At 38.5% G+C, this 71,668-nt stretch overlaps 6 protein-coding genes across 6 annotated transcripts; 1 reads left to right on the forward strand and 5 right to left on the reverse strand.

The window, feature by feature from the left end:
* The first annotated feature begins 4,434 nt into the window (after positions 1 to 4,434).
* LOC139154013 (olfactory receptor 14A16-like) lies at positions 4,435 to 14,062 on the forward strand. The gene is made up of 4 exons (XM_070728441.1): positions 4,435 to 4,450; positions 6,147 to 6,205; positions 6,553 to 6,597; positions 13,136 to 14,062. The coding sequence occupies exons 1-4, from the start codon at positions 4,435 to 4,437 to the stop codon at positions 14,060 to 14,062; spliced, it is 1,047 nt and encodes a 348-aa protein (XP_070584542.1).
* A 10,663-nt stretch (positions 14,063 to 24,725) lies between these two features.
* On the reverse strand, positions 24,726 to 25,765 carry LOC139175831 (olfactory receptor 14I1-like). The gene is made up of 2 exons (XM_070767131.1): positions 24,858 to 25,765; positions 24,726 to 24,756 (listed from the first exon to the last, which is right to left on the reverse strand). Exons 1-2 carry the CDS (start codon positions 25,763 to 25,765, stop codon positions 24,726 to 24,728), a joined length of 939 nt encoding a protein of 312 aa, XP_070623232.1.
* A 1,135-nt stretch (positions 25,766 to 26,900) lies between these two features.
* LOC139154014 (olfactory receptor 14A16-like) lies at positions 26,901 to 34,304 on the reverse strand. The gene is made up of 3 exons (XM_070728442.1): positions 33,396 to 34,304; positions 29,748 to 29,837; positions 26,901 to 26,975 (listed from the first exon to the last, which is right to left on the reverse strand). Exons 1-3 carry the CDS (start codon positions 34,302 to 34,304, stop codon positions 26,901 to 26,903), a joined length of 1,074 nt encoding a protein of 357 aa, XP_070584543.1.
* A 6,217-nt stretch (positions 34,305 to 40,521) lies between these two features.
* LOC139154015 (olfactory receptor 14I1-like) lies at positions 40,522 to 43,443 on the reverse strand. The gene is made up of 2 exons (XM_070728443.1): positions 42,502 to 43,443; positions 40,522 to 40,776 (listed from the first exon to the last, which is right to left on the reverse strand). The coding sequence occupies exons 1-2, from the start codon at positions 43,414 to 43,416 to the stop codon at positions 40,522 to 40,524; spliced, it is 1,170 nt and encodes a 389-aa protein (XP_070584544.1). The 5' UTR covers positions 43,417 to 43,443.
* Positions 43,444 to 53,662: 10,219 nt separating this feature from the next.
* Positions 53,663 to 54,586, reverse strand: LOC139154016 (olfactory receptor 14C36-like). Its single transcript, XM_070728444.1, has one exon. The coding sequence runs from the start codon at positions 54,578 to 54,580 to the stop codon at positions 53,663 to 53,665; it is 918 nt and encodes a 305-aa protein (XP_070584545.1). The 5' UTR covers positions 54,581 to 54,586.
* A 14,431-nt stretch (positions 54,587 to 69,017) lies between these two features.
* On the reverse strand, positions 69,018 to 69,983 carry LOC139154018 (olfactory receptor 14A16-like). Its single transcript, XM_070728445.1, has one exon. It carries the CDS (start codon positions 69,981 to 69,983, stop codon positions 69,018 to 69,020), a length of 966 nt encoding a protein of 321 aa, XP_070584546.1.
* Between the last annotated feature and the right edge of the window lie 1,685 nt (positions 69,984 to 71,668).

A 71,668-nucleotide genomic window follows, 5' to 3' on the forward strand; every position in this document is an offset into this window, starting at 1 on the left:
AGGTCACTTTTAAAAATATGGCATGCAAAAAAAACCACCATTGCTGCCTCCTTAACTTTTGACATCTGGATAAAAAAAATAGTTGTTTATTTTCTTGCATTATACAACAATACCATTAGCTAAACCTCCTTTAAGCTGTTCACATTTTCAAAATCTAGAAGATGATTAGGCTATAGAATTTCAAATTTCTCCATATCTCTTCTACGTCAATTTTCATGTATATTTAAAAACCTTTTAAAATGATAATTGCTCATTAATAAGAAACATCTAAAATAAACACCAGAAGACTTCCAATAATAAACTAAAGGGGGAAAACCAAAAAAGATCAAATAAAAAACATCTCATAGTAACACCCAATTAGCCGAATTACAGAATTAAAGAAAACCTAATTAATAATTCCTTTTTAAAGGACGCATTTTGATGAAGTAAGCCCATTTCCTCACTATGGAGAGTTCAATGAAATCATTAGCTTGTAAAAACACTTGAACATCTCCATATAAGCATTCCAGGTTTCTGACATGGGACTGTAAACTTCGAAAGTAGTAGGGTTGTTGGTATTTCAGGCCATTGCTTGGAAATTTGTCACCCATCTGGCTTTGTGCCTAAGATAGAATTAGTACACATGGTCTCCTGATTTCTAAACTGATGCCTTAAGAGAATTGTTGCACATCTCTATATAAAATGGGTACAGTTTGTACTACTGTATAAAGATTGAATCCTGACATTTCTCTATAACCTTATTTGTGGAATGTTCAGATCTGTTGGCATGTTTTTGAGTACTACTAGTACACTACAGAGTACTAGTGATTGCTATATTCTTTGATACCAGTAACAAACCTTTTTTTTAAAGTTTTTTTATTATAGTAAAATTAAAAAATAAAAACTTTGGACATGATGTAACATTCCAGTTTTTAAATATTTCCATCAATTAATTTCTTCTCATTAATACAATTCTTTATCTCTATAAAAATATATACAAACTTTACATAAAATAATAAATCCATTTTTTTCTTATTTGTTAACATAAGAATATATACATTTCCAATTTGTTACTGATTCATCCTAACAGTCCTCCTCAATTCCCACCAATGGTACAGTTTATCCCAGATTCAAAGTATTCCAATTCATTCTTATTTTTCAATTCCAATTATATAATATCTTATTGCATAAGTATTTTATGTAATATCTTTAGACAGTATTTTATGTAATATCTCTTCATCTGAGCAAGTTTCTTTGTTCCTCCATTTTTTGTGCAAAAGCCAATCTAGCAGCAAACAAAATACAGTGATACTTCGTCTTACGAACTTAATTGGTTCCGGGTGGAGGCTCGTAAGGCAAAAAGTTTGTAAGATGAAAGAATGTTTCCCATAGGAAACAATGTAAAGGGGATTAATACGTGCAAGGAAAAAAATCGCAAAAATGGCACTTTGCTGGATGCTGCTACCCAGCTGTCACCTTTTGAAACAGCCGGGGGACTTCTCGGCGTTCTCCTGAACCCAAACCCAAAAGGTTCGGCAAAAGTTCGGGTTCAGGAGGCTGCCAAGAAGCGCCACCACCCAGCTGTCACCTTTTGAAACAGCTGGGGGGGCTTCTCGGCGTTCTCCCGAACACCGAACCTGGAAGTTCGGCAAAAGTTCAGGTTCAGCATTCGGGTTCGGGAGGCCGCCGAAAAGCACCGCCGCCCAGCTGTCAGCTTTGCAGAAGAGCTGCAGAGCTGTCAGCTGGTCGGGAGGCTCAAACGGAGGTGGGGAATCCCAATAGGGAATTCCATGGGTGGAGCTTTGATGTCACAAAGACATCCTTCCTGGAGGCCACATTTCAGCCGGCCAGGACAGATCTGTGATGTCAAAGCTCCTTAACCTCAAACTAAAAAAAGATATAACCATTTCCTCAATCATAGATCAATCCAGCTTGGTGTCTTTGGGCCATTCATATTCTTTCAGTCCAATTTAATCTCATAAGATTGTTTTGGGTTTTTTTGAAAAAAGTTTATTGAATATTTACATTAAAATTACACAACAAAGAACAACAATATATACACAAAAAACGGAAAAGAAAAAAGGAGAAAGAAAGAGAAAGAAAAAAAGGATAGAAAAGTGAAAGAGAGAAAATATAGCATTCTGCTTTATATATTACATATTTGATATCATTATTTACAATTAGAACTACTCAAGGGGTAGTGTATTTTATATGCAGCTTATGTCTAGTTTTCAAAGGAAAATCTTCCTTTTGATACGTTATTATGCATTTATTACAAAGGTACATTTTTATTATCTTCATATCATTTGTCAGTCATATATCCTTCTTGTTTCAATGGTATAATGGTGCTATGGTTTATTAATATTTATTTATGATATTTAAATTTATTACTTCTAAATTTGAAATTGAGGTTCCTAATTTCTTTTCATTTAAGTTTATTTAATTTAATTTTAATTTATTTTTTGCAACCCAGATATACCATCTGTCCCAGCTTTTGTGGAAATCTTCCATGTCCTTATCTTGTAGTTCATAAGTCAGATTTGTCATTTCGACTACCTGACACACTTTAGTTATCACATTGTATATTGTTGGTGTGAGTTCCTCTTTCCAACATTGAGCATACGTGATTCTGGCTGCTGTTGTGATATGCAGTACAGTGGAACCTCAACATACGAGCAGCTCTACTTACGAGCTACTCGAGATAAGAGCTGGGAGGGGAGAGACATTTTTGTTCGTCTCCCGAGCTCAAATCCGGGATACGAGCTGAGAAGAGCCGGGCTGGTTTGCTTTCCTTCCTTCCCGCGCTGATGCAGAGCAAAGCGTCACACCCCCCTGACGCTTTCGGCGGCTTTCGAAGCGATGCTGGGCTCTTTTGCCGCCAAAAGCGTCAGGGGGGGCGTGACGCTTTGCTCTGCATCAGCGTGGGAAGGAAGGAAAGCAAACCAGCCCGGCTCTTCTCAGCTCGTATCCCGGCACTTGGTGAGTGGAGAGGTGGTCGACTCCCCTGCCGCCCCACTCTGCGGGTCCTTGGTTCTGCTGGGGGTGGGGGGATCTGAACGCTTTCTGCTGGGGGTGGGGGGAGATCTGGACGCTCTCTGCTGGGGGTGGGGGGATCTGAACGCTCTCTGCTGGGGGTGGGGGGATCTGAACGCTCTCCCTGGCTGGGAGTGCTTTCGCTGCGAGAGAAGGCTTTCTCCGTCCATTTCGGGAAAGCGCGCCGCGCCCCTCTCGCAGCTCGGAACTGACAGGGCGCTGCTCTCTCTCTCTCGCTCCCGTGAGGCGGGGGGAAAAAAAGCAAAAAACCCCTTCTTGGGGGCTGTGAGAGGGGCGCGGCGCGCTTTCCCGAAAGGGACGGAGAAAGCCCTCTCTCGCAGCGAAAGCGCTCCCAGCCAGGGGGCTGCGAGAGAGGGCTTTCTCCGTCCCTTTCGGGAAAGCGCGCCGCACCCCTCTCGCAGCCTCCAAGAAGGGGTTTTTTGCTTTTTTCCCCCCCTGCCTCACGGGAGAGAGAGAGAGCAGCGCCCTGTCAGTTCCGAGCTGCGAGAGGGGTGCAGCGCGCTTTCCCGAAAGGGACGGAGAAAGCCCTCTCTCACAGCCCCCTGGCTGGGAGCGCTTTCGCTGCGAGAGAGGGCTTTCTCCGTCCCTTTCGGGAAAGCGCGCCGCGCCCCTCTCGCAGGTCAGAACTGACAGGGCGCTGCTCTCTCTCTCTCTCTCTCCCATGAGGTGGGGAAAAAAAAGCAAAAAACCCCTTCTTGGGGGCTGCGAGAGGGGCGCGGCGCATTGCGCGCCTATTTTAAAAGATCGCAGCCGGTCTGGGGGGGCTTTCCAGCAACCCCTGAACCCGGGTTGGGGGCTCGGGGGTTGCTGGAAAGCCCCCCCAGACCGGCTGCGATCTTTTAAAACAGGCGCCCCGCTTCTCCGCTGACTCCTGGCGAACTTCCCCGCTTTAGGAGTCAGCGGAGAAGCGGCGCGCCTGTTTTAAAAGATCGCAGCCGGCCTGGAGGGGCTTTCCAGCAACCCCCGAACCTGGGTTGGGGGCTCGGGGGTTGCTGGAAAGCCCCCCCAGACCGGCTGCGATCTTTTAAAACAGGCGCGCCGCTTCTCCGCTGACTCCTGGTGAACTTCCAGCTCCTCCTCCTCCTCGCTGGGAAGCACCGGGCACCCCTCAGCCGACGTCTTTTCCCCTCAGCCCTCGGGCTTGCACGCATTAATCGCTTTTCCATTGTTTCCTATGGGAAACAATGTTTCGACATACGAGCTTTTCGACGTACGAGCCTCCTTCCGGAACCAACTAATTTCGTATGTCGGGGTTCCACTGTATTACATGTCTGTCGTATTTTGTAAAATGTTGCCTAAATATTCCCAATAGAAACAACTCTGGCCTTATAAGTACTTCCTTCCTTATGATTCCTTCGATCATATTTCTAATTTCCCCCCAGAATTGTTTAACTGATGGACATGTCCACCACATGTGGTAATAAGTGCCTGGTTTTTCCCGGCACTTCCAGCAGATGGGGGAGAGTTTAGGATACATTTTAGACAGACGAGCTGGAGGAAAATGCCATCTGTAGAACATCTTGTAGATATTCTCTTTGTATGGGATTGAAAGTGTTACTTTGTAATTGACTGCCCAATTTTTTTCCCATTCTGGTAAATTTATCGTATATCTGAAATTTTGCCCCCAGGCTATCATACTTCCTTTTACTTCCTCCTCCGCTAGTTCTTGGTAGAGCAAATATTTGTATATTTTAGAAATTTGTTTCTCGTCTGGGCCCAATAGAATTTTGTCAAATGTACCAATTTTTTGGAATCCTTGTCTTTCTCTATCTTCTTTATATTTAGATCTAATTTGATAGTATTGGATCCAATCCTTTATCCTGCAGGTCCGATTTAGAAATTAATATATTATTTTCATCTAATACAGTGATCCCCCAGTTATTGCGTTCCCGACCATTGCGAACAGGCTAATTTGCGATTTTTCAACCCGGAAGTAAACAACACCATCTGTGCATGCGCGCCCTTTTCTTTCTATGGCCACGCATGCGTAGATGGTGGAGTTTGCCGGGCAGATCAGCTGCTGGGCGGCTTCCCTGGGTCTTCCCCCTCTTGCCGGAGTTTCCCCTTTGCGTGGGCGGCGGGGAAACCCCAGCCCCGCTTCCCAGCTGAGTGGTCCGAGCAACGGCGTGGGCGGGCGAAGAGTTCTTGCGGGGGGAAAGCCGCTAGCTGGCTTTCGGAGCTCCTCCGGCATCACCCGGCTTCTGGTAGAAGCCTTCTCTCTTTTTTTTCTTGCGACGAGCCCGCTTCTCCGGCCGCCGTTCGTGCCGCCGCCGCTTGTCCGGCCACTGCTCGTGCCGCCGCCGCTTGTGCCGCCGCTGCTGGTGCGGCCGCTGCTTGTCCTTCTCTCTTTTTTTTCTTGCGGCGAGCCCGAGCCGTTCCTCTCTCGACTGCAGCCGAGCTTCCCTTGGCCCCCTTTGGCCCCGTCGCCTCCTCCCCGCCTGCGAGACTCTTCTTCTCCGGCTTTCGGAGCTCCTCCGCCGTCACCCGGCTTCTGGCAGAAGCCTTCTCTCTTTTTTTTCATGCGCTTGGCGAGGAAAAGCAGGCGGCACGAGCGGCGGCAGCACGAGCGGTGGCCGGACAAGCGGCGGCGGCACGAGCGGCGGCCGGAGAAGCGGCGGCCGCACCAGCAGTGGCGGCACGAGCGGCGGCAGCACGAGCGGCGGCCGGACAAGCGGCGGCCGCACCAGCAGCGGCGGCATGAGCGGCGGCGGCACGAGCGGTGGCCGGACAAGCGGCGGCGGCACGAGCGGCAGCCGGACAAGCGGCGGCCGCACCAGCAGCAGCGACACGAGCGCCGGCAGCACGAGCGGCGGCCGTACAAGCGGCGGCCGCACCAGCAGCGGCGGTACGAGCGGTGGCCGGACAAGCGGCGGGCAGGCGGGCAGGCAGGCGGCTCCTCAGCTGTTGGGCAGGGGTCTTCCCAGGTGCGGAAGTAAAAAACACCATCTGCACATGCGCGGCCATGGAAAAAAGGGCGTGCATGCGCAGATGGTGTTTTTACTTCCGCAGCGCTACTTCGCGAAAACCCGCTCGTTGTGGGGGGTCCTGGAACGGAACCCTCGCAATGATCGGGGGTTCACTGTAATTGATCATATGTTATCTTATTTTTTAAGACCATTATTTTGGGGTATTTTACGGCCTCATTTGGCGAGATCCATCTTGGTATCTGCAGGTATTGGGGTTTTTGCACAGTTCGCCATGTTTCTATTAGGCTTTTTCTCATGAAGTGTTGCTTAAAATGTGTAAATGATTTGCTCTTTTTCCCAAATAAATATGAATGCCATCCGAATTTGAGGTTGAAGCCTTCTAAGGCTAATATTCTTTTATCCCTGAGGGTAATCCATTCTCTTATCCAATTCAGTGATGTGGCTCTGTAGTATAGTTTCCAATCCGGAACTCCCATCCCTCCTCTTCTTATGGTCTTGTAAGTGTTTGTATTTTAATCTGGCTTTTTTTTTTTTTGCTCCAAATGAATTGGTGTGTCAGTTTCCTTAATGAATCGAAAAATTTCCTAGGTAGTTTTATTGGTATTGTTTGATTAAAAAAAAGGATCTTAGGAAGCACGTTCATTTTTATCACTGCAATTTTGCCCAAAAATGAAAGTTGGAGTTTGGCCCATTTATCTAAGTTTGTTTTCGTTGTTTGCAAAAAAATTTCATAATTATCTTTGAATATAGTACTACATTTGGCCGAGAGAGTTATTCCTAGGTACCTTACTTTTGGAGCTGTTTTGAGTTCTAATTCGTTTTCTAGTTCTAGTTTTTGTTTTAAGGTCATATTTTTAGCTATTATTTTAGTCTTATTTTTATTTATTTTCAATCCTGGTACTGCTCCAAAGTCTTCTATTTCTTTTAGTAAGTATTTGCCCGATATTAATGGGTCCTCTAAAATAAATACCATGTCATCCGCGTAGGCTTGGAGTTTAAATTCTTCGTTTTTAGTTTTTAATCCTTTTATATTCGAATTATTTCTTATCTTGATCAATAATGCTTCTAATGCTGTTATAAAGATTAATGGTACCAATGGGCATCCTTGACTTACGCCTTTTCTAATTTCTATCTCCTCGGTCATTTCTTTATTAATTATCACTTTTGCTTTTTGATGGGTGTATATTGTATTGATTAAACCTACTAATTGATTGCCAAAATTCATTTTTTGAAATTGGATAAAATATCTCCAATTAACTTTATCAAAAGCTTTTTCCGCATCCACAAAAACCAAAGCTGCTTGTTTTCCAATCTGTACATCGTAGTATTCAATTGTGTTTAGTATTGTCCTGGTGTTATTTTTGATTTGTCTATACGGTAAAAATCTGCTTTGGTCTGAGTGGATGATTTGATTTAAAATTGTTATTGTAAGGAAAACAGGATGCAGAGGGAGTATTAGCTAGGTTCACTATCTTGAGTTATTTACTAAAGGAATAATAAAGCCAGGATTTTAAAAAAGCTAAATATTTTTTTTTCTAGGATTAGACATCAAAACTTGTACCACAAGCCAGATGTACATAGGATTCCATATTTCCCAAGCTAATTAATATATATATTGGGAGTATACACTACTACATGTTTAAATTTGGATCCTGAATGACAGATTCAAAAAAAAATAGATCAATTTTACTTGAAACCCTTTGGAATTTCCTCTTATATATTGCATAACTGAATACACATGGTTTTAGAAGGAACTTCAGAGATTATTAGATACTTGTAACTGACATTTTGTGGCATATGCGTGTGTTATGGGATATATATATATATATATATATATATATATATATATATATATATATATATATATATGTATGTAGATTGTTCTGAGTTCGGGTTTTGCCCTGTGTAATATTTTGCATGTCTATGCGACGTTTTGGCGAAATCACATTCACCATCATCAGGCTGAAGTTCCAATCTTTGTGTTGTTGTAAATGGAATGTTAGCAACTGTCATTTCTTCCTAGTATATAGTGTGGGGGTGGAGATTTGTTTTGAATGTAGCAAATAGATTGGGTGATTATGTTTCAGTGATCTGATTGGTTGGTGTAATCATAATTATTAGAAGGAATGACATGGAGATTTTTATGGAGTGTTTTGTTTAAGGCTGATTTCCAAATATAAAATTCTAAAATCATAATTATTAGAAGGATTGACATGCTGATTATTATGAAGTGTTTTTTTTATTTTTAAGGCTGGTTTCCAAATTTCTGGTAGGCGGGACGTGTCATCTCTTTTATTTATGCAAAGGGGTCTCCTCTCAATTTCTATAGCTTCTAGAGAAATTCTTCTATATAAATTCTCTGTTTTGTGGAGTAATTTAGTTTTTTCAAAGTCAATTTCGTGCCCTGTTTTTTTAATGTGCTGGACAAGGGAGGAGGTCTTTTCTTCTTTTTTGACTGCATTCACATGTTCTGCTATGCGTTGGCTCACTCTTCGGTTAGTTTGTCCAATGTATGTGGCTGCACATGTTTTGCAAGGGATTTCATAGATTCCTTGGTATTCCAATTGGATTTTATCTTTGGGGCTCCTTAGGATATTAGATATTTTTTGGTTAGTGCAAAATGAAGTTTTGATGTTATGTTTGTGCAGAATTTTACTAATTTTATCCGTGGTGCCTTTGATGTAAGGAAGGATGGTGGTGCCATTGTCCTGTTCTTGATCTTGTTTTTTGGGGGGTGTCTCTTTTTTGATTAGGTTTGTTATTGTTTTCTCTTTGAATCCATTAGAAATTAATACATCTTTGAGTTTGTTCAATTCAGTTTTTAAGTGCTCATGGTCAGCTAAGCGTTTGGTTCTGGTGATGAGAGTTTTGGCCACTGAGGTGATTTGTGCAGGGTGGTGGTGTGAGTGTGCATTTAGATAACGGTTGGTATGGGTTTTCTTTTGGTAGATAGTATGTCCTAGGCTGCCATTGGGTTTTTTATAGACCAGTACATCTAGAAAGGGAAGTTGATCATTGATTTCTGTTTCCATAGTAAACTGTATTTTGGGGTGTAGGCTGTTGAGATGTGTGAGGAAATTGTCTAGTTTTTCTTTACCATGTGGCCAAATTACAATGGTATCATCAACATATCTCAGCCAAATTTTGGGTTTGTATTTGGCTTGCTCTAATGCATTATTTTCGAAATATTCCATATAGAGGTTGGCTATGACAGGTGATAGAGGTGATCCCATGGGGGCTCCCTCTATCTGTTTATATCTTTGTTCATTATAGATGAAGTATGTATTGGTCAGGCAGTGGTTGGTAAGGTCTAGGATATATTTGGGGGGTTTGTGTTTGTCCTGGATAGCTGTCAGGCTTCTTTAATAGGTATTTGTGTGAACAGGGACACGACATCAAAACTTACAAGTAGGTCATCGGGTTGTAGGTTTTGTTTTTTAATTATTTGTATAAAGTGGAATGAATTTTGAACATATGAGGTCATAGTTTCTGTATATGGTTGAAGGTATTTGGCTAAAAATTTGGCAAGGTTTTGTAGAGGGGAGCCTATAGAACTGACTATTGGCCTGAGAGGTATTCCTTCCTTGTGTATTTTTGGAAGGCCATAGAGTTTTGGACATATGGAAGATTTTTCTCTGGGGATGATTTTTTGCTGGATTTCTTCGCTGATGGGAGAGGCCCTTTGCATAAATAAAAGAGATGACACGTCCCGCCTACCAGAAATTTGGAAACCAGCCTTAAACAAAAAAAAAACACTTCATAATAATCAGCATGTCAATCCTTCTAATAATTATGATTTTAGAATTTTATATTTGGAAATCAGCCTTAAACAAAACACTCCATAAAAATCTCCATGTCATTCCTTCTAATAATTATGATTACACCAACCAATCAGATCACTGAAACATAATCACCCAATCTATTTGCTACATTCAAAACAAATCTCCACCCCCACACTATATACTAGGAAGAAATGACAGTTGCTAACATTCCATTTACAACAACACAAAGATTGGAACTTCAGCCTGATGATGGTGAATGTAATTTCGCCGAAACGTCGCATAGACATGCAAAATATTACACAGGGCAAAACCCGAACTCAGAACAATCTACATACATATACCCGTGAAAATTTACGAAAACAAATATATATATATATATTCGTAGATTTTCACGGGTACAGGTATGATGGTCTTGGTATATTCGGGTTTCTTCCCATGTAGGATTTGGAAATTTATGGCGACGTTTCGACGATGTCTCACTCGTCATCTTCAGGCTGGTGTTTCTGTCCTTGTTCTCAGGCGAACACTTCAGTGTTCGCCTGAGAACAAGGACAGAAACACCAGCCTGAAGATGACGAGTGAGACCTCATTGAAACGTCGCCAGAAATTTCCAAATCCTACACGGGAAGATACTCGAATATACCAAGACAGTCATATATATATATATATATATATATATATATATATATATATATATATATATATATATATATATATATATATATACATGATTTTAAAAGATACAGTATAAGAATACACACACACACACACACACACACACACACACACTGATACAATTCATGTTTGTTCTTCCATTCTGGCAATAGTTCTTGTAAAATAATTAAATTATTTCCAGTATGCTTATATATGCCCCCCTCATAAATTATTATTTTGATTATTTCAGAATCTTTGTACAGTGATACCTTGTCTTACAAACCCCTCGTCGTACAAACTTTTCAAGATACAAACCTGGGGTTTAAGATTTTTTTGTCTCTTCTTACAAACTATTTTCACCTTACAAACCCACCGCCGCCACTGGGATGCCCCGCCTCCGGACTTCCGTTGCCAGCGAAGCACCCATGTGCAGCAGGAGAATCCCAGCACTGCAAAAACGGGTACTTCGCTGGCAACGGATGTCCGGAGGTGGGGTTTCCCAGCGAGGGGGAGCCTCAGTGAAATTGCAGCATCGCAAAAACACAGATGTCCAGAGATGGGGTTTTGAGGACTTTGATGTTTTTGTGATGCTGCAATTTCACTGATACGCCCTTCGCCGGGAAACCCCACCTCCGGACTTCTGTTGCCAGGGAAGTGCTCATTTTTGTGATGCTGGGATTCCCATGCTGGGTTTTCCCATGGAGGGGAGCCTCAGGGGAATCCCAGCAGCGCAAAAACGGGTGCTTCAGCTGGCAAAAGGGGTGAGTTTTGGGCTTGCACACATTAATCACTTTTCCACTGATTCCTATGGGAAACATTGTTTCATCTTACAAACTTTTCACCTTAAGAACCTCGTCCCGGAACCAATTAAGTTTGTAAGACAAGGTATCACTGTAGTTTAAATTTCTTAAATAAGAGTCCCAAGAGCAGCTGATATGCTTAATACAATAGTCCCCTGATGATAATAATTCTATGCCCTGGAGAAATTCAGTTCATTATTTAAATGTGAAAATATATTACAAACAATTGCATAAGGACTGCCTCTTTCTTCAGAAATCACAAATTTTCATTTCCTAACAATGAAAAAACAGATGAAACAGACAAATTCATCAGATCTTAGATGCATTACGTGAGTAGAATTGATTGGACTGGGTTGGAAAAATATTCACAGAGAAAATCAGTAAGTTATTCCTAAATCTCTCCGCACCTCATTTAATTAGTCACTTCTTTCGATTGTTTTGATATTCTCTCTTTTTTTAGTGGAATATCAGGAAGCCAAGAGGGATTCTATTTCATTCTAATGAAAATTCACTGAAGCAGGCTAATCTGTGAGATGATGACAGGCCCAAACTGACTGAACTCCACAATTCAAGTAGGGTCATCTCCACTATTATTGACTCATTATAAATTGGGCTTTAGCTTTTGATAATTGTCTAGCTTTGATCATCATAATTTGATGATGATGATTAGTGCTAAAAATATTAATAAGTTCTGGGCAACATTCAAATGTTTATCACTTATATATTACTTATTTTCCTCAAACTGGAAGAATTTTTGTCCAAATGCTATGTAGAAGAGAACTGTTTTTTAGCCATTTACAAGTTGATAAAATGATAGGGAGAAACCTGATTTCAGGATCAAGCAGTACCATGTATGTGGCATTGGCTCAAAGTAAGTATCTGCCCAGAGTCATTGCCCTTTATGTACAATTTTATTGGTCAGAAAGTACTTCAAATATTCCTTCTATCTTATTTAGTATAAAATAAATCCTCACTATCCAGAAGATGATGACTATAAAGAAATAAAGATCTGCAGCTATTCAGAGTTGATTTTTAAAAGGTGGCTTGGAGCACGCAGGAACAAATGTAGTACTGTCTTTCAATATTTTTCATGTGATGAAACTATATATTTCATCATTAATTTTTGATTAGTGATTCTGAGAGATATACTGTAGGTCCTTCCATTAAACAGTTCCACTAAAATGGCTAGGGACAGAAGACCTTTAATTGATTTACTGCCTTCAGTCATTCAACCACATTGATAGATCTCTCCCCACCCCCCACCCCGTGATAATCTGCCCTAACCTGGTCTTTCAAATCTTCCAATAGTAGTAATTTCTCTAATAAGATAAACACTGATGATGTTAAGTCCTGCTTTCAGGTCCATCTCCTCCAGAGTCATATTGGTATTCATATTCTGGTGTTTCACCTTATTTACTTAAAATGTTTTATCTTGTGGGTGGGTATTGCTAAAGTTCCACACATTTCAAAATATCTCAGTTGTGGCCTTGTAGAAAACCAAAATGTCACCTCCAAAATTCTGTGATTATGATTGCATGGCTTTATTTTATTTCTAAAATCAGTAATGAAATGTGAAAGGCATTCTGCTTCCATTTCTACTTTTATCACCTCCAAAATTCTCTGAAATGTTCCAAAGTCATTCTCCTGAAGTTACTTTTATAATTACTACTCAGTGGGAGATATTTTGATGGGAGCAGGAAGGGGAGCATAGCAATTGAAATGGGAGAAAAATTGCCTCTATGAAACCAATTCTTCCCACTACATCTAGAAAGGCTAAAAAGGAAGTGGAAAATATGGTGCTCCATTGTCTCTCCAGATGATCATATGGAAACATTTTAGTTATAATACTACAGAAAGTTATTTTAAGGCACTCAAGCCATTTTTAATCTGTTTTTCCCCTAGATTCTGTGAAACTATTGCTGTGCACACAATGTTTCAGAACACATCTGCATCTACATTTTTGCTTCTAGAATTCTCAAAGACATGGGAAATGCAGATTCTGCATTTCACTGTGTTCCTGTTATTGTATTTAACAATTGTAACAGGGAACATTTTAATAATTTTTGCAGTAGCATTTGACCGGTATCTTCATACACCATTGTATTTCTTCTTGATGAACTTGGCTATACAGGATTTGTGCTCTATTTCAGTTATTATTCCCAAATCCATGATCAATTCCCTTCTGAATACCAGGGACATTTCTTATTTTGGATGTGTTGCTCAGGTTCTTTTGCTTTTCTTTTTTGTATCATCAGATTTTTTTCTTCTCACAGTCATGGCATATGACCGGTATATTGCCATCTGTAATCCACTACATTATGAAATGGTGATGAACAAGCAAGCTTATACCCAAATGATTGCAACAGTATGGCTTGCTGGTCTTGTTTATGGGATTTTACATACAACTGCGACTTTTCTGACCCCTTTCTGCTCTAATGTGGTAAATCAATTCTTCTGTGAGATCCCCCAGTTACTTAAGCTTGTCTGTTCTGACTCATATTTAATTGAAATTGATATTTTAATTTTAAGTGTTGCCATTGGGATAGGTTGCTGCTGCTTTATTATTGTGACCTATATATATATCTTCATGGCACTCCTTCAAATCCCTTCCATGCAAGGAAGGAAAAAAGCATTTGCAACCTGTGTTCCTCACATCATTGTATTTTCTATGTTTTTATTTTCAGGAAGTATTGCTTATTTGCGACCAACTTCTGACATTCCATCATATCTGGACTTGATTTTCACAATAATATATTCAATCCTTCCTCCTCTGCTGAATCCAATTATTTACAGCATGAAAAACAAGGCAATTAAAAAAGCTCTCTCAAAACTATTCAGCGGAAAAAACTGTTTTCATCCAGATTGAAATAGAAATTGGATTAGTATATAGCCAAATCTTTGTTACTGTAATCAATAAACCTTACATTTCTAAAATTATTAAAAGTAATAACTTTTCAGTCTGAAAGTTATAATTGATAGAGAATTAGCAGTGAGGCTGATGGCTGTATTGCTTGACTATATCATTGTATTTTGAAGCAAAGGCACTAAAAGTGAAAAACTGTGAAAGTCTTACTACCCAGCTTTCATCAGGCTTTCTGATTTTAAGAGATCATTTACTTACTTACTCACTCACTCACTCACTCACTCACTCACTCACTCATTCATTCATTTGCCAAACATGTATAGGTTAGTAGTAGTTTGTATAAACATAAAATAAGTAAAAAGTAATGATAACAGAAGACAATAGGACAGTAGAAACATAGAAACATATAATTTCCTGTATTTTATCTTAGGATGGATATATGTTTATCCCAGGCATGTTTAAATTCAGTTACTGGGGATTTACCAACTATGTCTGCTGGAAGTTTGTTCCAAGCATCTGCTACTCTTTCAGTAAAATAATACTTTCTCATGTTGCTTCTGATCTTTCCCCAAACTAACCTCAGATTGTGCCCCCATGTTCTTGTGTTCACTTTCCTATTAAAAACACTTCCTTCCTGAACCTTATAACAGTAGGACAAGGATGGTATAACAGTAGGACAAGGATGGTAGGCACAATGGTGCACTTATGCATGCCCATTACAGATCTCTTAAAAGTGGGGAGAGGTCAACTGTAGATAGTTTAAGGTTAAAGTTTTTGGGGTTTGGGGCAGAAACCACAGAATCAGGTAGTGCATTCCAGGCATTGGTTGAAGTCATATCTTGTGCAGTTGAGTTTGAAGTGCTTTACATTTGAATCTAATACCTCATAATGTATTGCTGAAATTGAAGATGAAGTAGCCATTAACAGGGAGGACATTTTGGAATATGATTTTATGAACAAATATAGATCAAATTGGAGGCATTATAGTTGTAAATTGTCTGGTGGAATAAGGTATTTTGTTGTGGGTGGATGTAGGATTTCTATGTTATTTATGTTTTTTAAGTGATATTCTTCACTTCATACAGCAAAGTATCTTCATAGCAGAACCGTAATACTATGTATATCAGGGTACAAATACAATGACTCCAATATACAACATGCCTTTATTTCTTCTTTTTTCATCGAACTGGTTTCATATTTACACAAATAAACAACTTGACAGTATAACTATATTTCTCTATACATCTGCTCTCTATGATGCAGATTCACCAATAGTCAGCACATGAATCCCAATAATTCTATCTTCCAACTGCCAAAAACTGATTTACATACCAATATGCAAATTAGCTCTCCTAACATTCCATTCCCTTTTTCCATGCTATATGCTAACATCCATTCACAACCAACTGGCTTCTTTTCTTCTGGTAACTTTACCAATTTCCAAGTTCCATTTTTTTTTCAATGAATCAATTTCTTCTGAAGCTGCCTTTTTCCATCTACTAGCCTCTTCGTTTGGCATTTTGTTTACTTTTTCCCAATTTTGTGGCTCTTTTACTAACATTACTCTAGCCTTATTCTCCTTTTTAACTTCAGCTACTTCCTGTGTTTCCTTTTCCTTATTGATTTATTTTCTAACTTTATTTTCTTTCACATTATTTTTATTTCTCAACCACACATGGTCTCTCCCTATGTCCTTTTCAAATATTACACTCCTAGCACTACTACCCTATCTTCTTCTTCTATATAAATTCTGTATGCATGGCTATGCTCATCATATCCTATGAAAATTCCTTTCTTGCCCCTTGAATCTAATTTTCCTTTGATCTGCTTTGGAACATGAACTTTGACTGTATGACTGTAACTATTCTTGTATGAGGGTCAGCGAGAAAGTAATGCACCACATTTTTTTTCTCAGTCTACAGTAATGGTACAATTGTGGAACTTTAGATATACTGTACATTCTTTTAATTGTGAGGAGTGCATGTGTAAGTTTTGCATGTCTTCAGACAGATAGCATAGCTGCAGCAGTGTTTAGAAATGGCATCTATTAGTGATGTACAGTACAAGCAGTGTGCCATCATTGAATTTCTCCCTGTGGAGAAAGGAACTGTTGGGAACATTCCCAAATGTTTATGTACAGTTTATGGAAAAACTGCAGTCGACAGAAGCACAGTTAGTCACTGGGCACAGAGGGTAAGGCCATTAGAAGATGGTTCAGCAGAGCTCCAAGATTTGCAGCGTTCAAACAAGGAGTCGTACCAACAGGGCATGCATGCCCTTGTGTCTCGCTAGAGGAAGGCCATAGAATGGGATGGAGATTATGTGGAAAAATAGGGAATGTAGAAAAAGCATCATTCTTTTTTGTGTGTAAGTTTCATTGCGTTCAATAAATAATTGTTAAATAAAAAAATGTAGTGCATTACTTTCTGGGTGACCCTCATAATTTCTATTCACTGATTCTTAATATGATTTGATTGCTATGGACTATCATTAAATGGACTATCATTAAGTACCTTCTAATTCTTGATGAACTTTTCTTTTATGTACACTGTGAGTATATGCACCAAGACAAATTTCTTTTGTGTTCAATCACACTTGGCCAATAAAAAATTCTATTTATTGATTTGACTTCTATGTCACCCAATCCCATGGAACTCATGGTGGCATACAACAATAGTAATACAATACAATGTTAAGAAGTCAAATATAAATAGAAAAAAACAGTAAAAAAATTAATAAACTCTTAATGAACTATCCAATCAGACATGCATAAATACCAATCACTCACAGTTCAGCTGTGACTAGATGTAATACTCACAGACCTGCTGGCAAAGGAAGGTCTTCACGGCCTTTTAGAAGGCCAGTAGGGTGGGAACAGTGCAAACATTGGGAGGTAGTTGGTTCCATAGAGCCAGAGTAGCCACAGACAAGGCTCTCCCCCTGCATTGCTTAGCCGACAGGACCCAGAGAAGGCCAACCCTGTGTAATTTAATACAGTAGGTCTCTGGGAAGTATGTGGCAGGAGATGGTTCCGTAAATCTGGTCCTAAGCCATATAGGACTTTATGGGTAATAACTAACACTTTGAATTGTGACCAGAGACTAATTGGCAGCCAGTGCAGCATGTGGAGCATTGATGTTATATGGCTGCATTCTGAACGATTTGAGTCCCCAATCACTCTTCAAGTAGAGCGCATTGCAATAATCAAAATGGGAGGTGATGAGACCCTGAGTTACTGTGCACAGAATCTCCTGATCCAAATAGGGCTGCAACTGGTATACCAGGTGAACCTGGGCAAAGGTCCCCCTAGGCACAGTTGAGAGATGATGGTCAAGGCTCAGCTGTGGATCCAGGAGGACTCCCAAATTGCAGACCCTTTCTGAGAAGGTTAAGGTCCCCCCCCCCAAACAATAGATGGACAGATAGAATTGTCCTTCGGAGGAAATGCCCAGAACCACTCGGTCTTGTCAGGGTTGAGCTTGAGCCTGTTGGCTCCCATCCAGACCCTTACAGCTTCCAGACACCGCCACATCACACGAACCATTTCACTGAATTGGCACAGGGTGGAGATGTATAACTGGGTATCATCAGCTTACTGATCATACTGCACCTTGTGCTGTTGGATGATCTCACCCAGTGGCTTCATGTAAATGTTAAATAGACATTACAATAAAATTATCCACTGATCTTTTTAATGCTTGATCTGCATTTGTTGGTTTTAAAAGAAATAGTCATAGGCAGTGTTCCCTCTAATTTTTTTTTGGGGTGGCCGAAAAAGTATAGTGTCTGAGCGGCAGTCGCTTCGGGACTGGGCGGCACTCTTTCCCTCTCACTCTTTCCCTCTCGGCTTCTGGGCAGGTTTGAAAAACTCTGAGTTGATGATGATTTTTAAGTGAGCCATTGCTCACTGCTCAGCTTAGAGGGAACTATGGTCATAGGCATCAAAAAATGTGAACTAGGGAGAGCAAATGAAAAAGAAATGTGCATTACGAAGTGACAATACAAACTTTGCTCTTTTATTATTTGGATGTCTATGCTACCCTTCTCAGTAGACTCTTTTGTACTTGAATCTTGATATTGTACACAACTACTTAAAACCCTGCTGTTCTGTTCGGGTCGTATGTGACCCGAAGCCAAGTTTGAGTCCCTGTAAAAAATTTTCCCTGCATATCTGAAACTTGAAATTTCATGTAGTTTCATCATTTCAGGGGTTCTCTCTATGAGAATTTTTTTTTGGGGGGGGGGGGCTTAGTTTTTGCTGGGCAAAAAAAGTTACAAATCTTCTGTTCCCGGGTCACCCTGACCCGGACCGAAAACTCTTCATTTGCAGTGCTTATGTTTGGTCTTTTTGAAAGCTTTTTTCACTTGGAAAGTAGTCTGAACATTTCTGCACACAATGATATGAAAATTGAAATGAAAAAAGTAAATCTTATTGGTTTATTTTGCGGATATAATGCACGCCCCCCCCCCGTTTTTGTGAAAGTTTTTTCAATTTATGGATAGTTTTGCTTGCAAAATGCATTCTATTTTACTGAAGTTGGTGTGGGATTGGTAGCTTGAACATTTCTGAATATAAGAAAAATATAAAGGAACTGAACAAAATGATTCTTACTGGTTTTTTAACATCAGAAATAAGGCCTCCCCCCCCCCCCTCAGCTGCTTGCAACCATTTTCACTTTTTATTTTTTTATGCTCCAAATCCAAAATATTCTTTAAAATCTTAGGCATTCATTTACTCAATTTAACAATGCTGACCATCAAAAAAATATTTGTGGGGGTGGGGGAAAAATTTTTTTTCTGGGCAAAAAAAAAAGTCACACTTAGTCTGTTCGGGTCATATAGACCCGGACCAAAATGATTTTTTTTAGGCACTTGAATTTGGTCTTTTTGAAAACCTTTTCAACTGGAAAACTAGTTTGAACATTTATGAACATAATGATATGAAAATTGAACTGGAAAAATTGAGACTTATATTTTTATTTTGATCAAAAAGCCCCTCCCCCCATCCTTTTTTAATTTCGTGTCAATTTCTATTTTTTAAGGCTACAAATCCCTAAGGAATTTTCCCCCAAAAGGTTTGATATACTAAATTGAACATTTCTGGATATAAGAAAAATATAAATGAACTGAAAAAAATGGTTCTTATTGGTTTATTTTTGCCACAAAAGGGCCACCCCCCCTTGGCCTTGCTGTGTGCCATTATTGTCACTGTTTATACATATTTGTCTAGAAATATTTGGAATATCCTTTTGAAAATCAACCACATTGTAGCCAGAGAACTAATTTTATGAAACAAATCCATTTTACTAAAAAAAAGTATGTAAGTTTGAAATTAACAGCATAATTTTTATATAAATTGAAATAATTGAGGCATACATTATGTGCAAAATAAACCAATATGCATCAATTTTTCCAGTTCAATTTTCATATCATTATGTTCAGAAATGTTCAAGCTACCAATCCCACACCAACTTTAGTAAAATAGAATGTATTTTGCTAGCAAAACTATCCATAAAGTGAAGACTATTTTAAAAAAACGGGGGGGGGGGGGCGTGCATTTCATCAACAAAATAAACCAATATGCATCAATTTTTCCAGTTCAATTTTCATATCATTATGTTCAGAAATGTTCAAGCTACCAATCCCATACCAACTTTAGTAAAATAGAATGTATTTTGCAGGCATAATTATCAATAAACCTAAAGAAAATTCACAAAAACGGGGGGGAGGCATATTTATGTGCAAAATAAACCAATAAGGATTAATTTCTTCAGTTCAATTTTCATATCATTGTGTGCAGAAATGTTCAGACTACTTTCCAAGTGAAAAAAGTATTCAAATTGACCAAACATAAGCACTGCAAATGAAGAGTTTTCGGTCCGGGTCAGGGTGACCCGGGAACAGAAGATTTGTTACTTTTCTTAAACAGAACAGCAGGGTTAAGAAAATCAATTTGAGCTAGCATGCAAGGTTTTTATATATATATTTGCAGTTTTATTTTGTAATAGACAACCTAGGAATACATATTTTATAGACTTTAGTCTAAAGAATTGTCCTTATATTTCTAAGAGTAGGTTTCCTAATGCAGAGTTAGCCCAGAATATTTTATGAAATTATATTTGAAAAATATATAAAAAGCATAATGGAGAATTATGATCTAAGTATTTCTTACAAGATCATATGCTGCAACGTCCTGCCTGTCAAAGACTATTTCAGCTTCAACCACAACAATACAAGAGCCCACAACAGATATAAGCTTAATATTAACTGCTCCAAACTTGACTGTAAAAAATACGACTTTAGTAATTGAGTTGTCGAAGCGTGGAATTCACTACCAGACTCTGTAGTATCATTCCCTATCCCCCAACACTTTAATACATAATAATTAATAATTCTCCCTTTAACACATTCTACCTGATCTATAACCCTCATTGTGTATTATTGCGTATTGGACAAAACAAACAAACAAATAAATAAATAAATTACTTGGCATCCTGTATTTAATTATAAATGCAAGGAATTATTCTGAGAATCACCTTCCATTTTGCCAGCCGAACAGGTTTTAGGATAGAGCCTTTATTTCTCAGCAACAAGAAGCAATGGACAATAAAATATATTGCATAATGACAAATATGCAATAGTTGAAGTAGTAGTAGTAGTAGTAGTAGTAGTAGTAGTAGTAGTAGTAGTAGTAATTTTATTCACAAAAAATAGTAATGCACAGCAAATGAGATTTATATGTGGATTTCGTATCACAATATCACAAATCGAACACTTCCCAAGCATCTAGGACTGTATGATGTATTTTCATATGATCATGCTAATATGATTCACACAGATCCAAGTATGTGGCCTTTTGCAACTAACAGATTGTGATTTTGTCAATGTTTATTGTTTTTAAATGCCAACTGAGGTCTTTTTGCATAGTAGCCAGTGTGCCGATTGCTACTGGGACCACCTGTACTGGTTTATGCCAGAGTCGTAGTTTGATTTTAAGATCCTGATATCAGCTAAGTTTTTCTTGTTTTTCATCAATTCGACTATCACCTGGTATGGCGACATCAATGATACACCCTTTTCTCTTTTTCACAATCGTGAAGTCTGGTGTATTGTGTTCCAAAAATTGGTCAGTTAGAATTTGAAAGTCCCAAAGTATTTTGGCATGTTTGTTTTCAACTACATTCTCACTGGTAGGTCGTAGTTGTGGGACAGGCTTGAATGAAGCATCTGGGCCACATATTTGTGCCTCTGTTTGTAGTCCACCTGTGCAATTTTCTTGCAGCTGCTGAGGAAGCTTCATCAGCTTCCTTGCAAAGTCTGCATTTTGGATCATCACCTGATTTTTAGATACTGGCTTGAGTGCATTTGTTCTGATTGCTTGTTCTTGGACTGCAAGAATCAAACCTGAGGAGCCAGTATCATGTGAAATAAAATCAACATTTTTCGTGAGGTTTTATGACTATAAAATGTGAAAAATATTGCTATAAAAAGTCTAAGATCAAAGGGTTATTTACTCTCTGTGTAAGCGCATCATTGTGCCTACCATCCTGTCCGACTGTCCTATTTGTCTTCTTTTATCATTACTTTTTATGTTATGTTTATATAAACTACTACCCTATACTTAATTGACAAAATAATGAATGAATGAATGAATGAATGAATGAATGAATGAATGAATGAATGAATATCTAGGCTAAAGGTTACTTGCTTATTTAGCTCTTCTATTGTTCTAGCTAAGAGCAAATGGTAAAACTAGCAATCATGTGTCACCTGCTTACTTGGTATGATTTATTTGCATGCTGTATATTAACCTGCAACTAGTTAGCTATCTTTGGGGCAAGTCAATCATTGTAATTGTATACACAGGAATTTTGTTTATTAAAAATAAACTATAAGTCCAAGAAAAGAAGAGCCTCTGAATGTGGCTGCTCACTTAGAGAAATCCAAAAAGGACAAAGCATTGTTCAAGCATTTGGTCATGGTGACCAAAACTGAATACAGTATTTCAAGTGTGGCCTTACCAAGACCTTATAAAGTGGTATTAGCACTTCACATGATCTTATCCCTCTCTTAATGCAGCCTAGAACTGTATTGGCTTTTTTTGGCAGCTGCTGCACATTGCTGGCTCATATTTAAATGGCTGTCTACTAGGACTTCTTCATATACTTTTCACGTAGGAAATAATTCTATCAAGAATGATATAATTACATATGCAGATATAGTTCATTTAAATTCTATAAACAGGCTAAAATACAGCAAGGAAACTATTTTGTAAAAGACGGCTGCTTTATTAATAAATAGATGGAAGAATAACATTAGTTCTCAAGAAGGAAAGGGGATATTAAAAGGCAAAAAACCCACAGTTTATTCATATAGAATCATCACTGCCTCTTAGGACACACATATAAATTTTTAATTAAATACAATAAGGAATAGAACAAAACAAAATGTTGACACAATGGAAGCAACGTTTTTAAAAAACAGATGTCACAAAAATTGGAAAGAACTATCAATTAAATTGCTACAATGTATTCATATAACCTAAAAGAAAATTAATATGAATGTTCTACATATGATATGCAATTTTATTAATAATATTTAAGAGAGAAAAATTATATACTACTAAATGTTAGATATGCCAGAAAACAGAAACAACATTTCATCAGATGTGCTGGATCTATGAAAATAAGCCCTTGAAAGTATTGAAAAGAAATCTAGAGTATAATGCAGAAATCTTGGAAACTTTAGAAACTCTAGCAAACATTAGAAAACAAAAAAGGAGAAACTTAACAACCTTAATGCAAAACTTCAGATTGCAGAAATAACTCTCCAACAAAATCCAGAAGACATAATGACTTTAATGGAAACTAAATCTATAAGACATGAAATAAATCTAGCAACCCAACAACAATTTATGGATAAAATTAAAACATTAAAACAGATAAACTTTGAATCAGCAAACAAACCGGGCCGTTGGCTAGCTTTTAAACTGGCACAACAAAAGGCTGAAAAAACTATAGAATCTCTTTACGACAATTTAGGCACATTAAAATCAAACACAGAAGAGAAAAAACATATAATAAGACAATTTTACCAGGAATTATACGAAACAGACACAATAGATAATTGTGCAATTAGGGAATACTTACTTGAAAATGAAAGCTTAATGATAACGGAGGAAGAAAATACTAAACTAAATAAGAACATTACTCCAACAGAACTTAAATTTGCTATCAGCAAACAACATAACAAAAAAACTCCTGGACCGGATGGTATTCCCACAAAATTTTATAAATATCATCAGGATCTGTTAGAACCTATCATGCTAGATATTTACAATGAAGCCCTTACACAAGGCAAATTCTCCAAAACCTGGTCTGAAGCCAGAAACCATTATCCCAAAAGAAAATAAAGACAAAAAACATCTTGAAAATTACAGACCTATTTCATTACTAAACACTGATTACAAAATATTTTCTACAATAAGTTTAACCAAATTTAAACAACAGTGATTCTCATATGTAAAATACATTTCTACTGCATAAAAAACATGATCACCAACTGCCTGGCTTCAAAGGAGGTCCACATGTCTACAAACATTGTAAAGCAGGAGAAATAGGAGAGGGGAAAGATAACAATACATTGGAGTCTTTAATATGAAATAATCAGCTGAAGATCAAATCATTTTAACTCCTGGGAAGGCATGGTGAACAACAGATACCTCCATGAAAATTGCATTGACAAATGCAATGAAAACTGAAGAACCAAAGATTAAACCAATTCTTCAGAACTTATTTGGGTAACAAGAGAAGTTGAGATGCCTGCACATGCTCCAGATGGCTGCTCTTCATAAATAAAAGCAGTTTTCTCTGGATTTAACCATCACGCGATGAGGTGACTATCCATCTTGTGACAAGGGTCATGAGTCACATGTCTGAGTTGGGTGGTTCTAGAAAAGCAATCAATTTCTGAAGACAAGGTATCATGCCCTCCTCATGGAATGGAGAAATTGGAGAGGATTGCATGAGACTAAGCCATTAGTTTTGATCATGCTAGTGGTGAGAAAGAATCAGGCAAAGGAGAGATTGCCTAAAGAAATGTCCTTTTCTGCTTCCAGAGTGGATACTATTTTTACTTGATCAAAGAAATATAATTCCTGTCCTGTGACTCAAAAGAATATATTTTGCAATGTTCTTGGAATTATACATAACTAGAAAATGAAGGGAACAAGCATAGTTTATTATGCTATTTGGTTTGAGTTCCAAGCTTTGTTTGCAACCAAATAGCAAAGGTCAGAGTTCAACCAACAATATAACTAACAAACTTAGCTATTAATATTCAAAGACATTTCATAGTTGATTATAGAAAAGGCACTTGTTTGGAATAGTTTCAAATAGCTATGTCTTTTCTAAGTTTCTGATACTTTTATGTTCAGCTACATGATCCCAGGAAAATATGCAATTGTTTGAAGAACTGCTGACCATTACTCCTTGATTGTCCCATATATTCTGAGATTAAGAATGAATTTTCAAACTAAATGAAAAAAAGAAAAAGGAAAAAAGAAAACATTATGTAACATTCAAGAAAGTATATTCCTACATTTGTTTTCTTACTTATTAAGTAATATGTAGGAGAAAAGAAAAAAATAATGTTTCATTTTTTATTGTCAACTTATATTATCATAACTTTCCAAATTACTATAATAAGGTGTGAAGTTGTGGGATGACGTTTACCTAATCTTACCGTTCAGTTTTATAGTCTAAGCATGCTCTTAATATTTTCCATTTATATAAGTGACCTCAAAGCAAACATTCTTGACAGAGCAGTCTTAATGTCATTGTTTCTCAAGCTATAGATTAATGGATTTATCATGGGTGGGATAATGGAATACATTACAGTAATGGCAAAATCAATATGTGATGGTTTCTCTGACATAGGACGCAGATAAGCAAAACAACCAGTAAACAAAAAAATGGAAAAGATGATTAGGTGGGGCAGGCAAGTGGAAAAAGCCTTTTTTCTTCCTTGAACAGAAGGAATTCTCAGGACAGCAAGGAAGATCTCCACATAAGTAGCAACAATGAAGACAAAACAACCAAATGCTAATGTAATGCTAAATACTACAACTCCAATTTCAGTTATGTATAAATCTGAACAGGCAATCTTCAGTAAATGTGGGATTTCACAAAAAAATTGATTGATAATATTAGAGCAGAAAGGAGTAAGAAAAGTCCCAGTGGTGTTTAGTACAGCATTGAACAGGCTGGCAATCCACACGCTGCCAACCATTTGGGTGCAGGCCTTCCTGTTCATTATCATTTCATATTGTAAAGGATTGCAGATAGCAACATACCGATCAAATGCCATGACAGTAAGAAGAGAAATATCAGAGTCTACAAAGAATAAAAATAAAAGAACCTGAGTTACACATTCAGTATAAGAAATCCATCGTCTGTTTATAAATGAATTGAAAATGGATTTGGGAATAATGACTGAGACTGAGCCAATGTTCTGGAGTGCTAAATTCATTAGGAAGAAGTACATTGGTGTGTGAAGGTGAGAATCAAAAGCTATTGCAGATATAATTAGGAAGTTCCCAGTCAGTGTAATTAAATACAAAATCAAAAATGCAGAGGCATAGATAATTTGAAATTCCCAAATGTTTGATAATTCCAGGAGAAGAAATATAGATGTGTTGTTATCCATTTTTAGTCACAAAGATCACAATCTTAAAAGAAAAGGAAGCACTCTTAACAAAGTTTCCATTTATTTTCATTTGGAGAAATTTTAATCATAAATTGTATGATTTCAATGATGACAAAAATAAATGTTGATATTTCCATTTTGGATAAGTGTTTTAAAGCATTAATATTACATCCATATTGCTTCCATTTTCTTGTATTAATTTAAAGTTCCACATTATGACATCAGTTGCAGCTCTTCAGTAAGCAAACATGTCTTATGATTATAATCAAGATAGAGTTAGGATAAAATTTGTTTTAATGATTAGAAAATTTTAAGTATCACATTTATATGTAAGTGAAATGAATTTACAAGACTTTAAAATAACAGCGAGACAGAAAGATGAAAGGAATATTTGTTATGGTTGGTTGCACAGTCCGCTAGATACCCATTGAATCCTTTGCTAGGACTTTGGTTGATAATGACAACAGTGACGATGATGATAATTTATGGTAGCATTATATCTCCTGCATGGGATTTGTATATAAATTGCCTTCTGATCGATCATTGTTAAAATGTATACCTCTCAACGCATGTCAGCATTTTTTTCTTCTTTCTTTTTTCTGCCATCATCACATAAGTATAGATACATTTGCTATAATACATAGCAAAAATAAAAGGAGGAAAACTTGCAGAGGAACTGAGACAGAAAGACAGACAGAATGCAAAGAGTGAAAAAAGGCAAAATGGAGGAGATCATTGCTTACTTTCCTCTTTCATTCCCATTTTAGGTCATTAGGTCATTAGGTATTTGTCTGCTACTTGAATTTCTTTAATTTCTCATGTGAAACTTTAAAGATTTTTCTGATAGCTTTACCAAGTCTTCTTTAGTTTCAAAGAAACAGTTCCCAGGAGTCATGCACTTCTCACTTCCCCCTGACGTTTGATTTTTTCCTCCTAATTAACTTAATAAGCTTTTAAAAAACCTAGAAAGCATGTAATTTAAAAATGGTTATGCCTGTCTAAAGATTAAATTGGAGATTTTTTTAGGTGAAGTTGAAGTTTTCAAGGGTAGCCCCATGTAGAGTGTGTTACTGTAATTGAGCTGACGTAATAAAGGCATGGGTGACTATGAGCAGAGACTCCTGATACAAAAAAGTCACAACTGGTGTACTAGGTGACCCTGTGAAAAGATCCCACTAGACACAGCTGAGAGATCTTGTTCTAGTCTCAACTGAGGATTTGGAGCACATCCAGATTGTAAACACATTCTGAGCAGGTTTGTTGCCCCCTGAACCAAGGATGGACAGATGGCATTAGTCCTTCAGAGACAGTACCCATAGCCATAGTCTTGTTAGGGTTGTGCTTGAGCTTGTTAACTCACCATCTCCAGACACTGGCATATGACGTCTACTGCTTCACTGAAATGTTACAGGGTGGAGATGTAAAGCTGGGTATCATAAGCACATTGCTGATACCTCATTCTGTGCCATTGGATGATCTTACCCAGTGTTTTTATATAGATATTAAATAGGAGAGGGGAGAGAACCTGGCAGACCTGCTAACGCATCCATACCAAGCTTGGAGTTATAGTTGACCTCCCATCTGCTTCTGTTTACATACTCAGCGGGGGGGGGGGGACTAGCTCTTGTCCCCAGCTCTCTCATTCTTCTAGCACATACAGTCTAACACATTCTCCCCCAAAATTAAAATAGAAATATCAATATAACAGAAACCTGATAAAAGTAATACACAATATAAAAGTTTATCACAAATACTAAGACTAGCCATATCTTGTCCATTCTCTTTGGTATTAGGGAGTTGATTATATAAATTCCCTGAGTAGTCCTGTCAATACAGTACTGGGTAGGACAGTAATAGTTCCCAAGTTTAATTTAAAATTGAAGGAGCCTTTTACTAAGAATAAAAAACCAGATAGGGTTGATAGAGGCCCCAGATGAATGAGAATAGTAAATATGACCAGCACGATGTTAGCTACAGCAGTTGTTTGATTCTACATCCTCTGAGGCCCCCTATTTATGTCCAATGGATAGTACCTCCTGCTGAACTTGGGATATCCTCAAGAAATGGTCTCCTATTAAGGTCTCTATTCTAGCTGTCCCTGACAGCTGCAAATACAATGGCAGATATGATGGTGGCAGAAGAAGAGATCATGGGAAAGCCTCAGTGGCAAAGGAGTTTTTCTACACTCAGGAGATAAGCCCACAGGTTTTTCCCTGAGTCTGGGCTCTCACTGAAGATTTTAATTACCAGCACTAAGAGGTTGTCAGGTTGCTGTTTCCGAGTTCAGTAGATGTTCCTGACAGTGGCCATGGCTTTCTGTGCACAGTCTTTGTCCTCGGCTCTCTCTTCTACACTGCTTCCCGTCCCTGGCGGTGTACAGACAACAGCTCTTTCTTGCCTACTTGCCTTTGTTATCACCAACCCAGATGGTGCCTGGTCACCGCAATGGTCTGCTGTTCCAAACATTGTCATTCTCTACATCTCAGTTGTATTCAATGCTAACCCATTTACTCTGTCACCGGCTGCTTGCATTTGGGTGCCATTTTCATAGCCTGCCATGCGCCACACTCCAGCGTCTGAGCTCTTAGTGGCTCTATCCTATTACCCAAAGTCCAGTACAAACACGCAGTGGAAACCTGGAATGATCACTAGCCTGGGCAGGTAAACCTTTAGTGGTGGTTTTTTTAATTCCAATATTATGGGGGCTCGCAGCTGGCAACTGACTGCGAGTTACTCACAAATCCAATTGAGAGAAACAACCTCGGACAAGAAACTTGCTTTGGTGAGACAACCTGGATTTTCTCTTTGGTGAGGCAACCTAGATTAAATCCAGAACCAAACAAAGAAAGGCAGGCTTCTATGATGCTACATTTCACATGGGTCTGTTACACCAATTCAAACTCATAACGTATTAAGCATAGAAAATATAACCAATAAAAATCACACAACTTGTGCTATATTTCAAAGTGCTGATTCATGAGAAAAAGAAAGCAAGAGCAAGAGAAGGGCCCCATCAGCCCACCTCATGATATATAATGTTGCACTTTTCTTAGGCTAGCAGCAAAGAAGATAAGAGTGCTGGGAAGGAGAATGTTGCTAGAGAAACTGGGTCATCATACGTGTCATGCTCAAGGTCTATGCTTTTTGCATGCACATTCCAAGACACTAGTTCCCGCGTTCCCACACAATATTTTGATGGTAAACCATCATCACTGACCTTGGAGCTGTCTTCCTCTGCTACCAGAAGCTGGAACTAGATTTGCAGAGACTTTACCCTTCTACCTCCAGGGTGGTAGAAACTCTTACTCATACTGTCTCCAAAGATCTGCTCTCATCTCCCCAATCATCTCCATATTTGAGTGTCATACTGATAAATTATATGTTTATTACTCTTTAAAGGAATGTTAACTCCAGATTCACTTATCAAATGGCTTTTATTGTGTCATTTTCCTTCCTTCCTCTCTCCCTCTCTCCTTTCCCTTCCCTCCTCATTGTCCTTTTTTCTTCCTTCCCATCTTTCCTTCTTTTTCATTCCTTGCTCTCTTCCCATCTTTCCTTTCCTCTTTCCTTTTCTCTTCCCGTGTCCTTTCTTGAGTGCTCAAATTCAAAAGGGGAAACAATTCTGCTTTTGTTTTGCTTTTAGTTTGTTTTGCTAGCCTTCTGCCATAGAAAATGGAGCTCATGGGGGGGCTGTATGTGATGATTCCAGGGACACACACAGCCTCGCACACCCCATTTTATTTTATTTGTTTTATTTATTTATTTATTTTGTCCAATACACATTGAAGAGAATAGACAAGCAGTAATATATATGAAGAAAAGGGTAGGAGAAAAGATATAAAAATAGAGAAGATATATGAAAGGAAAAAAGATAAATGAGATAAAGGAGAGACAATTGGACAGGGGACGGAAGATAATTTAAGCCTAGATAACTTCCTGCAGACATCTGCCAGTGAAACTGGAGCTTAGGGGATGCACATACAGCCCCTGGGCCCTGTTTTTGGCCTCCTGCAACCCTCTGAGAGCAAAAATGGAGCTCCCCACCCTTTAGCTCTGTCTTTGCTGGCAGAAGGCTGCAGAAGACTGTCCAGGCTGCAAAAAGGCCTGGGAGAGGTATATGAGTTCCATTTTTGCTAGCTCAGGGACCTGATATAAATATCCTGGGGTTCAGATCTATCCTGTGAATCTTAAGTTTCACACTTCTGGATTTGATTATAACTCATGTTGTTTGGCTGACATGTACCAAAGATCTCTGGTGTGTGTGTGTGGGGGGGAAAGGAAATTAGAGCACTATGTAAAGTACAGAAAATACGGTAATCTATTTCAGTTCATTCCCATTTTTGTTTTGTTTTCCTTAAACAAACCTCATGAGAGAGGTTTTCATTTCCATAAATATTTTAAACCTTCCTAAGTTCGGCAAAAGTTCGGGGTTCGGGGGGTTGCTGGGAAGCCCCCCAGCCCGGCTGTGACCTTTTAAAACAGCCGTGCAGCTTCCCAGCTGTCTCCCGAAGCCGAACGCCAAACCCGAACTTCCGCGTTCGGCGTTCAGAGACAGCTGGGAAGCCGCGCGACTGTTTTAAAAGGTCACAGCTGGGCTGGGGGGCTTCCCAGCAACCTCCCGAACCGAACCCGGGGTTCAGAAAAATTTTGCCTCTTCTTACGAACTTTTTTCGAGTTACGAACCGGCGTTCGGGAGGCTTCTGGGAAGCCCCGCCGCCCGGCTGTCACCTTTTAAAACATCCGTGCGGCTTCCCAGCAGTCTCCGAACGCCGGTTTGTAACTCGAAAAAAGTTCATAAGAAGAGGCAAAATTTTTCTGAACCCCGGGTTCATATCACGAGTTGTTTGTAAGACGAGGGGTTCGTATCTTGAGGTACCACTGTATATGAATTCAGAAGAACAGCCATAGCAGAAGAGAAGCGAGCACTCCGCAAAGCCAGAGCTGCAAATACTGCCAAACATTACCTACACATGTCTTCCCAAGGTGTGGCAGAAAATTTTGTGCCCACATAGGCCTTACCTGTCGAAACATCATAAACAAACCACAACCTACTAGATGTCAAGGTCTTCTTCTATCATGATGGACAAACATCATCAAATAAATATAATTATATTTATGATAAATATAAATATAAAAGTGCCATTGCTAACATGTTGTAAGCCGCCCTGGTCTAAGGAGAAGGGAGTCATAAAAAATTGAATAAACAAACAAACAAACAAATAACATCTAACTTAATATTGAGAATTTACGATAATTAAAATTGTAACAGTCTGTTTATAATACAAAAAAGGTTCACTGCTAATTTCTTCCTCTATATTACTTACCAATAGTCCTACGAATGTTAATAACCTCTCCCTTATTTCTACTCGACCAGATCTAAGAACTTGCTCTCTCATCATCTAGAATCAAGGGTTACATATCTTTCTACTGGTTGTTCTCTGACGCTTCTTTCTTTTCAGTGCCTTTTGAGTCCCTGTAAAAAATTTTCCCTGCATATCTGAAACTTGAAATTTCATGACTTTTCATCATTTCAGGGGTTCTCTCTATGAGAATTTTTTTGGGGGGGTGGGGGGCTTAGTTTTTGCTGAGCAAAAAAAGTTCCTAATGTTATGTTCGGGTCACATACGACCCGGACCGAAAACACTTCATTTGAAGTGCTTATGTTTGGTCAATTTGAAAACTTTTTTCACTTGGAAAGTAGTCTGAACATTTCTGCACACAATGATATGAAAATTGAAATGAAAAAATTAATCCTTATTGGTTTATTTTGCACATAAATGTGCCGCCCCCCCCGTTTTTGTGATTTTTTTTCAATTTATGGATAGTTTTGCTTGCAAAATCCATTCTATTTTACTGGAGTTGGTGTGGGATTGGTAGCTTGAACATTTCTGAATATAAGAAAAATATAAAGGAACTGAAAAAAATGATTCTTACTGGTTTTTTAACATCAGAAATAAGGCCTCCCCCCCCCCTCGGCTGCTTGCAATCATTTTCACTTTTTATTTTTTTATGCTCCAAATCCGAAATATTCTTTAAAATCTTAGGCATTCATTTACTCAATTTAACAATGCTGGTCATCAAAAAATATTTTTGGGGTGGTGGCTAATTGTTTTCTGGGCCAAAAAAAATCATAACTTCAAATCTGTTTCTGTTCGTATATGACAGGACCAAAAATATTTTTTTTAGGTACTTGAATTTAATCTTTTTGAAAACTTTTTCAACTGGAAAACTAGTTTGAACATTTATGAACATAATGATATGAAAATTGAACTGGAAAAATTGAGACTTATATTTTTATTTTGATCAAAAAGCCCCTCCCCCCATCCTTTTTGAATTTCGTGTCAATTTATATTTTTTAAGGCTACAAATCCCTAAGGAATTTTCCCCCAAAAGGTTTGATATACTAAATTGAACAATCCTGAACATAAGAAAAATATAAATGAACTGAAAAAAATGACTCTTATTGGTTTATTGTTTTATACTCGAGTATAAGCCTACTCGAGTATAAGCCTATTTGAGTATAAGCATGGGGGCCCATTTATGAGCAAAATAAACCAATAAGGATCATTTTTTCAGTTTAATTTTCATATCATTATGTTCAGAAAGGTTCAAGCTACCAATCCCACACCAAAATAGAATAGTAAAATAGAATGCATTTTGCAGGCAAAATTATCAATAAACTCAAAAGTTTTGATATACTAAATTGAACAATCCTAAACATAAGAAAAATAGAAATGAACTGAAAAAAAATGATTCTTATTGGTTTATTTTTGAATATAAGACCATATCATTTTATACTCGAGTATAAGCCTACTCGAGTATAAGCCTATTTGAGTATAAGCATGGGGGCCCATTTATGAGCAAAATAAACCAATAAGGATTAATTTTCTCAGTTCAATTTTCATATCATTGTGTGCAGAAATGTTCAAGCTACCAATCCCACACCAACTTTAGTAAAATAGAATGGATTTTGCAAGCAAAACTATCCATAAATTGAAAAAACTTTCACAAAAACGGGGGGGGAGGCACATTTATGTGCAAAATAAACCAATAAGGATTAATTTTTTCAGTTCAATTTTCATTCCATTGTGTGCAGAAATGTTCAAACATGTTTCCAGGTGAAAAAAGCTTTCAAAAAGACCAAACATAAGCACTGCAAATGAAGAGTTTTCGGTCCGGGTCAGGGTGACCCGGGAACATAACATTAGGAACTTTTTTCGAACAGAACAGCAGGGTTAAGGATCTTCTTGCTTCTTCTCACTGGTCAATGATCTTTTGGCTTCTATATCAAAAAACCCCTGGCTTCCTCTGCTACATCCTTTATCTATTCACTTCTCATGCCCACAGCATCTCTTGTCACATTTAGAAGACTCCCACCTTCTTTCTTTGTTTATCTGCTGTGGCTCCTTTTATCATTCTCTCTTTGGAAATCTGCATGCCAGCTTATAGGTGACTCTAATGTTTTGAACCTTGGTCCCTGTTTTTTTATAAATGTATAGATGGACAGCTGAATAACTTCTTTTGGTTTCAAGTTACTTCATTCTTACCACATTCAACTATGAGATAGGCTTCATTTCATGCTCAACTCTTCACATGTTTGCTCCTAATTCTTGCTGATTAATGTAAAAGTTCTCAGATAAAAAAGCTTTGAAAGAGCAATTTTGATGTCTTTGTTTCTCAAGCTGTATATTAATGGATTTAACATAGGTGGGACAATAGAATACATGATGGTAACTGCAAAATCAAAGTTTGATGGGGTATCAGATGGAGTTCTCAGGTAAGCAAATGAAGATGTAAATAAAAATAAGGAGAAAACTGTGAGGTGTGGGAAGCACGTGGAGAAGGCCTTTTTCCTTCCCTGAACAGAAGGGATTTTTAAAACAGCAGTAAAGATCTGTATGTAAGTAACAAAGATAAAGGCAAAACAACCAAATGCTAATGTAAAACTGAATATTATGCCAGCAATTTCAATTACAAATGCATCTGAGCAGGCAAGCTTAAGTAACTGTGGGATTTCACAGTAAAACTGATTGATTGCATTAGAACAGAAATGAGTAGTAAAAGTTCCAATTGTGTTTAATGCAGCATTGAGAAAGCTAGCAATCCACACACTACCAATCATTTTAATGCAGGCCTTTCTGTTCATTATCATTTCATATCGTAAAGGATTGCAAATGGCAATAAATCGATCATATGCCATGACAGTAAGAAGAGAAATATCGCAATCTATAAAGAAGACAAACAAGAGGACTTGAGTAACACATCCAGAATAAGAAATATGCCGTGCATTAATAATGGAGTTGATAACAGATTTTGGGACAATGAGTGAAACAGAACCAATGTCTTGTAGGGCTAAGTTCATCAGAAAGAAGTACATGGGGGTGTGAAGGCGGGAGTCAAAAGCAACTGCAGAGATAATGAGAACATTCCCTATTAAGGTCATTAAATACAGGATCAGAAATATAGCTCTGTACATAACCTGTAGCTCCCGAATTGTTGAGAATTCCAGTAGAAAAAATACAGATGTGTCATTATCCATTATTTTGTCACAAGCATCAGAAACCTATTAGAGAAGAGTGATTGATTAAAATGTTTCTCTTGAGAACATTTGAATAGCAAATTCTATATTTTCAGGGAAAATTAAACAGAAACATGTTTTTTTTCTAAATACCTATAAACAGTCCTAAACATATGCATCTTTGTTTTACTACTTCAATTGCATTAAACATTAATTTTAAGTTTAGGTTTTTGGAGTCCATTAATTTTAATCAAATAACATTCATATCATATATCAGCTCTTATAATTCTGAATTCAAAGACATTGGAGAAATTTATTTTTAATTCTTTTAAATAGTAACATTACTGCAAGCATATCCATCTGAAGACCGGAAATAAATGTGAAATTTCAGAGAAGAAACTAAAACTAGGAATCTTGAATCTTTAGCTAATGATAATTTACACTGGAATCTTGACTGTGTAATACCATCTGTATTAGCTGAATCTGGGTCTCTCCTCCACTGTATGATTTTTAATATTAAATAATATCTAAAATGTATGCATATGGAAGTAAAATTAAAAACTATAGAAACAAATTATTTATCACCAAGTTATGAATACCTTCATGAAATTAATTAATCATATAATCTTAATAATCTTCAACTTTTCTCCATAAATGACCTTACAGACTTTAGATAAAGAAAGCATGTTTTTTTTATTTCCCTGTATCAGATTGATAGATTAATCAAATATTTATTAAAAATATGTAGGATTCAGATTTAACAAAATTCAAATACTATTGGAGTTCCTACTATATAAATAGAAATATATATATCTGAAGAGAATAAATATATAATTTATGTAATCTAGTAACACATATAGATAGCCATAGAAATCAACTGACCTTTCTATTCCAGTATGATTTTCGATTATTAGGTATTCATTTTCAATGTTCCTGGAATCTCTTGCATGTATTTTCCACCTATAAATAGAGCTTTTAAATAATTTTCTGAATCAGGATACTTTTGTCAGGTCTTCTGTGCCTAATCAGAGATTTGTTTAACTCCCCAGGGGTCCTGCATGGTCCTGCACGGCTGATTAAAATAACATCCAGAGGCATTTTTCCCCTTTCCCTTTTTCATTGTTTTTCCTAATTAACACAATATACACTAGAAACATTATAATTCTATAAATTGTTATTCAAGTTAAGATTATGATTTAGCCAATCATTCAAGAGACTATTGTATCTCTCTGAAGGCTAAGCAATCACTTTGCATTTTATTTTATTTTATGTATTTTTCGGTGTATAAGACGCACCGGTGTATAAGACACACCCAAGTTTTAGAGGAGGAAAAGGAAAAAAGTATTCTGAACCAAATGGTGTAGTATTATATTGTTTAATAAAATACCAGTGTAGCAGAATACTTTTTACAACCATGTATACTTTTTAAAATCATGTATATATATATTTTAAACCATGTATACTTTTTATAAACTTCAAACTTGACAGCTTCAAGGACTTCAAGCTTGTGAACTTCAACTCTCAGAATTCCTCCACTAGTCATGCTACCCTAGGAATGGTAGTTGAAGTCCACAAGCCTTAATCTTGCCAGGTTTGAAGACCCTTGCACTTCTAGCCCCAACTCCGGGGTCTTCAAACTTGACAGTTTTAAAACTTGTGGACTTTAACTCCCAGATGGGCATTCTGATGGGCAAAACTATGGGTGATATCAAGGGCAGTCTAACACCCATCACGAGGCGCCTCCTGACAGGTCATTTAGGGGCAGTCAAGCTAAATGGCCCTTTTGAAGAGCCCATGATCACACTTTCTGCTGTTTCAAATAGATCATCATCGGGTCCTTCCATAGGGAATCACCTGGCTTTGTATGTCAGGTGGTGGTAGGACATCACTACCAACAAGTGGGTCCTCAAGACCATGTCCCTAGGTCTTACCATCAAATTCATCTCCACCTCCTCACCCCCTGAGGGTTTTTGGTTCCCTGTCCCCTCCCCCCTAATTTCACCAAGAGGGCCCTTATGCAGAAGGCTGTCCAGCACCTCCTGGATATCCAGGCCATCCAGCAGATTCCAGAGGGTCAGCACGGGAGTTTTATTCCATTTTGTTCATACTGCCTAAATCCTCAGGTGAGTGGAGACTGATTCTCAACTTAAAGCAACTCAACAGGTACATAGCATATCATAAATTTAAAATGCACACCTAATAATCCATATTGGCAAGCATTAGACAGGGAGATCTTCTGTCATCAAGTGATTTCTCAGAGGTGAACATACCCATCTGGCTTCTTCAAAGTTTACATTTCTTTTACACAGGTGTACGCTATGAGTATAAATTTATTTATTTGTTTATTTTTGTCCAATACACAATACATAGAAGAGAATAGACATGAGGTAATATATATAAAGAAAATTATAAAATAGAGGAGAAGATATATGAAAGGAAGAAAATATATATGATATATGAGATAAAGGAAAGACAATTGGACAAGGGATGAAAGGCACACTGGTGCACTTATGTACACCCCTTACTGACCTCTTAGGAACCTGGAGAGGTCAATCATGGATAGTCTAAGGGAGAAATGTTGGGGATTAGGGGTTGACACTATTGAGTCTGGTAATGAGTTCCACACTTCGACAACTCGATTGTTAAAGTCATATTTTTTTACAGTCAAGTTTGTAGCGGTTAATATTAAGTTTGAATCTGTTGCGTGCTCTTGTGTTGTGCAGTTGAAGTTGAAGTAGTCATTGACAGGTAGGACATTGCAGCATATGATCTTGTGGGCAATACTTAAATCGTGTTTTAGGCGTCGTAGTTCTAAGCTTTCTAGACCCAGGATTGTTAGTCTATTTTTGTAGGGTATTCTGTTTCTAGTGGAGGAGTGAAGAACTCTTCCGGTGAAATATTTTTGGACGTTTTCAAAGGTGTTGATGTCTGAGATGTGGTATGGGTTCCAGACAGATGAGCTGTATTCTAGGATGGGTCTGGCAAAAGTTTTGTAGGCTCTTGTGAGTAGTGTGAGATTGCCGGAGCAGAAGCTAGGTAGGATCAGGTTAACAACTCTAGAAGCCTTTTTGGCGATATTGTTGCAGTGGGATCTTAGGTCATTTGATATTAGTATTCCAAGGTCTTTTACTGAGTGTGGGTTGGCTGTGAGAATTTGTTTATTCAGTTTATATATGAGGTTAGGATTCTTTTTGCCGATGTGGAGGGTAGAGCATTTGTTGGTTGATATTTGAAGTTGCCAGGTGTTAGACCAATCTGAGACTAAGTCGAGGTCTTTTTGGAGAGTAAATGTGTTGTCTGTGGTGTTGAAAAGTTTTACATTGTCGGCAAAAAGAACACAGTTGCTTGTGATATGATCGCAGAGGTTGTTGATTTAGAGAATTAAAAGAGTAGGACCTAGTATGCTGCCCTGGGGAACTCCACTCTTGACAGGGACGGGGGTGGAAATGGCACTTCCAATTTTGACAACTTGTTGCCTATTTGACAGGAATGCAGTAATCCAGCTGTGGAGGAATCCTGAGATGTCGTAGGATTTGAGTTTTAGGAGTAGTTTGTCGTGAACCACTGAATCGAAGGCTTTGCAAAAGTCAATATAAATTGCATCAATGGATTTTCCTTGATCTAGGTGGGTAGTCCAAATGTTTTTGCAGTGAAGTAGTTGTAGGTTGCAGGATAATTTCTTCCTGAATCCAAATTGTTTGTTAGAGAGTAGGTTATTGGATTCTAAGTAAAGGGTAATTGATTGATTTATAATTGATTCCATGATTTTGCATGAGACGCAGCATAGTGATATTGGTCTGTAGTTGTCAACGAGAGAAGGGTCTCCTTTTTTGAAGACGGGGATGACTATTGCTTTTGACCATAGATTGGGGATTGTGCTGCTTCTGAAGGATTTTTGGAAGATAATGCTTAGAGGTTCGGCTATGGCAGAAGAAAGCTTTTTTAGAAAGTATGCACAAAGACCATCTGGTCTGACTGATAGGGAAGGTTTGATGTCACAGATTGCTTTTTCAACGCGGTCTACAGTAAAGTCAATTTGGGTTAGGTTGAGGTGTGATTAGCAAATATGGGGGATGAGCCATTACTGTTGATGAAGACAGAGCCAAAGAAAGAGTTGAAGAGGTTAGCTTTGGATGGATCATCGTGGTATTCTTTGTTGTTGGGTCCTATGAGGGGTGGAATAGGTCTAGAGTCATTGAATTTTTTGTTGATGAAGTTGTAGATGGCTTGGTTAGATTTGGTGCAAATGAGGTTTTCCTCTTGTTTGCTGTGATAGTTGAGACATTCTGCTTTTATTTGCTGGCATATGCTTTTGTAGCGGCTTTTGAAGTTGGTTACTTGGCCTTTTTTGCTTTTACGACAGAGAGATTTTTTTTTGGTTTGTAGTTTCTTTATTGAGACAGGTAATTTATTATTATTTTTTTACCACTGGATGGAGTGAGTGGCACATATATTTCAATAAGTCTTTTAATTTGGAGTAAGAACGTATTGTAGAGATCATCAATGGTGTTGCAGTTAGAGAACAACGATTGCCATTTGAGAATTGAGAGATTGGCGTCAATGAGTGCATAGTTGGCTTTCCTAAAATTGTACTTAGGTGTCACATTTTTCAGGTGAGTGTTAGGATGGTGTAGATTGAGGTTGAAGTTAATCATACTGTGATCGCTGTTGGAGAAGAGTTGTTTTGTATGCAGTCCATAGATAGCACTTTTGTTATTACAGAATATGAGGTCAAGACAACTATTGAGTCTGGTATTGTTTGATATTAATTGTTCAAGTCCAAGCTGGTGACAGTGTTGTAAAGGGCAGTATGTATAGGTTCTGTGTTTAGGGTCCAGTTGATGTGTGGTAGGTTGAGGTCACCAAGGAATATAATGGGATAAAGGTAGGAGGTTGCCCACATGAGTAGGGAGGTTAATTTTGTTGCATGAGTAATGTCATAATCTGGAGCTCTGTAGCAAAGTAGGAAGCGGAGTGTGGTGTTGAGGGAAAGATCACATATTATGGTTGCGGGAAGGATAAGATCGTGTGTAACTTGGATGTTTTTTAGATTGAATGAATTTTTATAGAATATAGCTACACCATCTCCTCTGCGGAGTTCACGGTCAGACCGGAAAATAAGGTAGTTACTTGGTGTGATGATGGAGTCAGGATAGGATGTATTCAGCCATTTTTCACAAACAAAGATTATGTAAAATATGTTGGTGTCAAGTAGGAGGAGGAATTCAGACAACTTGTTGATAATACTTCTTGCATTGATTAGTTTACATTTGAGATTGAATTTGTGTTCAGGAATGAAATTGGTTTGAGTTGAGTTGAAGTTGGATTGAATTGAGGTAGTAAGGGGTGTGCTTTCCTATTCTTTGTTGGAAGTGTTGGGGATGTCCATTTGTTGGTGAGGGATGGTAGGTAGAGAAGTGTAGGATGGCTGAGGAGGGGCAGCGGGTTGGGAGATGAAGGGAAGGTTGTGGGTTTTGTTCTGATGCATTCAGAGTGGTAGTCTATGTATAGGTTAGTTTCGCCATGATCATGACGTCGCTGAAGTTCGGCCCGTAGTTCATGAGAGCGGGTGCATTGAAGTAGAGTTAGATCTGGTCTGGATCTGAGTTTGTTGTATTTGGTGTTATTTCTGGTGATGGAGTTCATGGTCTTGATGAAATGTTGTTTGGTAGTTTCACTTTTGCAGACTATTCTGCAAAATTGGGGAGCCTTTGATCCATCACTGTACCTCAGTACAGGCCACTTCTAGTGACCTCTAAGATGTCATCAGGGGCTATTGTTAGAGAACCCTGGTTGAGGATGATATTAGATTTTCTGTTGGGCTCTCTGGAGACTTCTCCCAAAAATTCGCAGGTACAAATTTCAGACACACCCACGTTTGAAAATTCAAAACAATGTTCTTTATAATGAAAAGTTACTTAACTTAAGCCCTCTTTTGGTATAGGAAAGAGCACTCGTCTCCAAACAAACTGGTAATTTGTACAAGTCCCTTATCAGTTCTGGAGCTGGGCCAGAGCTAACCACAACATACATATATTTGTTAAATCAGTTTCCCCATTTTCCTCCAGGCCAAATAGGATAGTGTTCTGACGTCTTTGTTCACACTCCAAGGTATCTTTAACTAGAGTGGGGATGTCTGTAGTTGGGTTTGGAGGTAGAGGTTGTGGTGGCCTAGGTGGAGTATAAAATGGTGGTGGTGGGGCGGTGTAGGGTACTTGTTTTGGTGTTTTAGCGTTTATCAGATCTTGGATGTTTTTTCCATGGAAGCAAGCCGTGGTTCCATGCTTTCTGTGTATGATTGTTGAGTTTTAGAAACTGCTGTTAGGATTATATCAGACAGATTGCTGAAGGAGTCTGGTTTGGGAGTAAAAGATGGGCAGAAATAGTAGAATGAGGGATTGTCTTGAAGAAAAGTGGCGACATGTTTATTTATGTTAAGGCAGGTATGGTGAGCTGATTTTTTGCATGAGTGACATTTTATAAATCCTTCTTGTATATTAATAGTGTTGTTGCATATAAAGCAAATGTCATCAGAATTATCTACTTGTGGTTTCTTCTTGCTTGGCATAGCTGGGGTGAGTCTTAATAATCTATTTGTTGATTATTGATTGTTTGACTAGGATGTATGTCGAGATGAGATTTGAGTGAGGAAAGCTTGGATGTGACTGCTGGGTTCCTTTGCAGCTACTGGGGGGGGGGTTTGGAGCATCCTGTAAAGATCTTAAAGTTGTTGAAACAGGGAGGGGGTTTTTTTTTAGATGTGACTGCTGGGTTACAGCCACTAGGGGGGGGGTTGTAGCGTCACTGCTGGATGAGTGGTTTTGAAAGTAGAAGCTTTGTTAAATTATCCACGTGGCAATGGCGATGGCTATCCCCTGTTTAAGTGTGGAGGCAGTTGGGATTTTGGTGTTGGACTATTGCTGCTGCTTCAGAGTCCTTTGGGATCAGCTTTCCAGCTTTGGGAAGAGGTGTTATGATCTGCAGGAGGCTTTCTTTACGTCTTCCATCCACCCAGGTCAGTTTGCCGGGCTGGGGGGATCGACTGTGCTTCTTTGAAAGCTCTAAGGTACTTTGCAGGGCTGTGTAGTGTCAGGGAGGAAATGAAGCTCTTCGCGGTTTGCTTTTCCACCCACCCAGGTTAAATTGAAGGATTGTGGGGCTAGCTGTGCTTTCCTCTCCCTTCAAGTGAGCAGAGCAGAGTTATTAAGAGTTATTCAGGGACAAGAGGGAGTCCGGTCTCTTTCAGAGCTGTTTGCACTTTGCTATATCTTCTCCCTCCTTTCTGTTGGGATATAATCTCTGCCTATATTCCGGAAAAGGACAGACCTCAGTTAGAAGTCTTGTAGCTTTGGATTCTTGCGAAGTCAGCTGCTTTGTTGTTGTTGCTGCTGCTTTATTGTTCCTCGTGGGTTGATGGTATAATTTTGCTCAGAAAAGCACTGTTCCTTTTAATGGATTAGACGTAATTCACCAGCTATTATTCTAGTTTTATTCTGTTTAATTTGAGGAAATATTTAGTTAATTTCCTATGTTTAACCTATTATAAAACTAGTGGTTTGGACTAGCGGTGAAGTTAAACATCTGCCTAGATCGCCATCTTGCCTCAGAGCATGATTATCAGATTCAGAGCATGAAATCCCTGCCTTTTGGATTGCCTTCCACCTCAAGGGTGTTTACTAAGTTATTAGCTGCCTTAGCTACTCACCTGAGGGCTATACTATTCATGTGCAGTGTTATCTGGACAACATCCTTAGTCAATCCTCTTCTTGGTCTCAAGTTGAATTGGATGTCCATATAACACTGCATATACTCAGACATCATGACTTTCTGATCAATACTAATAAGAGCTAATTTTCACCATCCACCAGGATCACTCACCTAGGATCTATTGTTGACTCTCTGGAGTGCAAGGTGTATTTCTTCCAGTAGCACAGGCTCAGTCTATTGCACATCATCCAGGAAGTTTGGGCTCAACATGTGACTCCCTTGAGTCTGTTGTCTTCACTTTTGGGCAAGATGATCACAGCCATACATGTCACACCTTGGGCTCACTTGCACTCCAGAGACCTTCAATTGTTTTTGCTTCCATTTCAGCAGGCAGGGCATGGCTCTTCTCAGTTCATGTTTTCTGAAGTTCATATTTCCTGATCAAACTCTACTCACAATGAGAAACTATAAAATATTATTCACATTATGCCTAATTCTTGCCAATTAAAATGAATGTCCTCAGATAAAAAAGCTTTGAAAGAGCAATTTTGATGTCTTTGTTTCTTAAGCTGTATATTAATGGATTTAACATAGGTGGGACAATAGAATACATAACAGTAATTGCAAAATCAAAGTGTGAGGGGGTATCAGATGGAGTTTTCAGGTAAGCAAATGAAGAAGTAAACAAAAATAAGGAGAAAACTGTGAGGTGTGGGAAGCAAGTGGAGAAGGCCTTTTTCCTTCCCTGTACAGAAGGGATTTTTGAAACAGCAATAAATATTTGTATGTAGGAAATAACAAGGAAGGCAAAACAACCAAATGCTAATGTAAAACTAAATATTACAACTCCAGTTTCCACTAAATATAAATCTGAGCAAGCAAGCTTAAGTAATTGTGGGATATCACAGAAAAACTGATTGATGATATTGGAACAGAAATGTGTAGTAAAAGTTACAATTGTATTTAAGATAGAATTGAGGAAACTGGCAATCCATACGCTGCCAATCATTATGGTGCAAGCCTTCCTGTTCATTATCATTTCATATCGTAAAGGATTGCAAATGGCAACAAATCGATCATATGCCATGACAGTAAGAAGAGAAATATCACAATTTACAAAGAAGACAAAGAAGAGGACTTGAGCAACACATCCAGAATAAGAAATATGCCGTGCATTAATAATGGAATTGATAACAGATTTGGGAACAATGAGTGAAACAGAACCAATGTCTTGTAGGGCTAAGTTCGTCAGAAAAAAATACATAGGGGTATGAAGGCAGGAATTAAAAGCAACTGCAGAGATAATGAGAACATTCCCAATTAAGGTCATTAAATACAGGATCAGAAATATTGCTGTGTACATAATCCGTAGTTCCCGAATTGTTGAGAATTCCAGTAGAAGAAATACAGATGTGTCATTATCCATTGTTTTGTCACAAACATCAGAAAACCTAAAGACATTTAAATAGCATATTCTATGTATTTATGTGAAGATTGAGGATACTTATCCAAGCTAATCTACCCAAGCTTCATGCTCTGTAGAATCCAGAGAATGATACCAGTCTTTTGAAACTAAAGAATGCCAATGCAATGTGAAGATTAAACTAAAATTGGTATTTCCAAATATTAATAAACTGTTCCAAATGTATTGTTTTTTTGCGACTTAATTGTCTGAGACTAGTGTACATTAAGAGTTAGAATAGAATAGAATAGAATAGAATGGAATGGAATGGAATAGAATAGAATTCTTTATTGGCCGAGTGTGTTTGGACAAAAAAGGAATTTGTCTTTGGTGCATAGGCTCTCAGTGTACATAAAAGAAAATATACATTTTTCAAGAATCATGAGGTATAACACTTAATGATTGTCATAAAGTTTACATAAGCAATCAGGAACAATTAATAATATATATTGTAAGGAATCAAGCAACAAGTTACAGTCATACAGTCATAAGTGGGAGGAGATTGATGATAGGAATGATGAGAAAAACTAATCATAATAGTAATGCAGCCTTAGTGAATAGTTTGACAGTGGTGAGGAATTTATTTTTTAACAGAGTGATGGCATTCAGGAAAAAACTGTTCTTGTGTCTATTTGTCTTGGTGTGCAGTGCAGGTGTTGAGTTAATTGCTTTTATTTAACAGTGATCATGTCTCATATCAGCATTTACAGTTCTCAATTGAAAGTCAGTGGAGCATCGTATTTTGGAAAGAGATTTAATATGTTCCCCTTCAGTTCCATTTGATTATATTTCGAAATATATTTGCACCAAAATCTATAATTTTCTTCAGAAACAGAATGAAAAGAGAAATTTTCAAATGTATAATAAATGGAACATTTAGATTTGAAGAGACATGGCTTGAATATTTATAAATTCTGTCACATTCAGAATTAAACATACACGTTTTTATTTAATAACCTTACTTTAATAGCTGTAGGCATAGCTTATTTTTCCCAGATTGTGGATAACTGCATGAAACTAATTAATCACATCATCTTAATCATTAATAATCAAGCAGATTTATAAAAATCTGTAGAACTCAGGTTTAACATAATACAAACCCCATTGGAGTTCCTACTACACAGACAGAAAATAGCCCTAAAGAGAATAAAGATGTAAACTTACCAGTATTTAGGTGAGTTTAACTTTTTTATAATTTGAGTACCATAATTCATTTTGTAGTTGAAAAAGATGCTGAAATATATTGAAATCAGTATAGGTCCCAATCCCAGTAGCCTCCAAATTGAAAAGACAAATCTGAAATATGGAGATATCTCATTCAATTCCAAGAGTTTCTTCTGGTTGTCACATCAAAATTTTAAACATGTAGATTTTTTTTTTAGTAGGAGGAAGAGAAAAAAATATGGGGAATTTATAAAGAAAGTGCTGAATGAATAGTTTTATAGATAGTGGTAGAATATGAATATCTGTAGAATATGAATGTATGAAAATGAAGGATAGGAGGTAAAAGTGGAAAAGAAATCAGCTTACTTTTCTCTTTTAATCTGGTTTTCACATATTAGATATTCATTTTCCAGTTCATGGAAGATTCTTCCTTTGAAACTGACCATTGTATGTCTATTTTGCACATATAAATATTGGTTTTAAATGGTTTTATAAATTAGTATAGCTTTATTGGGTCTTTTATGCCTAATTAGTGACTCATTTAGTTCCCAGGGGTCGTGAACAATTGATTAGAACCACCTCAACAATAATTTTTCCCTTCTTCACATTTCTTTTTGCTTTGTTTTTCCTAATTAACATAATAAGCAGGCACTATCACTGTTCTCATGGGAAAGAATGCCACCTAGCCATAACAATAACCTTATCTCTCCTACCCCTCTTCTTGGTATCAGATGTGGTGATCTTGAAGCAATGTTAATCCCCATAGATCATATTGAAAGAAGTAACAAAGAACATGGATAAGATACATAAAATTAAAAATGGCTACACATACTGTATTTTTTTGGAGTATAAAATGCACCTTAATTTTGGGGGAGTAAAACAAGAAAAAAACAATTATGGGCATTTAACTGGAGTGGGTGGGGGGAGATTTTCATGGGGGCAAAAGAGGGACATGGCACCAAAGATTCCATTCCCAAGATGCTCCCACCCCTATCTTCCTACCTATAGTCCTAGGCATTGAGAGCCTGGCTTTGCAGGAAGCAACTCCCAAGTGACACAAGAGCCACAGAGATACACAATTCTCCCATCTGATTCCTCAAATCAAGATTCTTGACACCTTGATTGGGAGATTTTTATTCATTGGTTTTAGTGGTGATATGTGCTGTACTGCTGGGCAGTTTGTGCTGGAAGACCCAAATTATTTCAATAACTTAATTATTATTTCAGGTTTTGTGTCCTCAGATCTATCACTTTCCTCCCTATTCCAAAAACGGAGTGTGCAGAGATCCAGAAAGAACATTGCATTTCAGATGGCAGTCAGTGCTGGTTGCATGCCCCATTTTGGGAATCTAGGAGGAAAATATTTTTGGGCTGCAGTGCCAGCTGGAACCACCCACCACCTGAAACAGGATGCTCTTTTTTGCCTCTTCATGCCCTAATTTTGGAATGGGGAGGAAAATGTTTTTGGGCTGGAGCGCCAGCCAGAGCCATCCACTGCCCAACCATCTCTATTCCAAAAATGGGGCATGAGGAGGCAAAAGAAGTGCATCCTGTTTCAGGTACTGGGTGGTTCTGTCTTGACAATGTTAAGAATAAATAACATGCTGGCTTTGGGAAATTAAAAAGAACAGTCATTTGAATGGTGATAGACTATAGACAGAACATTAATCTTTGGACTTTTAAAAATAAGACAAGATGGCTCATCAGGAAGAACAGCAGGCATTTCAAAAAGAAATTATGTTGACACTCCAAGGTTTATATGATATTATGTTGTGGAACCACAGGGAGATAAAGGATTTTCTACACACCATAACTGGAAAGGTTGAAAATGTGCAACAAAGAATATTGAATCAAAATAATAAAATTTAGGAAACAAGGGAGGCAACTGGAAAGTTAGAGGATGAAATAGAACAAGCTACACAATAAATAGTACAAGGAGAAAAAAAAGGAGAAGATAATAAAGTTTGAAGGAATAAAGTTGGGAAAATATATATTGTTAGATTTAAAATAAGTAGAGAAACACGTGGTAGCTGAATTTGTCTTTATTAGGAATAAGCTCATGTTGATATGAGCTTGCAACAAGGTATACACAAGTAACTTGTGGCAAAAGACAAACTGCGTAGCTAGGGTTTCCCTTTTAAAAAGATTTTTCCTTGGTAGGCGCGGCTTTGACAGCCACTTGAATTTCCCAGCTGTGGCTTGGCCAATCCGCAGCCAGTATGTAGATAACTCAAATTACCATAACATATTTACATATTGGCTATTTACATGCATACATAACATATATACTAGGAGGTAGAAAAATGGAACTGAATAAACTGAAAGTTATTTTGGGGCAAAAATATATTTTTGGCAGATTCAGGGTAGACGAGCAGCAAAAATTAGTGGTTAGGAATAATGCTGGGTTTATTTATATATGTATGTATGTATGTATGTATGTATTTATTTATTTATTTATTCATTCATTTATTATATTTGTATGCCGCCCCTCTTCACAGACTCGGGGTTGAATATGAAAATTGTAGATAAGGACCCAAGGGAGAAGTATAGGAGATGAGCTAAAAAGAAAAGAAATGAAATTTCTAAGAGGATGAGAGATGATGGATAGAAAAGGTCCTTTAAAAAACAACAACAAGATTGGCTCTAGTAAGAACTAGAGTAGAAATAGCACACTTAAAATGAAAGGTAAAGGTTAAGATCAGATTTTGAAAAAGGGTGTTATCAGGTATGTTCAAGAATAATACTATTACTATTAGAAAGGTATAGAAAAAACTGAATAACTGAAAAATGAAGGATAATGTGTTGACATAAATATGTATAACATTACCCTTACCTCATTCTCTTCCTTGGTGACCTCAACCTACTTCACATTAACTGGATCTTAAATGAATTCAGCACGGATCCAATCCACACTACCTTATACAATGCCGTCACCAGCCTGGGACTTGACCAATTAGTATTAAACAATACTAGACTTAACAGCTATCTTGACCTCATATTCTGTAATAGCAAAAGCGCAATCTATGGTCTGCATGTAAAAGAACCTTTTGCCAACAGTGATCATAGTATGATTAACTTCAATATCAATCTACACCAGGATAACTTTCACCTGTATAATGTGTCACCTAAGTACAATTTTAGGAAAGCCAACTATGAACTCGTAGATGTCAATCTCTCAATTCTCAACTGGCAAACTATATTTTCTAACTGCAACACTATTGATGATTTCTACAACACATTCTTACTACAAGTTAAATGACTTATCAGACTACATGTACCACTAACTTCAACCAGAAGAAAAACAAAAAATAACTTAATAAGGAAACTACAAACCAAAAAAAGATTTCTCTGGCGTAAAAATAAAAAAGGCCAAGTAACCAACTTCAAAAGACGCTACAAAAGCATTTGCCAAGAAATAAAAGCAGAATGTCTCAACTACCACAGCAAATAAGAGGAAAATCTCCTTCACATCAAATCTAACCGAGCCTTCTACAACTTTGTCAACAACAAACTGAAAGACGCTAGACCTATTCCAACTCTCGTTGGACTCAACAATAAAGAATACCATGACAATCCATCCAAAGCTAACCTCTTCAACTCTTTCTTTGGCCCTGTCTTCGGTAACAGTAATGGTTCATCCCCCATCTTCACAAATCGCACCTCAATCTTTCTCAACGACCTAACCCGAGTAGAATTCACTATAGACCGTGTTGAAAAAGCAATCCGAAACCTTAAACCTTCTCTATCAGTTGGACCAGATGGTCTTTGCGCATACTTCCTAAAAAAACTTTCTTCAGCTTTAGCCGAACCACTAAGCATCATCTTTCAAAATTCCTTCAGGACCAGCACACTCCCCAAGCTATGGTCAAAAGCAGTAGTCATACCCATCTTCAAAAAAGGAGTCCCTTCTCTCTTTGACAACTACAGATCAATTTCGCTATGCTGCATCTCATGTAAAGTCGTGGAATCAATTATAAATCAATCAATTACCCTTTACTTAGAATCTAATAACCTACTCTCTAACAAACAATTTGCATTCAGAAAGAAATTATCCTGCAACCTTCAACTGCAAAAACATATGGACTACCCACCTAGATCAAGGAAAATCCATTGATGCAATTTATATTGACTTTTGCAAAGCCTTTGATTCAGTGGTCCATGACAAAGTACTCCTAAAACTCAAATCCTATGGCATCTCAGGATTCCTCCACAGCTGGATTACTGCATTCCTGTCAAACAGGCAACAAGTTGTCGAAATTGGAAGCGCAATTTCAACCCCTGTCCCGGTTAAAAGTGGCGTTCCCCAAGGCAGCGTACTAGGACCTACTCTATTCATTCTCTACATCAATGACCTCTGCCATCATATAACAAGCAACTTTGTTCTTTTTGCCGATGATGTAAAACTTTTCAACACCACAGACAACACATCTACTCTCCAAAAAGATCTCGACTTTGTCTCACATTGGTCTAAAACATGGCAACTTCAAATATTAACCAGCAAATGTTCTACCCTCCGCATTGGCAAAAAGAATCCGAACCTCATATATAAACTGAATAAACAAAATCTCACAGCCAAACCCCACTCAGTAAAAGACCTTGCAATACTAATATCAAATGATCTAAGTGCCAAAGCCCACTGCAACAATATCGCCAAAAAGGCTTCTAGAGTTGTTAACCTGATCCTACGCAGCTTCTGCTCTGGCAATCTCACACTACTCACCAGAGCCTACAAAACTTTTGCCAAACCCATCCTTGAATACAGTTCATCTGTTTGGAACCCATACAACATCTCGGACATCAACACCCTTGAAAATGTCCAAAGATACTTCACCAGAAGAGCCCTTCACTCCTCCACTCATTATGTTTTAATACCCTACGAAAGCAGACTATCAATCCTAGATCTAGAAAGCTTAGAACTACGTTGCGTAAAACACGATCTATGTATTGCCCACAAGATCATATGCTGCAACGTTCTACCTGTCAATGACTACTTCAGCTTCAATCACAACAACAGAAGAGCATGCAACAGATTCAAACTTAATATTAACCGCTCCAAACTTGAGTGTAAAAAATATTACTTCAGCAACCGAGTTGTCGAAGCGTGGAACTCATTACCTGACTCAGTAGTGTCAACCCCTAAGCACCAACATTTTTCCCTTAGACTATCCATGATTGACCTCTCCAGGTTCCTTAGAGGTCAGTAAGGGGCGTGCATAAGTGCACCAGTGTGCCTTCCTTTCAAATATGTTCACCTATACTTTTATATCTTTTCTTCTATTCTTTTCTTTATTTATATTATTACATATCTATTCTCTTCAATGTGTATTATGTATTGGACAAAATAAATAAATAAATAAAAATAAATAAATAAATAAATAAATTAGAACCACTTACATTTGATTAATGTAGTAATGCTCATTTGTATTATTATTATTTTTGTATTGAAATGAATGACTACCAATTTTTTTACTACCACACTGTGGGCATGGCTTATGCATTTTCCTTCAACATCTTTCAGTGCAAATTATGTGCTCTGGGATTGAGCTCCATTTTCACTACCCCACTGTGTCTCCCTCTGTCCAGGCAGTAGCCCACCTCTGCTCAGATGCCATACTGTCATTGTAATAATGTTGATGCATATTTAAAAATTTTAAAAGTATGCAAAAGGAAGGAAGGAAGGAAGGAAGGAAGGAAGGAAGGAAGGAAGGAAGGAAGGAAGGAAGGAAGGAAGGAAGGAAGGAAGGAAGGAAGGAAAAGCTATGAAGAATATGGATAAACCCTGAGGAAAACCAAGGGAAAATATTCTCAAGGGGGAGGTTAATATAAGACAAATCCAAAATACAGTTTCTCCTTTACAACCACATAGTGGCTACAATTATTTTTATTTTTTTGGGGGGGGGGGAACCTACTAATTTTTTGTATGTATACTATGACATAAACATTGGAAAACTACAACTAAACAAATACATACAAAAGGGCAGGCATAACATTTATATATATTTATTGTTACATTTCTTATTTAAGAATGAAAAGTAGAGTAGATCTTTTTCTTTCCCTGAACGGAAGGGATTCTTGAAACAAAAGAGAGGATCTGTCCATAGATAATAATGATGAAGATAAAGCAACCAAATACTAATATCATAATAAATATTATATATCCAATTTCAATTACATATATATCTGAGCAGGCAAACTTAAGTAATTGTGGTATTTCAATAAAGGTGATTGACTGTATTAAAGCAGAAATAATTAGTAAAAGTTCCAACAGTATTAGTATGCAGTCCAGCATTAATGAATCTGACAATACACACATTGCCAACCATTTTAGTACAGGCCCTCTTGTCATGGTGGTGCTCCCAGAATGTAGCTGGTGCATGTGTGCACTCCTGGTGCACGCACCTGGTGTGCATGCACATGCTCCTGGCACAAGATTTGGCTTCCTGTGCATGTTCAGAAGCGAAATCTCATATGAGGATGCTAGAGCAAGTGTGATTTTGCAAATTTTCCACTTTTTTTTCTGCACATGTGCAGAGGTAAGAGCTCTCCGGAGGCACCTCTGTTCCAAACTCTGCATCCCATCCCTGCTGCTTGCGATCTACCTGCCTGACCACACTACTCATGGCGGCTCTCTAACTCGCCCACCTGACACCGCTGCTCGCAGTGGCTTCCAAACTCATGGCCTGCCTGCCTGACACTGCTGCTCACAGAGGCTACCCAGTTTGGGGCCCACCCACCTAACACCGCTGCTCGTGGTGGCTCCCCACCTTGCAGCTCACCTGCCTGACACCACCGCTCATGGCTCGCTTGCCCTGCCCCACCACTCACAGCTCACTCACCTGGTCTCGCCAGTCATGGCTCGCTTGCCCAGCCTTTACCTTTTGGAAGCTATGCCACTGCTTTCTTGTGAGCCCTCCTGTAGCTTCTACCTCACCCTCATCATGCCAAAAAAATGGCAGAGAGCAAGGGTGGGCCCTGCCTGGTACAGGGGGGAATGCTGCTTCAGTAGTGGAAATGCTGTCCATACACATGCCGTACATGTGCAACTGACATGATTATGGTAAAAATCACTGTTGTTTTGCTTCTGCACATACATGAAAGCAAAGAAATGGGCAATTTTCTCTAAAATCTTGCTGCCAAAGGGACTTTCACATGAAATTTCAGTTGCTGCATATGCGCAGCATCTGAAACTCACTGCAGTGCCTAGAATGACAGCTAGTGCCAGCAGCAACAGCAGTGGGCCTGAGTTCCAGCTGCATGGCCTGCTCTGTACCCTCCTGCACTGCAGGAATCTCTCAGCGCATGCCACATTGGTGCCCTGAGCAAGTCGTGGCCCTCAGGAGCAGCGCTGTGCTCACAAAGGCCAAGACTCACTCAGGGCACCATCACCACACCAAGAGATGCCTGCAGCATGGGAGGGTAGAGAGCAGGCCACATAGTCAGAGCCTGGAACCACATGGCCTGCTCCCCTCCTATGAAGGACTGCAAAAAAATTTACTATCACACTGTGGGCATGGTTTATTTTGTGGGTGTGGCTTGATGCTCATGTGACTGGATAGGAATGGCTTGCCAACCATGTGTCCAGGTGGGAGTGGCTTGACCATCATGTGACCTGGGGTGGCTTAAAGGTCACATGACTGGATTAAAGGTGGTCAACATGACATCACTCACAGCAAGGGTTTGGGTTAGGGTGCCTGGTCCCTCCTTGCCTCAAAGAAATACAATTTCCATAGATATTTACTATTACTGAACATCCAAAATATACTGTTTGATCCTATGTACATATGTTATATATGTACTTACATATTACACACAGGCACATAAAAATATACATTATCTACTATATAAACTGTATGTGTATTTACACACACACACACACACACACACACACAAATTCTTCTAAAATTATACACATTTAACCTCACTTTCTGCGATAGGAAAAGAATTCTGATCCATCCTATCAAAATCCCAGTGGAAGTGAAGACCCCATTAATCCTGATGCTGGTAGGCAGAGGCAGAATTATTTTGTTCTTGCCTTCCTTCCGTTTTATATTCCAGTGCATCTTATACTGTACTCCAAAAATAAGGTATATAAATGACAATATTTTAGAAAAAAACAACAAATATGGGCATGTGTAAGGTTGGGAGATGTGGTATTCAAATGATAGGCACTATGTATCCTTTATACTTGCCAAACTAACTATTATAAGCCATCATTGAATAACCATCTATTAAAAAAAATATTATTTGAAAATTTTAGAGAACCATTCTTCAAATCCTACATCACCTCGAGGTTCGACTACTGTAATGCTCTCTACATGGGGCTACCTTTGAAAAGTGTTCGGAAACTTCAGATCGTGCAGAATGCAGCTGCGAGAGCAGTCATGGGCTTACCTAGGTATGCTCATGTTTCACCATCACTCCGCAGTCTGCATTGGCTACCGATCAATTTCCGGTCACAATTCAAAGTGTTGGTTATGACCTTTAAAGCCCTTCATGGCACTGGACCAGAATATCTCCGAGACTGCCTTCTGCCGCACGAATCCCAGCGACCGATTAGGTCTCACAGAGTGGGCCTTCTCCGGGTCCCGTCAACTGAAACACCTCCCCCGGGCATGTTCAATTTATGCATGGTATGTTTGTGTGTGTGTTTGTTAGTAAATGGAGTTCTTTTAAAATATTTTTAAATATTTTAAATTTATTTGGATTTGTCATGATTTCCTGTATCTTGCTGTGAGCCGCCCCGAGTCTGCGGAGAGGGGCGGCATACAAATCTAAATAATAAAATTAATAAATAAATAAAACAAATAAAATCAAAATTTCTAATATATACTGTATTTTCCATTTAAAACACAAGCAATAAAGCTTGCTTGCAAGCTAAACATCTTGAGTCCAGGAGTCAAAATATCTAAAATAAGCTTTTTAATATAAAACAAAAAAGTATAAAAATATGTGAAAAAGAGTGTGAAAAGTATGTGATAAAGTATATGAAAAAGAAAGTGGGAATTAATATTAACCATAAAATTCATATTCAATATTTGTAATTACATCATACATGTCTTTTCACCAGAATTCTTGATAGAGCAACCTTAATATCCTTGTTTCTTATGCTATAAATTACTGGATTCAACATAGGTGGAATAATGCAGTATATTATTGTAACAATGATATCAGTGTTTGATGGATTGTCAGACTGAGGCCTCAGATAAGCAAGTGAGGCTGTAAATAAAAATAAAGAAAAAACTGTAAGGTGAGGGAAACAAGTAGAGAAGGCCTTTTTTCTTCCCTGATCAGAAGAGAGTTTTGAAACAACGGTAAAGATCTGTATATAAGTAACAATGATAAAAGCAAAACAACCAAATGTTATTGTAAAAATAAATATTACAATTCCAGTTTCAATTGCATAGAAATCTGAGCAGGCAAGTTGAAGTAAAGATGGGATTTCACAGTAAAACTGATTGATAATATTAGAGCAAAAAGGAGCAATGAAAGTTCCCATAGTGTTTAATACAGCATTAAGAAAGCTAACAATCCAGACACTACTAACTATTTTGGTACAAACCTTTCTATTCATTATCATCTCATATCGTAAAGGATTGCAAATGGCAACATATCGATCATATGCCATGACAGTAAGAAGAGAAATATCAGAGTCTACAAAGAATACAAACAAAAACACTTGGGTTATACATTCAGGATAAGAAATACTATTTATGTTCATAACTGAATTGAAAACAGCTTTGGGGACAATGACTGAAACAGAACCAATGTCCTGAAAGGCTAAATTTATCAGAAAGAAGTACATGGGGATATGAAGACAGGAGTTTAAAACAACTGCAGAAATAATGAGTACGTTTCCTGCTAATGTAATTAAATATATGAACAAAAGTATCATTGCATACAGAAGCTGTAGTTCCCATATATTTGAAAATTCCAAGAGAAAAAACATCATAGTATCATTATTCATTTCTGGCCAAAGATAGGAGAACCTAGAAGTAAAGGGAGAATTGTTAATATATTTCCATTTGAATTGATTTTTTTTTAAAAAAAAACACCCTATATATAGGATAGATAAATTATGTAATTATGCAACTGATTATGTAGTGTATCAAATATCAGCTTCATTTCTTATACCAGTCATGGAATTCCATCTTGAGGCATGAATCTAGTATGTGGAACCATCATAGGGGATGATAATGTAACAACAGCAATATCTTTCTGCATTGTTCAGCACTCTTACATTATGGCGATTTGCTATAGTTTCTATATAAATGAACATTATAGTGGGTTGATTTTGGAATTTGACAGATTCAGAAATAGAATGGGCATTTGGAAGGGAAAAAGGCAAACGATGGATGGATAAGTGCTCAGATTAAGAGCATGGGAGCAAGAAGGATAAAAAGAAGATGGTAAACAATGGACTTACTTCCCAATAAATTCCATTCAGCAGTATTTTTCATTCCAATGTTTCATGAAGAAATTCACCATTTTGTTCACTAAGCATTATTATTCTTTAAAATAAAAAAGCTTGCATGCTATTGTATCCAGCCTTTTCTAATCAATGAGGAATTTAAAGGATTTCCTACCAATTAAGCAAATTTCATCAAGTCGGCTTTGGAATATGAGAGACTTCTTCCATTCCCTAGAGTCCATCATAGCTAATTAGAAAAAGCTCCTCATTTTATTTTGTTTTATTTTTACTGGCTCTACACTTTACTGTGAAAAGAAAATGATAAGAAAGTTGGAACTAAATAATCTTGATCTTTTTTCTTAATCCATAACTGATCACATATGATTCTGAAAAATGAAAAACAGTGACAACAGGTTGGAATAGAATTACATTTATTATTAATTTTGATCAAATCTCTCTCACACACACAGACACACATACACAGACACACATACACAGACACACACACAGAGAGAGAGAGAGAGAGAGAGAGAGAGAGAGAGAGAGAGAGAGAGAGAGAGAGAGAGAGAGAGAGTCCTATAAAATTGGTTGGAAAGAAAAAATAGGAAGAGATTAACTTCTGACCAACGTAAAATATTTTGAAAGAGCAGATCATTTATCAAGCCCTGATTCATGATCAAGTTAAATTAGTATTATTTTTATATTGTAAATCTAGAACATAGAATCCAGAGCTAGCAATAGCATTGGTGAGGTCCTCTTTTGTCCATACTAGTGTGCTGTGTGTACATTGCAATAATTTGTGTGTTCACACATGCATGTCCTCTCAGGAGAATTTGCTTTTGCGTATACACAGAAGCAAAAAATAAGTGGAAATTATTTTTAAAAAATGGCACCATGCACGGACCGGGAAAGACAGCACCGGAGCTGTCACATGCAAATTGTGCAATCGGTGGGCCACTAGTGGATTACTGCACCTGGGAACACTGGTAGGAAGCCACCTCTGGTTATGAGGCAATACAGGAAGAGAATAATATTGAATATCTTGCTCTTTAAGGGAATGTTTTACTTTATATTAACTTGGGACAGGAAGACCAAATAAATGTCACACATTTTATGTTAGCTGTAAATAAGTACAACTGTAATTACTGCCCCAATGATTACCTGTCTTTATAAACCTTTTACAGGTAATCCTTGATGTCCAACAGTTGATTTAGTGACCTTGAATTTACAATGGCACAGAAAAAAGTAATTTATAACTTGCAGCATTCCTGTTACATTCAGATGCTTGAAAACTGACTCACATTTATGACAGTTGCAGTGTCCTAGAGTGATTCCTTCTTGAAACCTTCTGACAGCCCTCTGCCTAAGAATGAAATGTTCCCAGTTCAGACCAGTTCTTGCATATCGGTAGTGACAGCTCTGATCAGAGATCCAGTAGTGATGGCTGCCTGACTGTGCTCCTGAACTGGTCCACTGCATGCTCGCCCTGATCCATTCAGTCTCTGCTCTGAAGGTTGATTGCCTGAAGCACTGCGCCCCTGATCTGCTTGCCAGGTAAGCTTGCAAAGTCATGGCCTACCTAGCTATCCCCGTTCCCTCAACCATCCCAGCCTACCTTCTCTACTTTATTCCCCATGACCTGCAGCCACTACATACTTTCCTGCCTTACCTGCAGCCTTCCTGGTGTCTCTGTGGACAGCTTGGGATGGTAGTTAAGTGGAAGGCCATGTGCAAGGCAGGAAAGCATGTTGGAGTGATGGGAAAGGTAGGTAGTAACCTGCTCCCTTCATTGCAGCCCTGACATGCTTGGCAGCCTTCTAAGTGGTCAACCATGGCTATTTGCCTTCTGAAGTCAGCGTCCAGCCCATGATGGGAGATGCACTGTTTTTGGCCCAGCCAGGCCAATGGGTGGGTAGGCAGCTCTTGTGGGAGACACAGCTTCTGCATTGAGGCTAAGAGGGGCAGAAGCAGAAGATGCCAGCTGCCCACTTTCTTTCTTCTCCCACTACAAATCAAAAGCAAACAGTAGCAGCCCTCCTTCAGGAAGGTAAGCTGATGTCTGCAGCCAGGCAAGTGACAGTGACAGTGAGAGACCTGGCCTTCCTCCCCAGCTGGAAGGCTGCTTCCCTCCTGGCCACCAGTGGCTTTCACATTGCCCTTATAGTTGGCTGTATTAACAGGTGTATTGGGCTTGCCTTGCTTGCTGCCTCCATGTGCTGTGCTTGGCAGGAGCCACCATTGCCCTTCTTGCTACCCTTCCTCCCTGACATGCAGGAAGAGGAGGCAGATGAGGCAGGAGAAAGAGGGGCGCATAGAGCTCAGCTCAGCTGCTGAGCATGTGGGGTGCCCGCCCTGGCTCTTGGACTGCTTCCCACTGCCATGCAAAGTTTGGTGTACCAGGCCAGGTGTCAGTCCGAAGCCATTTTATTTGGACTCTTTGACCTGCCACACTATACAATACTATATTGTGCATTTTCTATGGAGGGATAGCATGAAATCATAACAAATTCCTTTATATAAATTCAAGGTCATCCTTTGTCTCTGCGCCCCTGCAGAGATGGGTGTATCTGCCAGTCTGGCACTTAGTGATTGGAGAACATGATGAATTTGTGGGAAGGGAAAGCATGATTTTGAACTTTCAACTGGGTGGCGAAACCCTAGGGACTTAAGATTTAGGTTTCACCCAGATGTACCAACATGGCTCTAAGAATAAATTGGAACTCTGAGGAATACTTTAACTTGGACTCTGATTAACTTTTGGATGCTATTTGGAACCCTGGCACTGGCAAAGAAAGAAGCTCCAGGGAGGCACTGAAGCAATGATGGGGATCACGGCCACACTTCTTCCTGCCTGCCTGCTCAGCTACCTCCCTTCTGGCTAAGAGCGCTAAGGCCTGAAGTCTCAACAGGTAAACTGCTGCTGCCTCACATCACAGAGAGCTTACTTGGCCTCTACCAAGCAATCTCTGTCCTCACTGCTGCTCTCTCAAGCAAGCTCTCTGCAATCCCAAAACTGTGCCATACAGGAAAATAACCTCCCCACATATAGCATAGTTCCAGGATGGCAAAGAGCCCAGGCAAACTCCCCCCATCCCCGCTGCCACTGCTGCTGCTGCAAGCATGTCCTCATAGCAGAGCTTCCTGAAAGGCTCTGCTTAGACCAGTTATGTGTAAGAGAGAGGCAGAGGAGGGAGGGAGAGGGGGAGAGAGAAAAGAAAGAAAGAAAGAAAGAAAGAAGGAAGGAAGGAAAGAAAGAAGGAAGGAAGGAAGGAAGAAAGAATAGTAAGATGGAAGGAAGGAAAGGAAAAGAGAGGAGAGGAGAGGAAAGAAAAATAAAGGAATAAGGAAGGGAAGGGAAGGAAAAATGAAGGGAAATGGAGGGAGGAAAGGAGGGAGAGAGGAAGGAAGAAAGAAAAGAAGAGAGAGAGAGAGAAAGACAGAAGGAAAGAAAGAGGAAGGAAAGAAGGAAGGAGGAAAGGAAAGAAGGAAGGAAAGAAAATAAATAAATGAATGAATGAATGAAAAGGAAGGAGGAAGGAAGGAAGGAAGGGTGTTGTTAAGTCATTGTATAGAGTGCAGTGAACAACATGAATGAGAAAACACTGAGGTGAAGGAGACAAGTGCGGATGGCCTTTTTCTGTCTATGTACAGAAGGAATTTTGAGAACTGCATTAAAAATCCACACATATGTTGCAATAACAAAAATAGAACATCCAAATATTATGATACCACAAAATACAATTAATCCAAGTTCAACAAGATATGAATCAGAGCAAGAGATTTTAAGCAATTTTGGAATTGCACAGAAAAATTTACTGGAACAAAACTTTATTGAAAAAGTGCCACTTGTATGCAACACTGCATAAAACAGACTAACAACCCACACAATGACTATCATCCAAATACAGGGTCCTTTGTTCATGGTTGTCTCATATTGCAGAGGATTACAAATTGCTACATGGCAATCATGAGCTATTACTGTTAAAAAAAGTATCCAGAGGTTTCAAAAAACAGAAAGAAAAAAACTTGAGCAACGCATTCAGAATAAGAAATAAACCTGTTATTCATGAGTGAATTAGTCATAGATTTGGGTACAATGACTGAAATGGAACCAATATCCATCAGAGGTAAATTCATTAAGAAGAAATACATTGGAGAATGCAAACAATGAAAATGAAAAGATTGCCTGCAAGGGATACTGTGTATATATACAAGGGATACTATGTAGCACTGGGAAATAGGAAAAAAACTTGAGAAAACTCCAGGAGCAGGAATTAAGAAGGTCCGGTAAGATTTGGCATGTTGTGTGTTAATATAAAGTGTATAATTATCAGTGAGAGACAATAATAAAATAATTATTTGCAAATAATTAATATGTAGAGAATATTTCCATTGTTGGAAAGTGTTATGCAAATATATTTGGCTTTTATTTATCATTGAAAACTGAATAATAGCAAAGCTTAAGGATCACAATTTCATATGTTTTCTTCTTTTTATAGGCCAGCAATTGTTTGTTTGTTTATTTGTTTGTTTATATATTGTCCCTCTCCAAGGATCATATTTTTAAGACTGATAAAATTTCAAAAGGCACAAGTTTAACTACGATAAACCCTTTAAATGTTGTATAACTGGCATTATCTTATCATCCAGTCCTCCTATCACAAGCATGAAAGACAAATATAGATGAGATATTCAACAGGGACTTAACTTAATATCCAATCCTCTCAGCTCTAGTTATTCATAGCTAACTAATTTTTCCTGATTCAAAATGAAAAGGGGACCAAACTCCCAATGGATAATCTTTTAAAATGGTATAATAAATTACCTAATTACTGTAATCAAAACAATTTTTAAGGAATAACAACTTTTTGAAGTTGGGTAGACAAAGAAGAAGAAGAAGAAAAGCTAGCAAACAAAGTACTTTTAGTTGTTGGAGAAATCCATTCCAGATTGAAGACCAAATGATCATATAGAGAGGTAAAAGAGAACTTGATGCATAAGAAAAGTAATATTCTACCAGCCATGGGAAGTCACCAGATTAATGAAAAAGAAAACCTGAGACATAGCTGTGTACAGTTACATTTTAAAATGGACATACCTGCTGTAAAATAGAAATGTTACTATCACAGGCAAGGAAATAATTAATTGCAGAATTGAAAAGCAATTAATATGACCTACTGTTTTACTGTTTTGACCACATACTATTGTTTTTCTTAGAGAAAAGTTAATGGTAGTGTGTGGAGGGGAGAGATGGGGGGAGTCTCCTCCCCGGATAAGACAACTATTTATTTGCTACACAATTAGTTTGTAAAAGCCAAGTCCATAGAACTTTAGCATGTCATAAATAGAAGGGGGGCAGCAGTGGGCCACCTCTAGAATGGGGGGAAACGCTACTCTGGTAGGACAAATGGAGCTATGTGCACAGTTCTAGCTTAGTGGTGGCTATTCATGGGCACAACCAGGGAGATTCTTGCAATTTACACTGAAAATCGCCAAAATCTCACTTGTGCGAGATTTTGGTTGCTGCATATGCACAGCAGTCAAATCTCACCACACACTTGAGAGCTCCAGCCAGCAGCAACGTGGTGCCAGACTCTGGCTAACTGGCCTGCTCTCTGTGCTGCAGAAGAGGGCAGAGAAGCATTAGCAAGCAAGTGGTGGAAAAAGTAGGGGAGAAAGTCATGGAGTAGCAGGGACATGGAGGGAAATGGGCGGGGGCAGTTAGAATGAGCACAGAGGATGTGGAGGGGAAACTTTCACATTGCAGGGATAGCGGGATGTCTCTTGGGAATAGTGGCCCTTCATGGTGTGTGTGTGTGATTCACAAGAAGAATTATCTATGTGTTGTTTATTCATTTCCTTCCCAACATAATTTTCTCATAGCATGTAAATCTATGTGCAGCATTTAAAAAGGAATTATTGCAAACCACCATCTGATGGGCATTGGACTACCCTTGATCTTGCCCATAATTTTGCCCATAGGAATGATCAGAACCCCTGGGGCTCCATTTTGGGAATGGGGTCAGTGGGAAGGTAGGCTTGCAGGAAGACAAAGGCAAAATCTTATGCTTATCCTTCATCTCCACAATGAAGGGATCCAGAATCTGCCCCAAAAGGGATTGACTGGCAATAGGTACAGATGCCTAGTGCCATTTGTGTCAGGCATCAGCCAATCAGGTGTGCAGCCAGGTCATTCTGTGCATTCCTACTGTTGAACCCGTAGTCCTAGCTGAAAATGAGCAAACTGTAGTGGGGCATTGGAAGTGAATTGGGCAGCAGTAAATAGTTTATTTGGATTTTGGTGAGCCCTGGTGTCCTGCGCTGGCAGGTGTTCCTGTAGGTTATGGAGCCATATCCTACTGGAACAGAGGGATGACCTTGGTCTAGGTAGCCAGGCTAGGATGGTTAAGGTTGGAGGAAAAAGGTGAATTGAGCGACAGATCTTCATCATCGGACAGTTTCATATCTAATTGTGCCCCTTCTGGCTGATCCCCCTTCTGAGTGATCCTCCTGCAACTGGCCATCCTCTAGGTCCTCAGCAGATGCACGAGAGCCTGGAAAAGAATTGTCCTCCTCTTTATCATCAACAAGCAAGGAGACTCCATCTGGGGAGGTGGTTGGTGAACAGCAGCCATAGGGGCACAGACTGAAAAGTTCGTGGCCAAGGCTCTAATGCCATTCTCAATAACCTGCCTAATGGCCATGTTGATTCTGTCCTGAACATTGCTAGAGTAGAATGAATTGGGGACAAGATGCTAAACTCCTCTTGGGGCAAGTAATCCAGTTCAAGACAAGGAGGCCCCAAGACATCAGTTTTGGGTAAATGAAGATCAATATTGTCCAACGAAACAGAGTCAGAGAAGTATCTTGAGAACTTTCTATGGGCATGGGCATTGGCAGTGGGCCCCTTCTTCCTGGCATCCACACTGACTTGAGAGGATACCAACCCTGCAGACTTGTGCTTGGACTTGGTCTTCTCTGCCCCATGGCAGGAGAAGGCTGTGAAGGCTGCTGGACCTTCTGAGGTTTAGACTGAGAAGTGGGCATGGGTTGTGACTCAATGGGTGAGCGGCCCCTGGGAGGCAGGCTGGTGGAAGTCAAAGTAGCCAGAGCATTGTTCACTGTGGGCCTGGCAGACATAGCCTTCACTTTGCCTTGTTTAGAGGCTTTTGCCATGATAGCCTGGAACAGATCTGTTAAAAGTAAAAAAATATTTATTTCTTATTATTTTTATTTTCGGTACTTTCTTTATTTTCCTTTCTTTTATGTTTATTTAACTATTTATTTTTGGACACTCAAAATAGACACCAACAGCCTCCAGGAACATTGAAAATGGTAACCGGAACATGGTGCATAAAAAATGGCTGCTGCCAGGCCCCTTAGACACTTAAAAAGGCTGCCATCAGTGAACTGGGACACTCAAAATGGCTGCCTCCAGTCACCTGGAACTCGCAAGATGACCGCTGCATCTAAGGCAATCAAACTGGCCACTACTGGCTTTGTCCTCCTTTTATCATATTCTCTTTTACTTGCTCATTTTCCATTTTATACTTAAACAAATATCAATATAGTTTTTTATTTTATTTTTCCTGGGTTCCCAATAAAAGTTTGTCTGGTGTCATTTCTTTCTCTATCCCGGCTCTTTCTTCTCCTTGTCATATCTTGATTTAATTTTCAAGTACTTCCACCATTCTAATTTAATCCCTTCATCCTTTAATTCCATTCTGGTCTTGATGCTTCTCTCATCTTTGATCATATGTTTATATGTTATTGTTTATCTAGTTTCTTGAAATTTGAGTGAACAAAAACTTTCAGTGGTGAGAACCAATTTGGAATGTCCATATATATCTGTCTTTTTATCTTTAACCAAATTTTTATCAGTTAATTCCTAATATAATGATTTAAAAAATATCTGTGTATTTTTTGTCTTCCATCCCATAAATAAGAATGCCACCTGACTTGTAAATTGTTTCCCTTTATTTCTAATAATCTGTTGTTTTCTAATTTGATCCATTCTTTGTCCATGTTAAGACTACTGTGTAATAGTACCCTCTCCAATCAGGTAGACCAAATACATCATTTTATTTTGCTTCCTATAGATATTTAATTCGAATTCTTGGTTTCTTATGCTGCCAACTTACTAATTAATTTATTCGGTTTTGTAAAATATTATTTTTAAACCTTTTATTTCCTCATTGTTTCTTATTCTTGTGAGTGTTTCCAGTGTCAAAATGAATAATAATGATGAAAGCAGTGAAATTACAAGCCTTTGGCTAGAGATTTGAATGACAGCTATGTTGATGCCCAAGACTGCCTTCAACCTAAAATATCCCAGATGTTCATTGGGGAGCTTGTAGGCAGAAGGGCACTCACTAGCAAATTTGACAGATGATAGATAAACACTCTGACTGGAATTCCTTTGGAAGCGAAGGCACACATCCTGGGCTAGGAGTTGAAAGAGAGGGAAACCTAAGAGGGAGGGCAATATTTATACTGTTTTCAGACGTAGCTCTGATTGACTAAAGGACAAGGTCAACCCATCATTGGAGGCTAGCTCCACCTACTATGCAGAAGCACTTTGAAGGAAAAATGCCGAGAGAGAACAAGAGCAAATTAGAGTCAAGATATGAAGGAATATGAACAAACGTTTCCTGCAAATTGTTTTCTTCGTTGTCATTCCTTAAACAGGCTAGGGGAGTGGCCAATTAGCTCCAGACGTTACTCCCGAGGAGACCTCCTCCTGAGGAACCATTCCTGCCTTTCAGCAGCTCTGTGTTGAGAATAGGCTCCTCCTCTTTTTCCTCACTTATGGGAGCTTCTGGAGGTTCTGAAGGTGCTTGATGAATCTCCACCTCTGCCATCAAATCCTGTCCAACTTCCTCACTGTCTGACTCAGGCATCACCACATCAGCCTCTGCACTGCTGGAATCAGTACCAGCTGCATGGGCTGCTGGCGGGCAACAACTATATGTACTTTCATACATATATACATACATACATGTCTGTGAACATGTGTGTGTGTGTATGTTTGTCTGTCTGTCTGTCTATGTGGAAATCTTTTCCCTATCCTAAAATCATTACTATGTAATTAACTATGTTAATTTTAACAGTTTTCATTATGCTGACATTCTCCATGAAGAGGGAGAAAGAAGAAATACAATAAATTATCAAAATTACAAGATTAGTTTCTCTTTCAATATAGGAAAACTACAGCCAAACGAAAAATCTAAGACAATTGAAGGATCCAGGATATACTCAAACATTTTATTGCAAAGTTACACTCATCCCCCATCCTACCAACAATTTTTTCTTCAGTATGACAGATCTCTGTAGTATATTATCATTAGCAACATACTACTACTTTACTAAGTTGTTTAACTGCTTCTCCTCCCCTTCCTTCTCATTATTGTTATTAAAGTGGCATTAACTCACTTGTAATACATTAATAACTTTCAACATTAAATGTAAAGCTTTCTATTTCACTCTGTGGGTTTACTATTTGCTTAGTTCTTTAACCATGAAATCTAAAATGACACTTTGCCTTTCTGTACCTTTATATTTTTTGAAATTTATGATCTGATATTTTGTCAGATTACAAGAGATTGTCATTCAGGACATTATTTGTCTGCAAGAATTTCTCAAAATTCATGATTACATCAATTTTTCAATAATAGATCATCTTTAAACCACACATAGAAAAGCACTATGATGGAATGAAATGAAAAGGAGGACTTGGGATACTATGAAATTTGGAACAAACTATAAGATTGGTTTGAAAAGAGAACACAAAATAAATCTCTAAATTATTAATTTAATAATGTAAATATGATTATTTTTAATTATATTAAAATTGAACAATTATATCTATGAATAATAATTAAATATGCTAATGAAAACAATTATGTAAATATGGCAATGGAAAAGATTACATAAACATGGATTTATTGTCAGTAAAATCAGTTTTATTATGACCCTAGACCAGCGGTCCCCAAACTACGGCCCATGGGCCGGATGCGGCCCACTGAGGCGATTTATCCAGCCCGCAGCAGTGCACGAGATTTTATCAATAGATATAATAAGCTCCCGAATCTCCTGTCCACTCACCGTGGTCTGATGCTGAGCGAGGAGGTGGTACAGAAGCAAGGGGTGGGGAGGAAAGTGGGCCTGCAATTGGCCCCTTTCTTTGCCGCCTTTAGAGAGAGAAATTGTTGCTGCCCTATGGCAGAGCAGTAACAGTTCCTCTCCCTAAATGCAAGAAAGAAAGGGGCCAATTGCAGGCCTGCTTTCCTCCCCACCCCTTGCCTCTGCACCGCCTCCTCCCCACCTCCTCCTTCACGGTGAATGGATGGGTGATTCAGGAATCCCCCTGAATTTGCCCGAATGGAGGAGGAGGCGGCTTCAAGCGACCAACAGCCAGTCCTTCTCAGCACTTCTTGCTGCAACCTCCGAGCTCCACTGCTGTCCCTGGGCACTGTTACCTCTAAGCTGTGCTGAGAGAGAGAGAAAGAGAGAGAGAGCAGAGGGCGGCTTGCCGGTCCACGGCCCCCTGGATGAGCTGCCCCGCACGGCCCCAGCACTGGACTTCACTGTCGCCTCCGCCCCCCTCCGGCTCTCCAGCTAAGAGGCAGCAGCCACGTCCACCCTCCTCGGCACCCAGCACCCCGCCTCCTGGTAGCACACCCGACCTCTTCCTGCAGGAACGGGTGGTAGGGTGGAAGTGGTTGGACTTATCTACACACGCACCTGCTGACTGGGAAGAGGGGAAAGAAAAAAAATCTGCACCTCCAAAGAGGGGAGGGGGGGAAAAGAAAAAATAGAGTTCCAACTTGGCGGAAGGCAGGAGGAGAGAACCAAGTGTGCCACAGCAAATTTGCTTGGTGAAAAGGCGGCTACTTCTTTCTGGGGCTTTTTTTTCTACCACTCCATCACCCCTTTCTGAACGTCATTTGCCACTTAGGAGCGACCTTCTCCCGGGCTTGTTGTGGATGCGGCGTGGATGAGGGGAAAGCCGTAAGTGTGAATTCGCAAAACCAGTTTGGCCTCTTCTTCACCTCCTTAACGACTACTGAAGAAAAAAGAAGCTTCGTTGGGATTTTGGCTCTCCGCAGAGACTTTCCCCGCATAAACTAGTCGCAGGGCCAAGGGGAAAATCTCTCGCTGCCTCTTAGCTGGAAAGCTGGACAGGGATGGAGGCAATGGCAAAATCCGGTGCTCTCCACTCTCTCTCTCTTTCTCTCTCAGTGCAGCTTACAAGTAACAGTGCCCGGGGACAGCAGCGGAGCTCAGAGGCTGCAGCAATGCAGCGCCGAGAAGGACTATATGTTGGTCCCTTGAAACCGCCGCTGCCTCCGTTCGGGCGAATTTAGGGAGTTAGCTGGAGAGCTGGGCGAAGGCGAAGGCAACGGCAAAGTCCGGTGCTGGGGCCATGCGGAGCCGCTCGTCCAGGGGGCCATGGACCGGCAAGCCACCTTCCGCTCTCTCTCTCTTTCTCTCTCTGTTGCCGGCAAGGTGTATGAGAGAGAGAGAGAAAAAGAAGGGGAGAGAGAAAGAAAGCAAGAGAGAGAGAAAGAGGGAGAGATAGAGAGGGAGAGAAAGAGAGAAGGAGAGATAGAAATAGAGTGAGGGAGAGAGAAAGAAAGAAAGAGAAGGAGGGAGAGAGAGGGGGAGAGAAAGAGGGGGAGAGATAAAAATACAGTGAGAGAGAGAAAGAAAGCAAGAGAGAGAGAGAAAGAGAGGGAGAGAGAGAGAAAGAGGGAGAGAGAGAGGAAGAGGGAGAGATAAAAAGGGAGAGAAAGGAAGAGGGAGATAGAGAGAGATAGAGAGAGAGGGAGAGAGAGAAAGAAAGAGGGAAAGATAGAGGGAGAGAGAAAGAGAGTGAGTGAGAGAGAGAGAGAGAGAAATAGAAGAGAGAGAGAGAGAAAGCAAGAGAGAGAGGAAGAAGGAGAGAGAGGAAGAGAGAAAGGGGGATAGATGGAAAGAGTGAGAGAGAGAGAGAGAAAGAGAAAGAGAAAAATGAGAAAATGATGGAGAGAAAAATGAAGGAAGAAAAGAGAGAGGGAAGAGAGAAGTAGAGAGGAAGGAGGGAGGGAGGGAAGGAAGGAAGGAGAAATGGAGGGAGTTTGTTGATTTAAGTTTAAATTTACTTGTTAATTAAGAAGTATAAATTACTTTATTACTTAATTACTTAATTACTTCTTCTTTATTTTAAATATTGTATTTGTTCCCATTTTGTTTTTTACTTTAAATAAGATATGTGCAGTGTGCATAGGGATTTGTTCATAGCGGTTTTTTTATAGTCCGGCCCTCCAACAGTCTGAGGGACAGTGAACTGGCCCCCTGTGTAAAAAGTTTGGGGACCCCTGCCCTAGACCTTATGTAGTGGCATGTAGTAGTTTTTCAACTTGACCAGCATACTGTCCCATGAAACTGCATGAATAGATTGAGGGGCAAAAAGTGTCTATGCTGTTTCAAATATTGTATTGTATTGCACCATACTATTTTGTCTTATTTAAATGTATATATGCCTTTTTAGTTGTTTTTAAATGTAAATAACTCAATAAAACTATTTTTTTAAAATAAAGCACTACCATTAGATTTCTGTCAACTTTTCCTTAGTTATGGAAGATAAACAGTTTTTATATATTTTAAGTCAAGGGCAATATAATTTAGATTACTTTGGATAGTATGTTAGGTTTTAATTATTGCATAAATTATTTCCTAATTTATGTAATGGGAAAAAAGTGTTGTTGGAAAGACATTTAAAATGCTTCAAAAAGTATCTGCATTCTCCGTTCTACTTACTACAATCTTATTATCATCATAATGGCAAAGCTTAGCTATAGAAGTGATAAAAAACTCAGTTGCTGAGAAAGATGTCACCCCTTTCTCTAATAATTAATGATATGTTTCAGTGTGGCAAAAATGAAACACAATATTCTAACTACAATAGTTGATTAAAACCTTAGTCTAGCCCACATGCCTTAAAATTAGAAATCTTCCCCTGCACACTTGACTCAAGTAGGGTATTTCTTTTTCAAGGAATATAAATCAGAATAAAGCATATAAAGCTTCCCTTCTTATTTCACTGATTTGAAGCATTTTTTGCTGATTGAATCATCTGTTATAAGAACTTAAGTAGAACTGCAGAAGTGACCTTCAGGGTACAGTACAGTCAATCATTCCATTGTTTAAGTTGAAGAGAAACCAATGTTTCATTCATTATGCATTTCATTTCTTCCTCTGGATACTGCAGTATTCAGAGCATTCTTAGAATTTCATTACCTTTACTCCCAATTCTGCCTGCCTGGATTTCTTTAAAAGCACTATAAGTATATAAGTCTACAGTGCTATTGCTATTATTCTCTTTGACAAAGGATTGTACAAACTGATGTTGATGCTTAAGGAAAAAACAAAAACAAATTGATCAATTTGACTAGATCTAGCATTGTCATTTGTCAAACATCATATTTTTAAAACCTATTTTAAAATCTTTCCTCTCTGCCTTTCCCCCCATCCTAAATATACTGTAATATCCTTTAAAATAACTAATGGAGAAGTGTTGTTATGTATTGCATTGCATTGCATTGCATTGCATTGCATTGTTTGTACTGTATTGCATTGTACTGTATTGCATTGTACTGTATTTATAGTATTGTATTGTACGTATTGTATTGAATTGTGTTGCATTGTTTCAATTTTGAACTTGCAACTTGTTGAAGTATGTAAATGTGAACAAAACAGAACAGGCAGGCAGGCAGGCAGGCAAACAAACAAACAAACAAACAAATAAATAAGTAACTTGCCTGACAAAACAAGTTTTCTTCTCTTCTGTCTTCTCCTTTACTTTTTTTTTGTATGTTTAGATTACATATAATTAATATTGAGTTTATTGTCTAAACTATACTGGTTGTGTCTGCAAACAAACAATATATATATTTCAAAATAAACTATTAATTATATAATGTAGGGTGAAGGCTGTTTGGAAAAGAAAATCTTACAATCCCAATAATTTTAGAACAAACCTGGAAAAAGTGTGGAAAATTTGCCTAAGGTTTAAGAACTTGCACAAGGCATTCTGAAACTCTTTATTTCTAATGCTGTAGATGAATGGATTCATCATAGGAGGAAAAATCACATATATTATTGAAAAAACTAAATCTAAATAAGATGAACTATTGCTGGGAGGTTGGGCATAGACAAAGAAAGCAACACAAATGAGCACTGAGACTACAATTAAGTGTGGGAGACAAGTAGAGAGAGCTTTTTGCCTTCCCTGTACAGAAGGGATCTGAAGTACAGCTCTGAAGATCCATACATAACTTATAATGATGAAAATAAAGCATCCCACCCCAAGAGTAGCGCTCATTACAACAAGAATAACCTCCACTAGGTATAAGTCAGAGCAAGAAAGTTTCAGTAGTTTGGGGATTTCACAGAAAAATTGGTCAACTTTATTTGAACAGAAAGTTATTGAAAATGTATTGCTTGTGTGCAATATGGCATAAAGGAAACCAGATATCCACACAATGGCTGCAATTTTAATACAGGTTCTGCTATTCATTATTATTTCGTATTGTAACGGATTGTAAATAGCAACATGACGGTCATGTGCCATTACAGTTAAGAGAGAGATCTCAGATGCATCAAAGAAAAGCAAAAAGAAAACCTGAATGGCACATTCAAAATAAGAAATGAAATTGTTGTTCATGAGTGAGTTGAACATAGATTTGGGTACAATAGATGATATGGAACCAATATCAATAATTGCCAAGTTCATTAAGAAGAAATACATTGGTGTGTGCAGGTGATGATCAACAGCTATTGAAATGATGACAGAAAGATTCCCCAACAGGGTGATCAGGTATACTCCTAGAAACAGGAAGAAATATAAGATCTGTAACCCTTGATCTTCAGAAAATTTCAGAAGCAGGAACCCAGAATCGGAAGTAATATTTGACATCCTGTTCTCTCTGTGGTAAGAAGAGTAAAAAGGGTTAATAATAATAATAAAAGGTTGTTCCAAATAACACAGTGCTCTTAAGTTGAATCATTTAGTTTATGTTAACCAATGAACTAAAAAAATCAAGTTACAATAACAGCTGATATTAAATTAGTTGTAGCTTTTGGATAAAGGAATAGTTTTTAGACACTGTAAATTTCCATTGTAAATGTACTGTATATTACTATAATGTTTTCATATGGGAGATTTCTGAACAGGTTGACAATTGATTAATGTGTCTTTAAAAACAAATTTTAAAATCATCCTTAAAACTCCAAAATTCTTTAAGGGGATTTGAAACATTAATTCATTTGGTGAGTGGTTTCAAGATCAATATAGAACAGACAATATATTAATAAAAACATGAAACTGGAAGATGAAACACAATTGATGAATAAAATTGATTTTAAGATTGAGAAGAAGAGGATTTCCAGTTTGACGTCATGCCAGAGCAGAACAGCCTTTGGAGTCTCTGAGGCTATATCTGTGTTGTATCTGGGCTGTATTTGTATGCTGTCCTGAGTCCTCAGAGAGGGGTGGCATATAAATAGAAAGATAGATAGATAGATAGATAGATAGATGGATGGATGGATGGATGGATGGATGGATGGATGGATAGATAGATAGATAGATAGATAGATAGATAGATAGATAGATAGATAGATAGATAGATAGGTAGATAGATAGATAGATAAATTTTGGTGTTTTGGAAGCCTAAAGGTGATTGCTGGTTTGGAGGGCGGAGTGATTCAAAGGAGAAGAATTCAGAGCTTCTGTGGTGGATAAGCTGGTTTGGAGGGCGGAGTGATTCAAAGGAGAAGAATTCAGAGCTTCTGTGGTTATTCTAGGGAGCGAGAATAACCCCTAGAGCTTATCATGAAGAAAACGGCCTCCATGGCTAGTCCAGAAGCGTGACAGTCCGACTCAGAATAAGGAAGCAAGAGAAGAACAGCCAAGATGAGTGATAGAGATTATAGGAAAGAGAAACATTGAGATGACTTTTCAGTGACTGGTAGAAAGATATAAGATGGTGTGCCCTAATTGCTGGCTATCAGCTGGAGGAGCAAAGACAGAAAGCACCAGGAGACAAAAAAGAGGCAACTGCAAGTGTGAGTAAAAAGAAGGCAGAGAGCCTGCTGAGCTGGCAGAGTTAAGATCTGATAAGGACATTTTTGTTTTGATTGAACTTAAAATGATTGGCAAGAAACCAGGTTTCTTGAAGACACAGTACCAGGTGTACTGCAGAAGATTTGTTCCGGAGAAAGTGAACAGTTTTCCTATGAGTAAGGACTGTTTGGAGTTAAAAATGACATTTTTAGCGGTGGTTGGCCAGTTGAGAAACTTAATGAGACTATCATGCATGGAGCATGAAGATGCAGTGTTTCCTCATTAGACGACAACATGAATAAGAGAAAGCTGAATAATAAGGCAAAAGCAACTCTGACACTGGCAGTGTGTGTGTGTGTGTGTGTGTGTGTGTGTGTGTGTGTGTGTGTGTATATATATATATATATATATATATGTTTTTCTTAAGTCGGATCACCCTGGTATATTTAAGGAACGTCACAGCTCCTTTTTGCCTCTAGGCCCAACCCAGGACCACTACAAGGCAGTTAATATATTTATAGCCGACAACTATATTCTGT

Source organism: Erythrolamprus reginae, chromosome Z (assembly GCF_031021105.1).
Source record: "Erythrolamprus reginae isolate rEryReg1 chromosome Z, rEryReg1.hap1, whole genome shotgun sequence".
Taxonomy (NCBI): Eukaryota; Metazoa; Chordata; class Lepidosauria; order Squamata; family Dipsadidae; genus Erythrolamprus; species Erythrolamprus reginae.

What these genes read in the sequence shown, in the direction of transcription:
- LOC139154018 (XM_070728445.1), bottom strand. Translation starts at nt 69,983, where the DNA reads ATGTCAAATATTACTTCCGATTCTGGGTTCCTGCTTCTGAAATTTTCT.
- LOC139154014 (XM_070728442.1), bottom strand. Translation starts at nt 34,304, where the DNA reads ATGGATAATGACACATCTGTATTTTTTCTACTGGAATTCTCAACAATT. An exon ending in CAAAGCTTTTTTATCTGAGA is followed by an intron (nt 29,838 to 33,395) that starts ACTTTTACATTA and finishes GTCTTCTGCAGC; the next exon opens with CTTCTGCCAGCAAAGACAGA. An exon ending in AAAAACAGGGCCCAGGGGCT is followed by an intron (nt 26,976 to 29,747) that starts GTATGTGCATCC and finishes CCAAATCCTCAG; the next exon opens with TTGAGACTAGAACAAGATCT.
- LOC139175831 (XM_070767131.1), bottom strand. Translation starts at nt 25,765, where the DNA reads ATGGATAACAACACATCTATATTTCTTCTCCTGGAATTATCAAACATT. An exon ending in TCAAGAATGTTTGCTTTGAG is followed by an intron (nt 24,757 to 24,857) that starts GTCACTTATATA and finishes ACCTTATTATAG; the next exon opens with TAATTTGGAAAGTTATGATA.
- LOC139154013 (XM_070728441.1), top strand. An exon ending in ATCCATCTTGGTATCTGCAG is followed by an intron (nt 6,206 to 6,552) that starts GTATTGGGGTTT and finishes TTTCCTAGGTAG; the next exon opens with TTTTATTGGTATTGTTTGAT. An exon ending in AAAAGGATCTTAGGAAGCAC is followed by an intron (nt 6,598 to 13,135) that starts GTTCATTTTTAT and finishes ACAATGTTTCAG; the next exon opens with AACACATCTGCATCTACATT.
- LOC139154015 (XM_070728443.1), bottom strand. Translation starts at nt 43,416, where the DNA reads ATGGATAATGACACATCTGTATTTCTTCTACTGGAATTCTCAACAATT. An exon ending in TTTTTTATCTGAGGACATTC is followed by an intron (nt 40,777 to 42,501) that starts ATTTTAATTGGC and finishes ACTATTAATATA; the next exon opens with CAAGAAGGATTTATAAAATG.
- LOC139154016 (XM_070728444.1), bottom strand. Translation starts at nt 54,580, where the DNA reads ATGAATAATGATACTATGATGTTTTTTCTCTTGGAATTTTCAAATATA.